At 36.4% G+C, this 72,089-nt stretch overlaps 2 protein-coding genes and 2 non-coding genes across 10 annotated transcripts in view; 2 read left to right on the plus strand and 2 right to left on the minus strand.

Moving 5' to 3' along the window:
* The first annotated feature begins 3,669 nt into the window (after nucleotides 1-3,669).
* LOC112739956 (small nucleolar RNA R71) lies at nucleotides 3,670-3,777 on the plus strand. The gene has a single exon (XR_003170889.1). It is a non-coding gene; the product is annotated as a small nucleolar RNA R71 (small nucleolar RNA).
* Nucleotides 3,778-25,179: 21,402 nt separating this feature from the next.
* On the plus strand, nucleotides 25,180-25,287 carry LOC112740077 (small nucleolar RNA R71). The gene has a single exon (XR_003171011.1). It is a non-coding gene; the product is annotated as a small nucleolar RNA R71 (small nucleolar RNA).
* A 33,490-nt stretch (nucleotides 25,288-58,777) lies between these two features.
* Nucleotides 58,778-60,008, minus strand: LOC112732343 (large ribosomal subunit protein eL31). Of its 2 annotated transcripts, none has more exons than XM_025781039.3 (3): nucleotides 59,910-60,008; nucleotides 59,685-59,780; nucleotides 58,778-59,305 (listed from the first exon to the last, which is right to left on the minus strand). In XM_025781039.3, exons 2-3 carry the CDS (start codon nucleotides 59,765-59,767, stop codon nucleotides 59,026-59,028), a joined length of 363 nt encoding a protein of 120 aa, XP_025636824.1. In that variant the 5' UTR covers nucleotides 59,768-59,780; nucleotides 59,910-60,008; the 3' UTR covers nucleotides 58,778-59,025. The 2 variants fall into 2 exon arrangements, with proteins under 2 accessions (XP_025636824.1, XP_025636823.1); XM_025781038.2 differs by having other exon boundaries at nucleotides 59,685-59,785.
* A 7,929-nt stretch (nucleotides 60,009-67,937) lies between these two features.
* Nucleotides 67,938-72,089, minus strand: part of LOC112732344 (zinc protease PQQL-like) — a 9,054-nt gene continuing 4,902 nt past the window's right edge. For 4 of the 6 annotated variants that reach the window (XM_025781042.3, XM_025781043.3, XM_025781044.3 and 1 more), the window contains exons 11-21: nucleotides 71,849-72,082; nucleotides 70,747-70,911; nucleotides 70,515-70,664; nucleotides 70,340-70,431; nucleotides 69,991-70,072; nucleotides 69,803-69,886; nucleotides 69,613-69,729; nucleotides 69,420-69,530; nucleotides 69,097-69,177; nucleotides 68,612-68,806; nucleotides 67,938-68,505 (exon numbers count right to left, since the gene is read on the minus strand). In XM_025781042.3, the coding sequence (XP_025636827.1) occupies nucleotides 68,425-68,505; nucleotides 68,612-68,806; nucleotides 69,097-69,177; nucleotides 69,420-69,530; nucleotides 69,613-69,729; nucleotides 69,803-69,886; nucleotides 69,991-70,072; nucleotides 70,340-70,431; nucleotides 70,515-70,664; nucleotides 70,747-70,911; nucleotides 71,849-72,082 (1,392 nt within the window). In that variant the 3' untranslated portion in view covers nucleotides 67,938-68,424. The remainder of the gene's footprint in view (nucleotides 68,506-68,611; nucleotides 68,807-69,096; nucleotides 69,178-69,419; nucleotides 69,531-69,612; nucleotides 69,730-69,802; nucleotides 69,887-69,990; nucleotides 70,073-70,339; nucleotides 70,432-70,514; nucleotides 70,665-70,746; nucleotides 70,912-71,848; nucleotides 72,083-72,089) is intronic. The other 2 variants (XR_003813098.2, XR_011869799.1) reach the window with 1 other exon arrangement.

Raw genomic sequence — 72,089 nt, forward strand, 5'->3', positions numbered from 1 at the left:
CTCATGGAGCCTTACAGATGTGCAGAGCTTTGTTGAGACCTCCCAACACCAAACTTAGAGTTTGGATATGGGGGTTTGACACCAAACTTAGAGTTTGGTTGTGGCCTCCCAACACCAAACTTAGAGTTTGACTGTGGGGGCTTTGTTTGACTCTGCTTTGAGAGAAGCTCTTTATGCTTCCTCTCCATGGATGCAGAGAGAGATCCTTGAGTTGTAAACACAAGTTTGTCCTTATTTATTTGAAGGATCAATTCTCCTCTGTCCACATCAATCACAGCTCTTGCTGTGGCTAGGAAGGGTCTTCCAAGGATGATAAATTCCTCCTCATCCTTCCCAGTATCTAGGACTATGAAATCAGCAAGGATGTAAAGGCCTTCAACCTTTACTAATACGTCCTCTACTTGTCCATAAGCTTGTTTTCTTGAATTGTCTGCCATCTCTAATGAGATTTTAGTGGCTTGCACCCCAAAGATTCCCATTTTCTCTATTACAGAGAGGGGCATGAGATTTATTCCTGAACCAAGGTCACACAGAGCTTTAAAAATCATGGTGCCTATGGTACAAGGTATTAAGAACTTTCCAGGATCCTGTTTCTTCTGAGGCAATGTCAGTTGATCCAGATCACTTAGTTCATTGGTGAACAAGGGAGGTTCATCTTTCCAAGTTTCAATGCCAAATAATTTGGCATTCAGCTTCATGATTGCACCAAGGTATTTGGTAACTTGCTCTTCAGTAACATCCTCATTCTCTTCAGAAGAGGAATATTCATCAGAGCTCATGAATGGCATAAGGAGGTTTAATGGAATCTCTATGGTCTCTAGGTGAGCCTCAGATTCCTTTGATTCCTCAGAGGGAAGCTCCTTATTGATCACTGGACGTCCCAGGAGGTCTTCCTCCTTGGGATTCACGTCCTCTCCTTTCTTTATGATGGTATTTTTGTGGAAAAACGAATTTTCCAAAACACCTAAAACTTACCGGCAAGTGTACCGGGTCGTATCAAGTAGTAAAACTCACTTAGAGTGAGGTCGATCCCACAGGGATTGATGGATCAAGCAACTTTAGTGGGTGATTAGTTTAGTCAAGCTAACATTGAGTGAACTGAGTGAAAATTTGAGAAACGAATGTAAAGTGCAAAGAATTTAAAGTTGCAGAAAGTAAGTGTGTAGAAATTATAAAGTGCAGTAAGTAAAATTGGACAGAAACATAAAGAGCAAGAAATGTAAATTGCAAGAATCTTAAATGACAAGAAATGTAAATTGCATGAAATATAAAGGGGAGTGGGTGCTGGAAATTAAAATTCAACAGGAAAGTGTAAATAGCAATCAAACAGAGAAGTAAAAGATGCAAAATCATGCAACAAATCTAAACAGAAAAGGGAAATGCTTTGAAGAATTTTAAAGACAGAAAAGCAGTGCTTAATTTACAGCAATTTAAAAGTGGTTCAAGATCTCAGGAGTGGAAGAGACTAGAAAACAAGTCTAGATCTCAAATCCTTCCTTGATCCAACAAGAACAATTGCAAAATAAAAATGGAAGAGTAAATTGCAGAAGAGGAACAAGAGAAGTCGCAGATGGAGAATGAAAACAGAATTCCTTCCAATCTCAATCCAAAAATTCAAAACAGAGAAGAAAACTAAGAAAGAAAGCAAAATAAAAACTAAAGAGTGCACAACTCCCTATTGGAGCTAGCCTCTTTTCTAATCGAGCTCCCCTAACAAAGATGGAAATGATGCCTTATATAGGCTTTTTACAAAATAAAATGAAATTGAAATGAAAAACAAATTAAATAAAAATCCTAATTCTAGCTTGTTCTTGTGTCTTTGAGTGATGATGTGGGCTTTGCTTGCTTTGGATTTGAGGAGAAATGGGTTTGGTTGGCCTTGATTCAATTTGGTGAGGAATTGAATTTAAATGGAATTTTGGTTGAATTTTTAGCCCATGGGTGTTACTCCCAGGGCAAAGCTCGGCTCTTGGCAAGAGCTTTGGCCAAGAGCTTTGGTTCCCTTCCTTGCCAAAGTGTGCGTACGTTCCTTCCTTGTGACAAGAGAACAAAGCTCTTTGCAAGAGCTTGAAAGCTCTTGGCAAGGGCTTTACTTGTCCTTGAGGTCCTTGGTTCAAGTCTTGGGTGGAGCACTTTGTGGAGCAAATTTCCTTGGCACAAGAGTAGCGCCTAGTGTCTTCCCTTGGTATCCTTCTTCGAATCCTGGTGGAAGCACTTTGATTCATTTTTTGCTTGTTTTTGGCCCTTAAAGATGCCTTTCACTCGTGCCTCAATTCTATGCCAAATATGGATTGCCATATATCGTTGGAAAGCTCTAACTGTCAGCTTTCCAATGCAACTGGAAGCACATCAATCAGACTTTTGTAGCTCAAGTTATAGCCCTTTGAAGAAGGCATAGTCATGTTGTGAGTGCCCAGATTTTAACTTAGAGAAAATTTGCTTCCAATGCTCATTTTCCTTGAGGGAAGCCCGAAAAAGCTCTTGGCAAGAGCTTGGCTTTTGATTATTTGAAGTAAAGCTCTCCAGAAGAGCTCTAAAGCTCTCGGCAAGAGCTTTGTGCTCTTGCTCCTTGTTTTGAGCCACGCTTTTCTTCCTTTGGGCCACGCTTCTCTTTCTTGATTTGGTCTTGGGCCACGCTTTTAAAAGTGTGGCATAAGCCTCCAAAGTGTGCTCCAACTTCAAAGTGTGCCCAAAATTTCTCTTTTCTTCTTTTTAGCTTATTTTGTGCTCTTTTTGCTTCTTTTTCTTCTTATTTTCTACAAAGTTTATCAAATCAAAAGATCAAAGAAATATACCATTTAAGCACCAAAAAATGCAATATTTAAGCACTAATCATAAATTTCTTGTATGAAAAAGCATAGAAAAACATGACATGGTGACATGTCATCACTTTACAGGTTCGGCCATGGTGATCAATTCAATGGCCTTGCACTCTCCTTTTGGATTTTCTTCTGTATTGCTTGGGAGAGTACTAGGAGGGATTTCAGTGATCCTTTTACTCAGCTGGCCCACTTGTGCTTCCAAATTTCTAATGGAGGACCTTGTTTCATTCATGAAACTCACAGTGGCCTTAGATAGATCAGAGACTAAGTTTGCTAGATTAGAAGTATTTTGTTCAGAGTTCTCTGTCAGTTGCTGAGTGGATGATGGAAAAGGTTTACTATTGTTAAACCTGTATCTTCCACCATTATTAAAGCCTTGTTGAGGCTTTTGTTGATCCTTCCATGAGAGATTTGGATGATTTCTCCATGATGGATTATAGGTGTTTCCATAAGGTTCACCTAAGTAATTTACCTCTGCTATTGCAGGGTTCTCAGGATCATAAGCTTCTTCTTCAGAAGATGCCTCTTGAGTACTGTTGGATGCAGCTTGCATTCCATTCAGACTCTGAGAAATCATATTGACTTGCTGAATCAATATTCTATTCTGAGCCAATATGGCATTCAAAGTATCAATTTCAAGAACTCCCTTCTTCATAGGCGTCCCATTATTCACAGGATTCCTCTCAAAAGTGTACATGAACTGGTTATTAGCAACCATGTCAATGAGTTCTTGAGCTTCTGCATGAGTTTTCTTTAGGTGAATGGATCCACCTGCAGAAGTATCCAATGACATCTTAGCTAATTTAGACAGACCATCATAGAATATATCCAGGATGGTCCATTCTGAAAGCATGTCAGAAGGACACTTTTTGGTCAGTCCTTTGTATCTCTCCCAAGCTTCATAGAGGGATTCACCCTCCTTTTGTCTAAAGGTTTGAACATCCACTCTAAGCTTACTCAGATTTTGAGGAGGAAAGAACTTGGCTAAGAAAGCCTTGACCAGCTTATCCCAAGAGTTTAGGCTATCCTTAGGTTGAGAGTCCAACCATATTCTAGCTCTGTCTCTCACAGCAAAAGGGAAAAGCATGAGCCTGTAGACTTCAGGATCTACTCCATTAGTCTTAACAGTATCACAGATCTGCAAGAATTCAGTTAAGAACTGAAAAGGATCTTCAGATGGAAGTCCATGAAACTTGCAGTTCTGCTTCATCAGAGAAACTAATTGAGGTTTCAGCTCAAAATTGTTTGCTCTAATGGCAAGAATGGAGATGCTTCTTCCATGTAAATTGGAATTAGGTGCAGTAAAGTCACCAAGCATCCTCCTTGCATTATTATTATTATTTTCGGCTGCCATCTCCTCTTTTTTTTAAAAATTTCTGAAAGGTGCTTTCTGGATTGTTGTAATTTAGCTTCTCTTAGTTTCCTCTTTAGAGTCCTTTCAAGTTCTGGATCTGTTCAACAAGAATATTCTTGTCTTTGCTCCTGCTCATATGAAAAAGAGGGAGCAGAAAAATAATAATAACAGGGGTCCTTTTTACCACAGTATAGAGGTCCCTGTGTGAGTAGAAGAAAAGAAGAAGAAAAAAATTCGAACACAGAGAGAGAGAGAGAGAATTTTTCGAAAATTATTTTTTTGAAAAAGAGTTAGTGATTTTCGAAAATAGTTTTTGAAAAAGGTTAGTAATTTTTGAAAATTAAAATCAAAAATAAAATAATTAGTCAATTAAAAAAAAGAAATTTTGAAAAAGAGGGAAGATATTTTCGAAAATTAGAGAGAGAGAGTTAGTTAGGTAGTTTTGAAAAAGATAAGAAACAAACAAAAAATTAGTTAGTTAGTTGAAACAAATTTGAAAATCAATTTTGAAAAGATAAGAAGATAAGAAGTTAGAAAGGATATTTTAAAATCAAATTTTTGAAAAAGATATGATTTTGAAAAAGATAAGATAAGAAGATATTTTTGAAAAGATATGATTGGAATTAGTTTTGAAAAAGATTTGATTGTTAAAATCACAATTAATGACTTGATTCACAAGAAATCATAAAATATGATTCTAGAACTTAAAGTTTGAATCTTTCTTAACAAGTAAGTAACAAACTTGAAATTTTTGAATCAAAACATTAATTGATGATGTTATTTTCGAAAACTAGGAGATAAAGATAAGAAAAAGATTTTTGAAAAATATTTTTATAATTTTCGAAAATAAATAAGAAAAATGAAAAAGATTTGATTTTTGAAAAAGATTTTGAAAAAGATAAGATTTTTAATTTAAAAATTTGATTTGACTCATAAAAATAACTAGATTTTAAAAATTTTTGAAAAAGTCAAATCTAATTTTCGAAATTTTGAGAGAGAAAAGGAAAGATATTTCTTTGATTTTTGAATTTTTAATGATGAGAGAGAAAAACTAAAAATGCTCAATGCATGGAAATTTTGGATCAAAACAATGAATGCATGCAAGAATGCTATGAATGTCAAGATGAACACCAAGAACACTTTGAATGTCATGATGAACATCAAGACTTATTTTTGAAAATTTTTATATGCAAAGAAAACATGCAAGACACCAAACTTAGAAATCTTTCATGTTTAGACTCTATGGATGCAAAAATGCACATGTAAAACAAGAAAAGATGCAAAACAAGAAAACATCAAGATCAAACAAGAAGACTTACCAAGAACAACTTGAAGATCATGAAGAACACCATGAATGCATGAATTTTTCGAAAAATGCAAGATGAACATGCAATTGACACCAAACTTAAAAATTGACTCAAGACTCAAACAAGGAACACAAAATATTTTTGATTTTTATGATTTTCTAATTTTTTTTTTTTTTTGTATTTTTCGAAAATTAGTGTGAAAAAGAAAAATAAGGATTTCAAAATTCTTTTATTATGAATTCCAGGAATCTTGCTTGTTAGTCTAAAGCTCCAATCTAAGGGTTAGGCATGGCTTAATAGCCAGCCAAGCTTTAGCATGTAACATCAGAATATACTGCTCATTACTTATCAAATTAACTTGCCTCTATGCTGATGGTTGGAAGCCCCTATCCAAAAGAATTAGACATGGCTTTACAGCCAGCCAGGCTTCAACATGTTTCATGAAACACTAGAATTCATTCTTAAAAAATTTTAGAATAATTTTCGAAAACAGATGAGAAATTTTTGAAAGATTTTTGAAAAATTTTTGAAAATATATATATATTTTTTTTTGAAAATAAAACAAAAAGAAAATTACCTAATCTGAGCAACAAGATGAACCGTCAGTTGTCCAAACTCGAACAATCCCCGACAACGGCGCCAAAAACTTGGTGCACGAAATTGTGATCTCTGGTAATGGCTCCAAAAACTTGGTGCTCTAATCTCAATTCATAATTTGTCACAACTTCGATACAACTAACCAGCAAGTGCACTAGGTCGTCCAAGTAATAAACCTTACGTGAGTAAGGGTCGATCCCACAGAGATTGTTGGTATGAAGCAAGCTATGGTCACCTTGTAAATCTCAGTCAGGTGGATATAAAATAGTTATGGAGTTTTTGAAAATAATACTAATTGAACAGAAAATAAGGATAGAAACACTTATGTAAATCATTGGTGAGAATTTCAGATAAGCGCATAGAGATGCTTTCGTTCATCTGAACCTCTGCTTTCCTGCTGCCTTCTTCCAATCAATCCTACTCCTTTCCATGGCTGGCTTTATGCAAGGGCATCACCGTTGTCAATGGTTACTTCCCCTCCTCTTGTGAAAATGGTCCGAATGCTCTGTCACAGCACGGCTAATCATCTGAGGTTCCCGATCATGCTGGAATAGGATTCACCCTCCTTTTGCGTCTGTCACTACGCCCAGCACTCGCGAGTTTGAAGCTCGTCACAGTCATTCAATCCCTGAATCCTACTCGGAATACCACAGACAAGGTTTAGACTTTCCGGATTCTCATGAATGCCGCCATCAATCTAGCTTACACCACGAAGATTCTGATTAAGAGATCTAAGAGATACTCATTCAATCTAAGGTAAAACGGAAGTGGTTGTCAGGCACGCGTTCATAAGGAATGATGATGATTGTCACGTTCATCACATTCAGGTTGAAGTGCAAATGAATATCTTAGAAGCAGAACAAGTTGAATTGAATAGAAAAACAATAGTACTTTGCATTAATCTTTGAGGAACAGCAGAGCTCCACACCTTAATCTATGGAGTGCAGAAACTCTACCGTTGAAAATACATAAGTGATGAAGGTCCAGGCATGGCCGAAAGGCCAGCCCCCATGATCTAAGAACTAGGCGTCCCAGATGTCTAATACAATAGTAAAAAGTCCTATTTATACTAAACTAGTTACTAGGGTTTACAGAAGTAAGTAATTGATGCATAAATCCACTTCCGGGGCCACTTGATGTGTGCTTGGGCTGAGCTTGAATGTTACACGTGTAGAGGTCAATCTTGGAGTTGAACGCCAGTTTGTAACGTATTTCTGGCGTTCAACTCTGGCTTGTGACGTGTTTCTGGCGTTTAACTCCAGACAGCAGCGTAGAACTGGCGTTCAACGCCCTTTTACGTCGTCTAAACTTGGCCAAAGGATGGACTATTATATATTGCTGGAAAGCTCTGGATGTCTACTTTCCAACGCAATTGGAAGCGTGCCATTTTGAGTTCTGTATCTCCAGAAAATCTACTTTGAGTGCAGGGAGGTCAGAATCCAACAGCATCAGCAGTCCTTCTTCAACCTCTGAATCTGATTTTTGCTCAAGTCCCTCAATTTCAGCCAGAAAATACCTGAAATCACAGAAAAACACACAAACTCATAGTAAAGTCCAGAAATGTGAATTTAACATAAAAACTAATGAAAACATCCCTAAAAGTAACCAGATTCTACTAAAAACATACTAAAAACAATGCCAAAAGCGTATAAATTATCCGCTCATCAATTCACAATCCTCTTGCCAAGCTTTAATCGATCTAATTGGAGTTTAATTAGACATTGCTTGATTCAATTTGTTATTCCTCATGGGAACAATATCCACTCACTGTAGTATTACTTAAAGCAATTCGATGCACTTGTCAATATACAACCGCATTAGTTTTGCCTCATCACCTATCCTGAACGATAGTAACTAACTAACCAATTATTTGCCGGACCGATGACTAATAGGCAAACCAACTGCCCTGTGACCTACATTGACCTACATCGTCTGACTAACCACCAACCTCTAGGTGGTCTACCACGATCAACTTTCAATGAATGTTTGTCGAATGGCCGTGTCGGCCTACCCAAACTTACTATCGACTAATCTCAGCCAACATAGACAACTAACCGACCAGTGGCTGATTTTGCTGGAATAACTCAAGTCGATCATTGAACAAAACTTACTGACCTAATATGCCAAACTCTAATTAACTGTTGGATGACCCTGAACTATGTAAGTTGACTGTCATTGTCCATCTCTCAATTTCTACAAAGTCCTTTGGACTCGAAGAACTTTTGGCTCTTGATTCCCTTGGCACACGAGCTTTTGGCCCAACCATCTTTTTGTAAAAGTGGTCTCTTGACCCGATGGTCTATGGATTTTTAGCAACTTACAACATGACTAGGATTAAGTCCACATAGGGTTGATATTATTAATGACACTATATATCCCTTTTTTTTCTAATTTGATAAAAATTAATACATATTACAAAATGTTAGACATTATTAATTTTTTATATTTATTCTATTATATAAAAATTGGATTTTTGCACTTAATGATAAAGCTGACGTGACACGCTTCTAAGAGTGTTTTCTGATTCAATTTTTTTAACTCATTAAATACAATTTATTACAATGGATTAATTATATCAACTAATTGTAAAAATAATCTTTTTATCACTTTGGATATTTTAACTCTTTTTTGTTTGTTTTTTTTTCTCTTTACGTGTAATTTTGTTTTGCGTTAACTTTGTTTATTTAATGATGAAATATACTCATATTAATTCTATCATGTAATAGACTATTTTTCTCCTATGTATTTTAATTTGTATAGTTACTATTAGTCTTGCTGTTTTTGTTTTCTTGAATTGTTCTTTATTTTTTTATGACTTGATAATTTAATAAAAAAAAGCAAAGAAAGAAAAAAAAATGATGGCCAAAGACGGAGGCTAGAAGCCTAAAGCAGTAACATCATTCTTTATTATTATTATTATTTTTAACATTCTTTAATATAAGCTTTATTTTTTATTATTTATTATTATTAATACTTTTATTATTTTCTTCTCTAATGATGAATCTCCTTATAATAATTCTTTGATAGAATATTTTTTTGGTTTAATAAATTTTTGCCCTTTTTTGTCAAAAATAATATATATTAGGAGAAAAAAAAGATACAAATTAAATTTTAAAATCCAAATTTAAATAAGAAGTGCAAAGGGCAACTATTGAATTGAGATCTAGAATTCATTTGGTAGATTTAAATTCTTTGTATTATCGTTATTGAAAATTTCAAATAATATTATAAAATTCTAGATATTTTTTATCTTATTGTTCTTAAATTGTACATTATACCATGTATTTCATGAGTTTTTTTTTTTGAAATAAATGTAATATTATATATTTTTTTATACAAAGGGATAATGAAGTTGAAGTAAATAAAAAAATAAATTATATAATAAAATACAAATTTTTAGAATTTCTAGCACAATTGACAAATTTTTAGTTTCAAAATTAAATAATTTTTTACTCTATACTTTTTTTATTTTATTTGATATTTTTATAATTTCTTTCTTGATTTTCTTAATTAATTATGATTGTAATAATTCATCACAAATTTGTGTTTTATAGAAAATATTTGTCAATCATAAAATATAGAAGACTTAACCAAAAAATTTAAAAAATGTTGGTTAACCACAAAATAAAAAATTATGAATTGTAATTTAATTATGTTGTAAAATACAAATTGGGACTATTTAAAATTAATTTTTTATCATTAATATTAATTTAATTATTTATACTACCAAAATTATTCTTTATTATATCCTATTCATTTTTATTCATTGATGATCTTTAATGATCAATTTTAAATGAAAATTTGAATTGATTAAATTGATTTTTTTCAGTTAGTAATATAATTATTGTGGCATTTTCTTTCTTCAGTAATATTTTCTATTTTATTTAACCTGATTAATCATCTTTTTCATATTTTATACTAATTTAACTAACTCAAGTTAATAAATTTCAGTTATTTTAATTCTTGAAACTTTTTATTCTAATATATATTTCAATTAATGCATTAATATAATTTTAATATTTATATGTCATTAATAATAATAATCTCATTTTAAAATGATATATATATATATATATATATATATATATATATATATATATATATTTAATTGTAAAAAATCTACTATTTTTTATATGATTAGATTAGACATATTTATATTCAATTTATTTGATTACTTGATTAGAATTAATTATATTAAAAGATTAGATTAAGATTATGGTAGACTAATTATATTGTTATTAAAAGATTAATATTATGATAGATTATCATTATTTTATTATTTTTTATTTTTGATATTAATTTAGATATTTAGTTTTTTATTATTATTTTTTACTCTCTTATTCTAGGTATTTATTTTCATAAATATTGATAAATTAAACAAGGTACTGTATATCTTCTTTTTGTTCCTCTTTTATATACACACAAAATTTATTAAATTATTTCTCTTCCCCTAATAATTTTTTTCTCTTCTATTTATATTTCTTTGCTTCAATATTTTATTGGTTCTTATTTTTTAAAATTTTACTTTAATTTATGTATTTATTCTTATTACACCTAATATTTCTTATTTATGTGTAATATACATTCTTATATATGATATAGAAATATATTTTGATTCTATTAACTTGCCAAATTTTTTAAAAAAAATCTAAAATTAAAGCACAAAATTATATTTATAGATATTTTACCTTTTTAACTAAAAAATATAATTTTTTGCTATATTTATTGAAATTCTAAGTTAAATATGAATACTGATTTTTAAAATAGAATAAATTTATTTTAAATTTTTTACTTCTAAAAATAATATTCTATAAATGTTAGATTTATTTGGATGAATAAGTAATAGTAAATATAGAATTATTTAGAATGGATAGAACTAAGCACATCTTTTTATTAAAAATACGAATTTAAAAATATTATATTCAATTTTTAATAGCTAACTTTCTAATTGAACCATTGTATGTTCAAAAGATTTTGAATAAATAAAATAATTTAAGTATATAATTTTTTAAAAAATTTAATTAATTCAAGATATTTATTGTCGTTGATTAAAAAGTAAATTGAAATAACAATTTAATATTTATATACTCTTAAATATTATTTATTTATTTTCTAGCATATTTTATCATCCAATGATCACATTAATATAATTTAATTTAATAAAATTATTTATCATCATTTGATTGAATAAAAATTCTAGTTTATCTGAAAATTCTAGGATTTCTTAACCTCAAGATCCTCCATGTCAAATCATTAAGAAATATAATTGAGAGCGTGGAAGCGTCCCTTCATTCGAGGGCATGATTGAGATCAGATAGCTTGGCTCTTATGGTTCTTTGATCTTCGTCAACTAAAACCTTCTATATTTCTTATAGGGCTGAATCGCAACTCAAATGTGGAAAAAGAGCTACGGAGGCGGGGTTGATGTGTTGAGGACCAAAATCCTGAAGTCATTATTTTTATTTGAGTGTGACACTCATTAAACCTTAAAATCCAAATAAAATAGTATCTCTGGTTTTAATCTCATTTATCCAAATCAAAAGTAATAATGACTTATTTAATTCAACATTTATGACAATAAATGAGAACACCGTTATATAAGTCATTTAATGTGAAATTCGTTAATTTTTTATTATAATTAATATATGCATTATCCATAAATATATTAAAAAATAATAATTTTCTAACCATCTTCCATTTGAACTATACATATATATTTTTCTGAGATAATCACATCTTATAAATTTTATGGTACATCTGAATGTTATTTTTCTAGTTACTTTAATAATCCGGTCTGTCTCATATATTAGTTATGAAATTACCACAGCTTTTATCATATTAGTGTCACAACGAAACCACGATGATCTCCATACCAAAATACTCAACCACATAAATTAAATTTGGATGAGAAAACTTAGAAATTACATGCAAAATGATCTCATGCATACATATTTCTAACTGGTCCAACTTGAATAAAAATTCTATTTTATTCGGTGACAGACTTGATGAATCCATATTTGATGATAAATTTTGGCATGAATTGAATGGATTTCATCACATAAACTTAGATGTATTCACTTATATAGCATACCTTTGTGATTTTCTTCCAAATTGCACTTAATTATAAAAACATATTTTTTAGGCTCTAAAAATGCTAATTTTAATTCCCTTAAATTTTATTCGATGTCTTGATATGTCTGTTAAGTGATTTCAAGTTTTAGAAACCAAGGTTAGATTGGAAGAAATGGAAAAAGGAGCAAGCAAGAGTAGGAAATCATGAAGAAATGAAGATTTGGAATTTCTACAGCCATGCACACGCGCCCCAATGCCCGCATATGCATCTCCCGTTTTGTTCCTCGTCCGTGTATGCGGACCACACTGCTGCGTACACAGGAATGCTGGCATGTGCCTCATTAGTGGAAACACATTGGGGGCAATTTTTGAGTTCCTTTTGGCCTAGTTTCATGTCCAATTCGAAGATTAGAGGCTGAGGGGTGAAGGAAGCTTGGACACAACACTCCATTAGTTAGATTTTTATATAGTTTTGAGTTTTAGAGAGAGAAACTCCTCCTTCTCTCTAGGTTTTAGTGTTCCTTGTTCATTTTTACTTCAATCATGGATTAAATCTTTGTTAATTTCAATTTTTATTACTATAATTGTAGTTTCTATTCTCTAATTTTACTTAGCACTCTTGCAATTTTAGTTATTTTGGGTTATGAATTTGGATCTTGTTGGATTTAATTTCTAGTAATACATTGAGGTTTTTCATGTTTCATTTATGTTATTTGAATTGTTATTGTTAATTGTTGATAGTGAGTAACTTTAATTTGGATTGCTTTCTCAATTTCATGATGTCTTTTATCATTTCTCACCAAGTATTTGAGAAAATGTCACTTATGATTATGGAGTAGATTTTTTTTTCTTGGCCTTGGATTTGAGTAATTAGAGACTTTTTAATTGTAAGAACCTAGTATTGGTTGGTAATTGAAGGTTCCTAGTTTACTTGAACTCCACTAAATCTAGTCCATTATTAGAAATTGAATAGGACTTGTGGACTAGAGTTAATTGTACTCACTTGACTTTCCTTCAATTGTTAGAGGATAACTAAGTGAGAGCAATAGGCATTCACCATCACACTTAAGGAAGACTGATAAACCATTATTTTATGATTTATATTGTGTTTAATTGAGTAGTTTTATCAAGTCTTTACCCACTTATTCATATGATTAGCATGATATTACAATTCGTTCCCAAAATTATTCCATGGTTGAAAACTTGCTTCCTAGAGATCTTTTAAATATGTATTTTAACTCTCCTTTATCCCATTCGATGTCGTGATCCGTGTCTTAAGTGTTTCAGGATTCATAGGGCAAGAATGGCTTAGAGAATGGAGAGAAAGCTTGCAAAAATGGAAGGAACACAAGAAACCAAGGAGATGACCAGCGAACAAAGACGCGAGTGCATGGCTCACGCGAGCACGCGAAAAGAAGAAATCGCAGCGACGCGAAGGCGTACCTGACGCAAACGCGTGGATTGAAGTCTGCACGAATGACGCGAATGCGTGGACGACGCGAACGCGTGACAAGGAAAATCGCTGAATGACGCAAACGCGTGGATGACGCGTACGTGTGACCTGCGCAATCTACAAAAATAACAGAATATGCTGGGGGCGATTTCGGGCCGCGTTTTGACCAGTTTTTGGCCCAGAAACACAGACTAAAGCTAGGAAACATGCAGAAACTCAACACGCATACACACACATTCAGATACATGGAGATTAGGATTACTCTTAGTTTTAGATCTGAATCTAGATTAGCTTTACATTAGTAGTTTATGTTTTTGCTTTGGATTTTTGGATGCTGAAGAATCATTACCTCCGTAAAGACATCACTTTAGTTTGTTTCCTTATTCCTTTACTTCTATTAGTTGCTCATTGACCCTATTCAATTAAGTATGTTGCATTTTGAATTTATTAATATATAGAGTTAGTTTTATTTTAATTAAATTTAATTTTATATTTTACTCTATTTAATTTATTATGTCTTCTTACATTTTTATGAATATTAATTCCATGTCAATAGGGTAGAATTTCTACTTGACATAGGGGTTGATTAAGAGGAGACACTTGAGTTGGAATGCTCGAGTGTTTAGTTAATTTGAACATTGTTGGCTAATTCTATATCTACTAACGCTAGACCTTCCCATGGGAAAGGACTAGGATCTGCGGATAAGAATCAGTCCATCACTTGACTTTCTTTTACTCAGTAAGGGTTAACTAAGTGAAAACAACAACCGCTTTACATTACACTTGAGAAGATTCCAACAAGGATAGAACTTCCGATTAATCAACTCCCCAGTCAAGGCTTTTTATATTAATAATAATTCTTAGTTTTATTGCTTTAATTTACAATTATTTTAATTACTCATTATCCAATTCAAACCTTCTGGAAAATTTCTAATTAATAAATTAGCACTCTTTCCTGCAACTCGTTGAGAGACGACTTGGGACTCATACTCCCAGTATTTTTAATTTTAATTTTTGTGACAACTCCTTTTAAATTGAGAAGGCGGATCTTAGTTGGTTAAGAACTGTACTTGCAACGCAATTCATTTATTAAATTTCTTAACTGGTCGATTTCCGCCACCATCAATTTTTGGCGCCGTTGCCAGGGAGTTGCAATAGTGTACTAGATTATTAATTAGTGTACATATTTTTATTTTTATTTGCATATTTTATTTTTATTTTGTTACCATGAGCTATATGTCTTTCTCATTGAATGATGCGTTCATTGCCTGGTCCAAGCTTAGCCGCTTTTGATCCTGAAATTGAAAGAACTCTTTCACATATTAGGCGAGCTCGACGTCGGTTAGCCTCTGAGGGTGGTGAAGTGATTGTTATCGATTCACCAGTCTCATCTGAGGGCGAATCTGAACCGCCATCTGAAAGCGAGACAAGCTCATTTACTACTGATTCAGTTGATTCACGTGCAGGTAACATGGCAGCACCTAGGAGGATTACTCTCCAGGAGGCAGGAGCCCCAGATTTTACACTGCAACCGTATCAAGTGCGTTATCTAAATCTGGCCGTAGACTTTAAACTGAAGACTGCACTAATCAACTTGATGCCCTAGTTTCATGGCTTACCTTCTCAAGAGCCTATTAAGCAGCTTAAGAATTTCCAGACAGCCTGTTCTACTGTTAGGCGTCATGGTGCAGATGAAACCTCTATTCTGTTAATTGCTTTCCTGTTTTCTCTTGAGGAAAAAGTGAGGGAATGGTACTACACCCAACCTGAAGTAACTGTTACTAACTGGGATACGCTTAGAAGAGAATTTTTGGAAAAATACTTTCCAGCTGAAGTTACTGATAGATTGAGGAAAGAGATTTCAATGATTGTTTAGGGCGAATCTGAGACTCTCTACGAATATTGGGAGCGCTTCAACAATCTCCTGGACGCGTGCCCCCATCACATGATCGATAGATTAGTATTGATCAGCTACTTCACTCAAGGCATGAACCCCCAGGATAAGACTACACTGGATGGTGCTAGTAATGGTTCCCTGAAAAAGTACAAGACCGTAGATGAAGCATGGCAACTGATCAGCGACTTACCTGAGTCCACTAGAAATCACAGGCAGAGGCGTAGCCACTCAAAAGCTGTTGCAGAGATCTCCTCTAGCGTTAAAACTACTGCTCTTACCCAGAGTATATGTGAAATGACCAACCTACTGAAACAGATGCAGTTAAACCAACAACAAACACATAAAGCTCAGCCTTTCCCACCACAGCAAAGCCAACAGTTGGTTCCACAAAGAGTGTGCGGGATCTGTGCTGATTATAGTCATTATACTGATGAATGTCCGCAGCTCCAACAGGAAGACAACACTGTGGCAGCCACTCATAACTTCTATGACCGCCCAAATCAAGGATACAATCAACAGGGTGGCAACTACAACCAAGGTGGAAACTATAACCAAGGATGGCAAGACAACTCCAACCAAGGTTGGAGGGACAACTATAATAGAGGAGGCAGAGACAACAATGAAAACCAGAGGTGGAATAACAATAATAACAACAGACAGCAAAATTAGAACCAACCTTACAGAGCACCTCACTTAAGACAACCCCAAGGACCCCAGCACAACCAACAGTAGATTTCTCAGATCACTTACTCCAATTCCTCATCAAATAATGAAATGCTCCGTTCTCTTGCACAAGGGCAACAAGACATGCAAGCGTAGCTGAACTCTACTTTAAATGGTATGACTGCCACTTTACAAGCTCTCGTCTCCCGATTAGATTCATCACATAATTCCACTAACAACCAACCTTCAAGCTCCAGTGGGATTCCTTCTCAACCCTTACCTAATCCAAAGGGTGGCATCAATGCCATAACTTTAAGGTCCGAAACCACATTACAGGAGAGGAACCATGAGGAGCCAAGCTCACCAGAACACGTCCCAGCTGAGGATGTGGTGGAAGTGGAAGATGCTGAAGAAGAAGAGGACGTGCAAAACATAGTTGAAGAAGAAGCAGCTCAACCGCAGAATGAAACATCAAAGGATGCAGAAGCTGCAAGTAATACTACCCCTATCCCATTTCCACACCTTGCAAGGAAGCCCAGAAAGCAGATGGAACTTGATCCCAAAATTGTAGAAATATTCAAAAAGATTGAGGTAACTGTCCCCCTTTTTGATGTTATTCAGCAGGTACCTAAATATACAAAGTTTCTAAAAGATTTGTGCATACATAAAAATAAAATTAATGAATTAGAAACTATTCCTTTAGGTAGTTCTATATCTGCTTTAATGGGGGGTATACCTAAAAAATGTAGTGATCCAGGTCTAAGTATGGTTAACTTTACCATTGGAGGAGTAATATTTTCTGACTGCATGTGTGATTTAGGGGCGTGTGTTAGTATAATTCCTTTGTCTATATATGATACTTTGAGGCTCCCTCCCTTAAAAAGGTCGGCAGCTCATTTTGTGTTAGCAGATAAAAGCATTATTACAGTAGTTGGAATTGCTGAAGATGTATTAGTGAGCATTAAGGGGCTCACATTTCCCATTGACTTCTATATCCTGGAAATACCCCCTAATGACTCAAGAAGACCATCATCAATCCTTCTTGGAAGACCATTCCTGAAGACTTCAAAGTTCAAGTTGGATGCATTCTCAGGAACGTACTCCTTCGAGATAGATGGAAGAACAGTGAGTTTCAGTTTAAATGAAGCTATGAAGCACCCTCCGGAAGACCATTCTATCTTCCAGTGCGACATTATTGATGAAACTGTAGCTGAAGTTTACCAAGAACAAATAGAAGAGAAGCACATGGAGCAAGGTCCAAGTGTGGGAACACTTTTTGAAAACAATGAAGACCCTTTACCATTATCACCAGCCTCGGATGATCCAGAGCCTAGCTACGAGCAGAAATTAGAATTAAAGCCCTTTCCTCCACACCTCAAGTATGATTACCTTGAGGATAATCAGAAGTTTCCAGTTATCATTGCAAAGGAACTTACCTCTCAACAAGAGGAGCAATTGCTCAGTGTGCTGAAAAAACATAAGAAAGCAATTGGATGGAGCTTGGCGGATATAGTAGGCATCAGTCTCCAAGTTTATGAGCATAGAATATTCTTAGAAGAGGGAGTAAAGCCTATCCGTCATCCTCAAAGAAGATTGAATCCCACCATCTTAGAAGTTGTCAAGAAGGAAGTGACCAGGCTACTTGAAGCAGATATCATTTACCCCATATCAGACAGTGAATGGGTCAGCCCAGTACAAGTAGTGCCCAAGAAGTCTGGAGTCACAACAATAAAGAATGAGCACGGAGAGCTCCTGACAACTAGAGTGCAGAATTCATGGAGAGTTTGCATTGACTATAGGCGTCTCAACCAAGCCACTCGCAAGGATCATTACCCCTTGCCATTTATTGATCAGATGCTTGATTGCCTATCAGGTAAATCTCATTATTATTTTTTAGATGGTTATACAGGATATTTTCAAATTCAGATAGCTCCTGAAGACCAGGAGAAGACCATTTTTACATGTCCCTTTGGAACGGATGCTTATAAAAGAATGCCTTTTGGCTTGTGTAATGCACCTGCTACTTTCCAAAGATGTATGATGAGTATCTTTTCAGATCTTATTGAGAACTGTATGGAAGTTTTAATGGATGATTTTAGCATATATGGTGATTCATTTAGCCTTTGCTTGGATATTTTATCTAAAGTATTAGACAGATGTGTTAGTACAAACCTTGTGTTAAATTTTGAGAAATGTCACTTTATGGTAAAACAAGGAATTGTACTAGGACATGTTGTGTCTAATACTGGTATTTCTGTAGATCCAGCAAAGGTGGATGTTATTTCTAGTTTGCCTTACCCCTCCTCCGTGATGGAAGTCCGTTCGTTCCTTGGCTACACAGGTTTTTACAGGAGATTCATTAAGGACTTCAGTAAGGTAGCACTGCCTTTATCCAAATTGCTGCAGAAAGGTATTGAGTTCGAGTTCAGTAAGGACTGTATGCAGGCATTTGATAAGCTGAAGATCGCTCAGACTCAAGCTCCAATTGTAAGAGGACTGGTATGCGAAATTGCTACTCGGGTTGTGAATTGTTGTTCGAAATTGATTCCCTGGCAATGGCACCAAAAACGGATGCACAGGACCATGGTCTAAACATATCTTCACAACTTCGCATAACTAACCAGCAAGTGCACTGGGTCATCCAAGTAATACCTTACGTGAGTAAGGGTCGAATCCCACGGAGATTGTCGGTATGAAGCAAGCTATGGTCACCTTGTAAATCTCAGTCAGGCAGATATAAAACAGTAATGGATTTTCGAAAATAAATAATAGAATAGGGATAGAGGTACTTATGTAAATCATTGGTAGGAATTTCAGATAAGCGAATGGAGATGCTTTTCGTTCCTCTGAACCTCTGCTTTCCTGCTATCTTCATCCAATCAGTCTTGCTCCTTTCCATGGCTGGCTTTATGTGATACATCACCATTGTCAACGGCTACTTTCGGTCATCTCTCGGGAAAATGATCCAATGCCCTGTCACGGCACGGCTAATCGTCTGGAGGCATCACCCTTGTCAAGGGCTTCATCTTATCCTCTCACTAAAAATGATCAACGCACCCTGTCACGGCACGGCTATTCATCTGTCAGTTCTCGATCATGCTGGAATAGGATTTACTATCCTTTTGCGTCTGTCACTACACCCAGCAATTGCGAATTTGAAGCTCGTCACAGTCATTCAATCATTGAATCCTACTCGGAATACCACAGACAAGGTTTAGACCTTCCGGATTCTCTTGAATGCCGCCATCATTCTAGCTTACGCCACGAAGATTCTGGTTAGGAGATCTAAGAGATACTCATTCAGTCTAAGGTAGAACGGAAGTGGTTGTCAGGCACGCGTTCATAGGGAATGATGATGATTGTCATGTTCATCACATTCAGATTGAAGTACGAATGAATATCTTAGAAGCAAAACAAGATGAATTGAATAGAAAACAGTAGTACTTTGTATTAATCTTTGAGGAACAGCAGAGCTCCACACCTTAATCTATGGAGTGTACAAACTCTACCGTTAAAAATACATAAGTGAAGGTCCAGGCATGGCCGAATGGCCAGCCCCTCTGATCTAAGAACCAGGCGTCCAAAGATGGTCAAAAAGACGTCTAATACAATAGTAAAAGGTCCTATTTATAATAAACTAGCTACTAGGGTTTACATGAGTAAGTAATTGATGCATAAATCCACTTCCGGGGCCCACTTGGTGTGTGCTTGGGCTGAGCTTGAGTGTTGCACGTGTAGAGGTCCTTCTTGGAGTTGAACGCCAGTTTTTGTGCCAGTTTGGGCGTTCAACTCTGGTTTTGGATCCTTTTTTGGCGCTGGACGCCAGATTTGGGCAGAAAGCTGGCATTGAAGGCCCGTTTACGTCATCTATTCTTGGCCAAAGTATGGACTATTATATATTTCTGGAAATCCCTGGATGTCTACTTTCCAACGCAATTGGAAGCGCGCCATTTCAAGTTCTGTAGCTCCAGAAAATCCATTTTGAGTGCAGGGAGGTCAGAATCCAACAGCATCAGCAGTCCTTCTTCAACCTCTGAATCTGATTTTTGCTCAAGTCCCTCAATTTCAGCCAGAAAATACCTGAAATCATAGAAAAACACACAAACTCATAGTAAAGTCCAGAAATGTGAATTTAACAAAAAAACTAATGAAAACATCCCTAAAAGTAACTAGATTCTACTGAAAACATACTAAAAAAATGCCAAAAAGCGTATAAATTATCCGCTCATCACAACACCAAACTTAAATTGTTGCTTGTCCCCAAGCAACTGAAAATCAAATAGGATAAAAAGAAGAGAATATACTATAAATTCCAAACTATCAATGAAACATAGCTTCAATCAAATGAGCGGGACTTATAGCTTTTTTTGCCTCTTGAATAGTTTTGGCATCTCACTTTATCCATTGAGGTTCAGAATGATTGGCATCTATAGGAACTCAGAGTTCAGATAGTGTTATTGATTCTCCTAGTTCAGTATGATGATTCTTGAACACAGCTTCTTTATGAGTCTTGGCCGTGGCACTAAGCACTTTGTTTTCCAGTATTACCACCGGATACATAAATGCCACAGACACATAATTGGGTGAACCTTTTCAGATTGTGACTCAGCTTTGCTAAAGTCCCCAATTAGAGGTGTCCAGGGTTCTTAAGCACACTCTCTTTTTTTTTTTTGGCTTTGGACCTTGACTTTAACCGCTCAGTCTCAAGTTTTCACTTGACACCTACACGCCACAAGCACATGGTTAGGGACAGCTTGGTTTAGCCGCTTAGACCAGGATTTTATTCCTTTAGGCCCTCCTATCCACTGATGCTCAAAGCCTTGGGATCCTTTTTATTTGCCCTTGCCTTTTGGTTTTAAGAGCTTTTGGCTTTTTCTGCTTGTTTTTTCTTTTTCTTTCTATTTTTTTTTTCGCCTATTTTTTTCTGCAAGCTTTGTTCTTTGCTACTTTTTCTTGCTTCAAGAATCATTTTTATGATTTTTCAGATTATCAAATAACATGTCTCCTTGTCATCATTCTTTCAAGAGCCAACATATTTAACATTCTTAAACAACAACTTTAAAAGACATATGCACTGTTCAAGCATACATTCAGAAAACAAGAAGCATTGTCACCACATCAATATAATAAAACTAAGTTCAAGGATAAATTCGAAACTCGTGTACTTCTTGTTCTTTTGAATTAAAACATTTTTCATTTAAGAGAGGTGATGGATTCATAGGACATTCATAACTTTAAGACAGAGTTACTAACTACTAATGATCATGTAATGAAGACACAAACATAGATAAGCACATAACATAGAAAACGAAAAATAGAAGAAATAAGAACAAGGAATGAATCCACCTTAGTGATGGTGGCGTTTCCTTCTTGAGGAACCAATGATGTCTTTGAGCTCTTCTATGTCTCTTCCTTGTCTTTGTTGCTCCTCCCTCATTGTTTTTTGATCTTCTCTTATTTCATGAAGCATGATGGAGTGCTCTTGATGTTCCACCCTTAGTTGTCCCATATTGGAACTCAATTCTCCTAGGGAGGTGTTGATTTGCTCCCAATAGTTTTGTGGAGAAAAGTGCATTTGAGACATCTCCGGGATCTCATGGTGATGATCTTCATACGCCTCTTGAGCTCCATGAATGGGCTCTCTTGCTTGCTCCATCTTTTTCTTAGTGATGGGCTTGTCCTCTTTAATAAGGATATCTCCCTCTATGTCAATCCCAGCTGAATTGCATAGGTGGCAAATAAGGTGAGGAAAGGCTAACCTTGCCATAGTGGAGGACTTGTCAGCCACCTTGTAGAGTTCTTGAGGTATAATCTCATGAACTTCCACCTCTTCTCCAATCATGATGCTATGGATCATGATGGCCCGGTCTATAGTAACTTCAGACTGGTTGCTAGTGGGAATGATTGAGCATTGAATGTACTCCAACCATCCTCTAGCTACAGGCTTGAGGTCCAATCTTCTTAGTTGAACCGGCTTGCCTTTGGAGTCAATCTTCCATTGAGCTCCTTCTACACATATGTCCATAAGGACTTGGTCCAACCTTTGATCAAAGTTGACTCTCCTTGTGTAGGGGCGTGCATTCTCTTCCATGTTTGGCAAGTTGAACGCCAACCTCACATTTTCCGGACTAAAATCCAAGTATTTCCCCCGAACCATTGTAACATAGTTCTTTGGATCCAGGTTCTTACTTTGATCATGGTTCTTGGTGATCCATGCATTAGCATAGAACTCTTGAACCATTAGGATGCCGACTTGTTGGATGGGATTTGTTAGAACTTCCCAACCTCTTCTTTGAATTTCATGTCGGATCTCCGGATACTCATTTCTTTTGAGTTTGAAAGGGACCTCAGGGATCACCTTCTTCTTGGCCACAACATCATAGAAGTGGTCTTGATAGGCTTTGGAGATGAACATTTCCATCTCCCATGACTCGGATGTGGAAGCTTTTGTCTTCCCTTTCCCCTTTCTAGAGGATTCTCCGGTCTTAGGTGCCATCAATGGTAATGGAAAAACAAAAAGCTTATGCTTTTACCACACCAAACTTAGAATTTTGCTCGCCCTCGAGCAATAAAAGAAAGAATAGATGAAGAAGAAGAGGAAATGGAGGAGAGGGGGAGTGGGAAGTGTTTCGGCCAAGAAGGGTGTAGATGGGTGTGTTGTGTGAATTTGATGAAGAGTGGAGGGCTTTATATAGGGAAGGAAGGGGGGAAAGTTTTGGCCATATGGGTGGGTTTGGGTGGGAAATTGGTTTTGAATTTTGAAGGTAGGTGGGGTTTATGAGGTAGGTTTATGGGAAAGAGTGGATGGATGTGAATGGTGAAGAGGTGATGGGGAAGAGAGATTGAGGTGATTGGTGAAGGGTGGGGATCCTGTGGGGTCCACAGATCCTGGGGTGTCAAGGATTTGCATCCATGCACCAATTAGGCATGCAAAATGCCTTTGCACACAACTCTGGGCGTTCAGCACCAGGTTGGTGCCCATTTTGGGCGTTCAACGCCCATTTACTAGCCATTTCTGGCGTTGAACGCCAGAACCATGCTTGTTCTGGGCGTTCAGTGCCAGAATGCTGCCCATTTTGGGCGTTCAGCGCCAGAACTATGCTTTGTTCTGGCGTTGAACGCCAGGCAGATACTCCTCCAGGGTGTGATTTTTCTTCTGCTATTTTTGATTCCGTTTTCAATTTTTATATTTATTTTGTGACTCCACATGATCATGAACCTAATAAAACATGAAAAACAAAAACAAAATTAGATAAATAAACATTGGGTTGCCTCCCAACAAGCGCTTCTTTAATGTCAATAGCTTGACAGTGGGCTCTCATGGAGCCTCACAGATGTTCAGAGTATTGTTGAAACTCTCCAACACCAAACTTAGAGTTTGGATATGGAAGTTCAACACCAAACTTAGAGTTTGGTTGTGGCCTCCCAACACCAAACTTAGAGTTTGACTGTGGGGGCTTGGGTTGACTCTACTTTGAGAGAAGCTTTTCATGCTTCATCTTCATGGTTGCAGAGGGAGATCCTTGAGTTTTAAATACAAGGGAGTCCTCATTCCATTGAAGGACTAGTTCACCTCTGTCAACATCAATCACAGCTCTTGCTGTGGCCAGGAAAGGTCTTCCTAGGATGATGGATTCATCCTCTTCCTTTCCAGTATCCAGGACTATGAAATCAGCAGGGATGTAAAGGCCTTCAACCTTTACTAACACGTCCTCTACTTGTCCATAAGCCTATTTTCTTGAACTGTCTGCCATTTCTAATGAGATTTTAGCAGCTTGCACCCCATAGATTCCCAGTTTCTCTATTACAGAGAGGGGCATGAGGTTTATCCCTGAACCAAGGTCACACAGAGCCTTAAAGACCATGGTGCCTATGGTATAAGGTATTATGAACTTTCCAGGATCCTGTCTCTTCTGAGGCAATGTCAGTTGATCCAGATCACTTAGTTCATTGATGAACAAGGGAGGTTCAACTTCCCAAGTATCAATGCCAAATAATTTGGCATTCAGCTTCATGATTGCACCAAGAAACTTGGCAGTTTGCTCTTCAGTAACATCCTCATTCTCTTCAGAAGAGGAGTACTCATCAGAGCTCATGAAGGGCATAAGGAGGTTCAATGGAATCTCTATGGTCTCTAGATGAGCCTCAGATTCCTTTGGTTCCTTAGAGGAAAGCTCCTTATTGATCACTGGACGTCCCAGGAGGTCTTCCTCCTTGGGATTCACGTCCTCTCCTTCCCTTACAGGTTCGGCCATGGTGCTTATGTCAATGGCCTTGCACTCTCCTTTTGGATTCTCTTCTGTATTGCTTGGGAAAGTACTAGGAGGGATTTCAGTGATTCTTTTACTCAGCTAGACCACTTGTGCTTCCAAATTTCTAATGGAAGACCTTGTTTCATTCATGAAACTCACAGTGGCCTTAGACAGATCAGAGACTAAGTTTGCTAAATTAGAAGTATTTTGTTCAGAGTTCTCTATCTGTTGCTGAGTGGATGATGGAAAAGGTTTATTATTGTTAAACCTGTTTCTTCCACCATTATTAAAGCCTTGTTGAGGCTTTTGATCCTTCCATGAGAAATTTGGGTGATTTCTCCATGATGAGTTATAGGTGTTTCCATAAGGTTCACCTAAATAATTCACCTCTGCTATTGCAGGGTTTTCAGGATCATAAGCTTCTTCTGCATAAGAAGCCTCTTGAGTACTGTTGGATGCAGCTTGCATTCCATTCAGACTCTGAGAAATCATATTGACTTGCTGAGTCAATATTTTGTTCTGAGCCAATATGGCATTCAGAGTGTCAATCTCAAGAACTCCCTTCTTCATAGGCATCCCATTATTCACAGGATTCCTTTCAGAAGTGTACATGAACTGGTTATTTGCAACCATGTCAATGAGTTCTTGAGCTTCTGCAGGCGTTTTCTTCAGGTGAATGGATCCACCTGCAGAGGTATCCAATGACATCTTAGATAACTCAGACAGACCATCATAGAATATATCCAGGATGGTCCATTCTGAAAGCATGTCAGAGGGACACTTTTTGGTCAGTCCTTTGTATCTCTCCCAAGCTTCATAGAGGGATTCACCTTCTTTCTGTCTGAAGGTTTGAACATCCACTCTAAGCTTGCTCAGCTTTTGAGGAGGAAAGAACTTGGCTAAGAAAGCCTTGACCAGCTTATCCCAAGAGTTCAGGCTATCTTTAGGTTGAGAGTCCAACCATATTCTAGCTCTGTCTCTTACAGCAAAAAGGAAAAGCATGAGCCTGTAGACTTCAGGATCTACTCCATTAGTCTTAACAGTATCACATATCTGCAAGAATTCAGTTAAGAACTGAAAAGGATCTTCAGATGGAAGTCCATGAAACTTGCAGTTCTGCTGCATCAGAGAAACTAATTGAGGTTTCAGCTCAAAGTTGTTTGCTCCAATGGCAGGAATGGAGATGCTTCTTCCATGTAAATTGGTATTAGGTGCAGTAAAGTCACCAAGCATTCTCCTTGCATTATTATTATTTTCGGTTGCCATCTCCTCTTCCTGTTCGAAAATTTCTGAAAGGTTATCTCTGGATTGTTGTAATTTAGCTTCTCTTAATTTTCTCTTCAGAGTCCTTTCAGGTTCTGGATCTGCTTCAATAAGAATGTTCTTGTCCTTGCTCCTGCTCATATGACAAAGAAGAGGGCACAGAAAAAATAATAATATAGATCCTTTATACCACAGTAAAGAGGTTCCTTTGTGAGTGGAAGAAAAGAGGGAGACAAAGAATGTGATGTAATGGAAGAAACACAACTGTGAGGAGGGTTGAGATGTGAGATGAGATGTTAGTAGATGAATACATAAATAGAATAAGATGGGAGAGGGAGAATTTTCGAAAATAATTTTTGAAAAAGGGTTAGTGATTTTCGAAAATAGTTTTTGAAAAAGGTTAGTAATTTTCGAAAAATTTTGAAATCAAAAATAAAAATAATTAGTTAATTAAAAAGAAATTTTTGAAAAAGAGGGAAGATATTTTCGAAAATTAGAGAGAGAGAGTTAGTTAGGTAGTTTTGAAAAAGTTAGGAAACAAATAAAAAGTTAGTTAGTTAGTTGAAACAAATTTTGAAAAGATAAGAAGTTAGGAAGTTAGAAAAAATATTTTGAAATCAAATTTTTGAAAAAGATATGATAAGAAGATATTTTGAAAAGATATGATTGAAATTAGTTTTTGAAAAAGATTTGATTTTTAAAATCTCAATTAATGACTTGGTTCACAAGAAATCACAAGATATGATTCTAGAACTTAAAGTTTGAATCTTTCTTAACAAGCAAGTAACAAACTTGAAATTTTTGAATCAAAACATTAATTGATTATGTTATTTTCGAAAATTTGATATAAAAATAAGAAAAAGATTTTTGAAAAATATTTTTGGAATTTTCGAAAATAACTAAAAAATGAAAAAGATTTGATTTTTGAAAAAGATAAGATTTTCAAATTGAAAATTTGATTTGACTCATGAAAACAACTTGATTTTAAAAATTTTTGAAAAAGTCAATCCAAATTTTCGAATTTGATGAGAAAAAAAGGGAAAGATATTTTTTTGAATTTTTATGATGAGGGAGAAAAACATGAAAATTATGCAATGCATGAGAATTTTAGATCAAAACATGTGATGCATGCAAGAATGCTATGAATGTCAAGATGAACACCAAGAATACTATGAAGATCATGATGAACATCAAGAACATATTTTTGAAAAATTTTTAATGCAAAGAAAACATGCAAGACACCAAACTTAGAATTCTTTAATGCTTAGACATTAAGAATTCAAGAATGCATATGAAAAACAACATACAACACAAAACAAAAAATCATCAAGATCAAACAAGAAGACTCACCAAGAACAACTTGAAGATCATGAAGAACACTATGAATGCATGAAATTTTCAAAAAATGCAAGATGCATATGCAAGTGACACCAAACTTATAACATGACTCAAGACTCAAACAAGAACAAAAAATATTTTTGATTTTTTATGATTTTATGATTTTTTTGGTTTTTTCGAAAATTATTTAGTAAAAGAAAAATAAGGATTCTAAAATTTTTAATATGAATTCCAGGAATCTTGCATTCTTAGTCTAAAGCTTCAGTCCAGGAATTAGACATGGCTCACTAGCCAGCCAAGCTTTCAATGAAAGCTCCGGTCCAAAACAATAGACATGGCCAATGGCCAGCCAAGTTTTAGCATGTAAATCAGGAACAGCAGCAGGTGGATTAACAACAACTAGCTTGCTCTTGATAACAAATTGCTGCCTCAGTCCAAATAAATTTAGACATGGCTTTATAGCCAGCCAGGCTTCGCATGCTTCGTGAAACACTAGAATTCATTCTTAAAAATTCTGAAGAAAAATATATTTTTGAAAACAATTTTTTTTTTCAAAAACAGGTGAGAAAATTTTGAAATATTTTTGAAAAATTTTTGAAAAGAAAACAAAAAGAAGATTACCTAATCTGACCAACAAGATGAACCGTTAGTTGTCCAAACTCGAACAATCCCTGGCAACGGCGCCAAAAACTTGGTATGCGAAATTGCTACTCGGGTTGTGAATTGTTGTTCGAAATTGATTCCCTGGCAATGGCACCAAAAACGGATGCACAGGACCATGGTCTAAACATATCTTCACAACTTCGCATAACTAACCAGCAAGTGCACTGGGTCGTCCAAGTAATACCTTACGTGAGTAAGGGTCGAATCCCACGGAGATTGTCGGTATAAAGCAAGCTATGGTCACCTTGTAAATCTCAGTCAGGCGGATATAAAACAGTAATGGATTTTTGAAAATAAATAATAGAATAGGGATAGAGGTACTTATGTAAATCATTGGTAGGAATTTTAGATAAGCGAATGGAGATGCTTTTCGTTCCTCTGAACCTCTGCTTTCCTGCTATCTTCATCCAATCAGTCTTGCTCCTTTCCATGGCTGGCTTTATGTGATACATCACCATTGTCAACGGCTACTTTCGGTCATCTCTCGGGAAAATGATCCAATGCTCTGTCACGGCACGGCTAATCGTCTGGAGGCATCACCCTTGTCAATGGCTTCATCTTATCCTCTCAGTGAAAATGATCAACGCACCCTGTCATGGCACGGCTATTCATCTGTCGGTTCTCGATCATACTGGAATAGGATTTACTATTCTTTTGCGTCTGTCACTACGCCCGGCAATCGCGAGTTTGAAGCTCGTCACAGTCATTCAATCATTGAATCCTACTCGGAATACCACAGACAAGGTTTAGACCTTCCGGATTCTCTTGAATGCCGCCATCATTCTAGCTTACGCCACGAAGATTCTGGTTAGGAGATCTAAGAGATACTCATTCAGTCTAAGGTAGAACGGAAGTGGTTGTCAGGCACGCGTTCATAGGGAATGATGATGATTGTCACGTTCATCACATTCAGATTGAAGTACGAATGAATATCTTAGAAGCGAAACAAGATGAATTGAATAGAAAACAGTAGTACTTTGCATTAATCTTTGAGGAACAGCAGAGCTCCACACCTTAATCTATGGAGTGTAGAAACTCTACCGTTAAAAATACATAAGTGAAGGTCCAGGCGTCCAAAGATGGTCAAAAAGACGTCTAATACAATAGTAAAAGGTCCTATTTATAATAAACTAACTACTAGGTTTACATGAGTAAGTAATTGATGCATAAATTCACTTCCGGGGCCCACTTGGTGTGTGCTTGGGCTGAGCTTGAGTGTTTCATGTGTAGAGGTCCTTCTTGGAGTTGAACGCCAGTTTTTGTGCCAGTTTGGGCGTTCAACTCTGGTTTTGGATCCTTTTCTGGCGCTGGACGCCAGATTTGGGCAGAAAGCTGGTGTTGAACGCCAGTTTACGTCATCTATTCTTGGCCAAAGTATAGACTATTATATATTTCTGGAAAGCCCTGGATGTCTACTTTCCAACGCAATTGGAAGGGCGCCATTTCGAGTTCTTTATCTCCAGAAAATCCATTTTGAGTGCAGGGAGGTCAGAATCCAACAGCATCAGCAGTCCTTCTTCAACCTCTGAATCTGATTTTTGCTCAAGTCCCTCAATTTCAGCCAGAAAATACCTGAAATTACAGAAAAACACACAAACTCATAGTAAAGTCCAGAAATGTGAATTTAACATAAAAACTAATGAAAACATCCCTAAAAGTAACTAGATTCTACTGAAAACATACTAAAAACAATGCCAAAAAGCGTATAAATTATCCGCTCATCAAGGACCAGACTGGAGCCAGCCATTTAAAATTATGTGTGATGCTTCCAACCATGCAGTAGGAGCGGCGCTGGCTCAGCATGAAGGTAATGATCCTTTTGTAATTGCTTATGCATCTAAGACTTTAGATGCTGCTCAATCTAACTATACTACTACTGAAAAAGAGCTTCTTGCTATTGTTTTTGCTCTGGATAAATTCCGAGCCTATTTACTTGGTACTAAGGTAGTAGTATACTCAGACCATGCAGCTCTAAAATATCTATTAGCTAAAAAGGAGTCCAAACCAAGACTAATACGTTGGATACTGCTGCTGCAAGAATTTAATTTAGAAATCAAGGATAGAAGTGGTAACCAGAATCTAGTAGAAGACCACTTGAGTCACCTTGAGTACATTAAGGATGATTCCACTCCTATAAGTGATAATTTCCCATTTGATAGTTTACATGCAGTATCTGAGATAGTTCCTTGGTATACACCTATAGCTAATTATCTAGTTAGCCACACTTTTCCTCCAAATTTCACTAAGCATCAAAGAGACAAGCTGAAAAGCGAGTCTAAATATTTTATATGAGACGATCCATATTTATGGAGGTGTGGTGCTGACCAGGTAATTAGATTGTGTGTACCTCAATCAGAATTCCAGTCCATTTTAGAAGCCTGCTACTCATCTGAGAGTGGAGGACATTTTGGCCCTCAAAGAACAGCTAGAAAAATTCTAGACTGTGGATTCTGGTGGCCTACTCTTTTTAAAGACGCTACTGAATTTTGTAAATCTTGTTCCCCATGCCAAAGGTTTGGTAATATATCCAAGAGGGATGAGATGCCTCAACAGATTATGCTTTTCTGTGAAATTTTTTATGTTTGGGGCATTGACTTCATGGGTCCATTTCCAAATTCTAATGGCTACTTTTATATACTGTTAGCTGTAGATTATGTTTCTAAATGGGTGAAAGCAATTCCTACCCGTACTGATGATGCTAACACTGTTGTTTCCTTTGTTAGAAACCATATTATTTGTCTTTTTGGATCTCCACGAGCAATCGTGAGTGATCAAGGCACTCACTTTTGTAACAGGAGACTAACAGGATTACTGAAGAGGCATGGGATAATTTACAAAGTAGCAACAGCTTACCATCCCCAAAGCAATGGGCAAGCAGAAGTCTCTAACAGAGAAATAAAACATATTCTGGAAAAGATAGTAAAGCCCCATAGGAAGGACTGGAGTGCTAGGCTACAAGATGCACTCTGGGCATATAGAACATCATACAAGACACCTATTGGGATGAGCCCCTTCCACTTGGTATACGGAAAGGCTTGCCACCTTCCAATGGAGGTGAAACACAAGGCTTTCTGGGGTGTGAGGGAGTGCAACATGAATCTTGAGAAAGCTGGTGCTGAAAGGAAGCTGCAACTAGCAGAACTGGAGAATCTTTGCCTAGAAGCATATGACAACTCCAGGAGGTACAAAGAAAAGATGAAGTCTGTCCATGACAAGCACATAAAAAGAAGAGAATTCAGACCAGGGGAGTTAGTTCTTCTTTATAACCCCAGACTGAGGCTTATGCCAGGTAAACTGAGATCAAGATGGGAAGGTCCATACATAGTAGAAAAAGCAGAGCCATACGGAGTTTTCCACCTGCGTCATCCTTCTAGCTCCAAATTTTTAAAGGTCAATGGACATCGCCTGAAGCTTTATCATGGTGAGAAGATGAAAACAAAGAACTAGAGGTTTTCCTCTTGGAAGACCCACCAACAGAAGCAGAATGAGCCTAACGAGCATCCAACTTAAGGACGTAAAAGCAAAGTGCTAGGTGGGAGACAACCCACCATGGTATGATCGTTCCGTTTCAGTCTTAGATTTATTTCACTTTATTTCTATTTTTATGGTGTTAATGACTCTTCTCATAATTTCTGCATAAAGCCTGCATTCACATTTGCATTAGCATTCTGCATATCTTAAAAAAAAAAAAAAAAAAAAAAAACACGCACACGACGCGTAAGCGTCGCTGACGCATCCGCGTCATATGTGCGTTCTGAAGAAAAGAAGATTGAACAGAAAGTCACGCGAAAGCGTAGCTGGAGGCGTGCCTTAGGCACAATCATGCCCACGCGACCGCGTCATTTTGGAAATGAGCCACCCACGCGTCCGCGTCACCCACGTGAACGCGTGCCCCTAAAAATCAACGTAAAAGAGGTGTATGGCAGCAAGTTATGATGGAACTGGGCTGAAATGATGCTGGAAGCACCAGCCCCATCACGCGACAGCGTGCCCCACGCGGCCGCATCGTCCTCAAAACATGGCCATTCACGCGATCGCGTCGACCATGCGATCGCGTCACCCTAAAATTTGGCAAAATGGGTTTTAAACAGAGAGTTGCACGAATGCATGGCTGCCCTCGCGCCATTCGCATAAATAAAGTCACGCGTCCGCGTCACATGACAAAAAAATCACACACCACGCGACCACGTAACGCACGCATCTGCGTCACATGCGGCGCACAGAATTTCCACATCAGCCAAAATATCTTATCTTTTCTTCCCCAAATCCTAATTTTTCTTTTCCCTTATTATTTCTTTCTTCCCCCTTCTTCCTTCTCTACTCATTCTCACTTTTTACTTTCTCCTCCCTTATTTTCATCATCCATTATCAAGGTTCTTTTCTTTCTTTCTTTACTTTTTACTTTTCCTTTATTATTTTTATTTATATTTTCTTTTTCTTTTTACTTTCATTATCTATATTTTCTTTTTCTTTCTTTTCCTTTTTATTCCTTTAATTGTTGTTAGCAATTTAACTAGCTGATTATTTTCTTTTATAATTTTTGCTTGTGAGTTATTGTGGAATTGTTTGACAATTATATATTACTTTTCATATGGGATTGCTTGCATGTTCTACTTTATATTTTCAATAACATATTCACCATGCATGCCAAGTGTTTGTGAAAAAGCCCGTATGGCACTGTGCATTATTTTAAATTATTCTATTCTACTACTTTAATGCCTGTTTTTCACAAAACCCCTTTTATATTTTATTAATTAATTATAATTGTCAATACAAACATATTATTAGTTTGAAAGCCTTGGTAATCTAACTTGGACATTGAATGCTTGATCTATGCTACTCATGCCTTTGCCAGCATGCCAATAAACATCTTGTATTTAATTGATATCACATGCACTTGCTATATCACCTTTGTTGAATGACGTGGCGGAAATTGGCGAGTCAAGAATTGTTATAAGATATGCGTTGCAAGTATAGTTCTTAACCAACCAGAAATCCGCTTATCAATTTAGAAGGGTGTCACAAAATTTAAAATTAAAATACTGGGAGTATGAATCCCAGGTCGTCTCCCAACGAGTTACAGAAAGGTGTGCTATTTTATTAATCAGATGTTTTCAAAATGGTTTGAATTGAATAACAGGAAATTAAATTAGATAATTTATGTAAATTAAATAAAAGCCTTGACTGGGAGTAGATTAGCTGGAAGCCCTATTCTTGTTGGAGTACTCTCAAGATTAATTGACAATTGAAGGTTGTCCTATTTATTTATCCCTTACTAGGTAAGGGAAAGTCAAACAAGTTGGAATGCTACTTCTATTCACAAGTTCCAACCCACTCAATTAAAAGGGATTGGTGTCAGTGACTAGAGGGCAATCCAACAATAAACCAAATTACAATTTTTCTTTTTGAGCATTCCAACTCAAGGGTTCCTTTCAATCAACTCCCCATCAAGTTAGGGAACTACTCGCTCATTGTGAATGTAGAATTCATAACATAGGAAAGGGAATTAAAGAAATACATGATAAATAGAAATCAAAGAAATCAATTAAAAATGAAAGTAATTCTTGTATTAATAAATTCTAAAATAATCCAATAGTAAAATTGAGTAAATTAAAGGACATGGAAGAGTAGAGCCAAGTAAAGAAAACGAACTAGAATGACGAAGTCTTGATGAGGTAATAACTCTTCTCAATATCCCAATGCAAAGAGCAATAGAAATAAAATCCTAAGAACTATGAATGTGTAGAGAGAAAACCTAGAGGAGGAGTAAAACTAGATCTAAAAACTAAATTTTTTGTAGAATGAATGTTGTTGTTGGTTTCTGCATGTTCTCTGGCTCTAGTCTGCTTTTCTGGGCCGAAAAATAGGTCAAAACAGGGCCCAAAATCGCCCCCAGCGAATTCTGCAGATTATGCAGATCGCGCACGTCACGTGATCGCGTCATTCATGCGACCACGTCATTCGGCGTTTTGCCCTGCCACGCGAGCGCGTCGTCTACGCCTCCGCGTCACTTGTGCTATTCCAATCCGCGCGGTTGCGTGAGCCATGCGGCCGCGTCACTGCGATTTCCTCTCTTTTGCGCGGTCGCGTGAGCCATGCGGCCGCGTCACTTCTCGCTGGTCATCTCCTCAATTTCTTGTATTCCTTCCATTTTTGCAAGCTTCCTTTCCAATCTCCAATTCATACATGCCCTATAGAGCCTGAAACACTTAACACACAGATCACGGCATCGAATGGAATAAAGTAGAATTAAAATACATAATTAAAAGTCTCTAGGAAGCAAGTTTTCAATCATGTAATAATTTTAGGAAGGAAATATAAATGCATGATAATCATATGAATAAGTGGGTAAGGATCATGATAAAACCACACAATTAAACACATTATAAACCATAAAATAGTGGTTTATCAACCTCCCCACACTTAAACATTAGCATGTCCTCATGCTTAGTTGAAGGAGATAAAATAAATGAGTAGGAACATGTAAAACTCATGCAATGCAATGCAACCTATATATGTGAATGCAACTATATGATTCTTGTCCACTTGATCAATAGTAAATAAGCTCTTCAAAATAATTACAAATCAAATTCCACTAATTCAATTCTTATACAGTAAGAACAGATAAAAATGCAAGAAGGTAGCTCATGAAAGCAGGGAACATAGAATTTTAAGCATTGAACCCTCACTGATGATATATGTACGCTCTAATCTCTCTAGTGTATAGGGCAATCACTCTATCCTTCTCTAATCATGCTCTCTAATTTTTGTTCTTCTCCTAACCAATCAACAACATTTAATATACCAATGCAAACATCATGAGGTCTTTTCAAGGTTGTAATGGGGCCAAGGTAATGGTAAGGATACATATGTGGCTAAGTAAGCTTATAGACTGAATCTTTAATTAACCCAAGTTTTAACATAACCTATATGTTCTATATAACTTTAGAATTCATACCTAGCTACCCAGAATTTTCCTTTCACATTCCATACTCGTGTATCAACTTTTTATTTTAATTTTATCATACATGCATTGATCTTTGAATTCTTAACTTAGCATTTGGGTAATTTTGTCCCCTTATTTATTTATTGAATATTTTTGGTTTTTCTTTTTTTTTTTTTACATAAACATAAAAATAAACATAGCTTATCAATGCACATAGATTTTTAATTCTTATAGTTTCACATGAGCAGGTATCCAAATTCCCATTGTATTATCATGACACATTCCCTTATTATCTTTTGTTCCCACAATTTCCCATACTTAATCAGCACACACAATTCTATCTTAAGCTAACCAAAGATTCAATTTGGGATATATAATTGTTTTTCCGCTTAAGGCTAGTAATGTGGTAAAATATAGAACAAATGGGATTTAAAGGCTCAAAGTGGCTAACAAAGGTAATTGAAAGGGTAGTTTAATTTGGATAAGTGAGTTTAAACAAATAATGGCCTCAATCATATGCAAGCATACAAATATAATAAACATTGGACATATAGGATGAAACAAAATATAGATTACAACCATAGAGAAGTAAACACACAAGAATAAAATAATTATGGTTAAATAATGTAACCATGCATAAAGGCTCAAATCTCACAGGTTGTGTGTTCTTTAGCTTAAAAATCATGTTCCAAATACAACTTCAAGCAAATTTAACATAAAATTTTTAATTAAAGTTAGTGAAATTTTGTTCCAAAAATAGGGTCTTAAAGGAAAACTTGTTGTCTTTTCAATCAAGTAGAATATGCATGCAACTAACCTATTACTATGAAATTTATCCTATTCTACAAAAGAAAAACTAACTAAATATCCTAATTTATTGGTGTTTAGGGAAGAGAAATTACCTCCGGAAGTCAGGTACTGACCGACCTCCCCACACTTAAGGCTTTGCACCGTCCTCGGTGCCATCTGTCAGGAACAAAAGGTGGGCTGGTAGCAGTATCTCCACAATCGGGACCATCATGGCTTCCTATGCTGGAAAAGAAAGTGGAGTCCGGGGTGTCTGAGTCCTTGAATTTTCCCATAATCAGCTCCTTGAGATATGTGAATCAGCGCTTGTTACGGCGCTCTCTCATCTTAGCTTTGTGTTCCTGTCGATCCAACCTCTCGAGTATCTGATGGAGCAGTTGGTCTGTTGTAGGTGCTTGTGGTGTTGAAGAAGGAATATTTTCAACCGGTTCAGTAGGATGGCTTGTGGCGGCTGGTGGAGGTCTGATGTATTTCCCGTTAGGGACATACTGATCATCCCGTGGGAGCATGGCTTTGGTGTCCCCAGCTCTGTAGGAAATTTCGGCTGCTGAGACAAGATCTGAGACTAAGACGGGAAAAGGTAAGTTGTCCGCAATTTGCACGTGTCCCATGGCATTCCGGATGTGTCATGGTAGGTTCAGAGGTTGGTCTGTAAGGATGCACCATAGTAGAACGGCCATGTCCGCAGTGAAAGAGGACTCGTGAGTGCTCGGAAAGACGTAATGGGACATGATCTGTTCCCATACGCGAGCCTCCAAGGTAAGTGCTGAAGCCGATATTCCCTTAGGGCGGGTACGATGGTATCCGTAGATCCAACGGCTGCCAGGTAGTGCAATAACTCTGAGAACGGCGTCCCAGTCAAATTGGTACATCTGGCGCTTGAGTGCGGCTTCTTGAAAGGCGTCCAATCCTTCTGGAACAGGGGGAAGACCTAGAGCTTTTTGAATGGCCTCTTCTGTAATGGGGACTTGCTTCTAACGGACAAAGACAGACTGCAGGGTTGGCAGGTGGAAGTTGGAGTAGAACTCGACTACCCAAGAAAGATTGACCTGCCTTGGCTGTCTCTGTAGGAAACCCCATTGTCTTTGTGCAATTTGCGGCTCAACAAAGGTAGCAATATGGTTTGGGAGGAGAAGAAGGTATTCGTTGTTGTAATTCCTTTCTGCCAGGATGGGGAACATCTGCTCACAGTAGCGATTGGAAAATCGCGCAGTGTCCTTTGCTGGGAAGGCTTTTTCTTTATCATCAACCTTTATAATCCTCTTAGTTCTTTTTGTTGAGGGTTTAACCGCAGTTGAAGAGGGCTCTGCCACTAATGCTCTTTTTGTTCCTCTTCTTACTGGTGGTTTGGGAGTAGCTTTCTCTTTTCCTTTCTTGGTGGCCATTCTGAAAAGGGAAAAAAAGAAAGTAACGTAAATTCAAAGAGAAAGAGCAAGGAAGAGGGTTGTATAAGTGATAAACAAAGCACGGTAAAGAGGATGTTGTTAACACATGGTCATGACTACATGTGAAAAGTTCATCAATGGAAATATAGCAAGTGCATTAGAGGATAATTAAATGCAAGGGGTTTATTGGCATGCAGGCAAAGGCATGAGTAGCATAGATCAAGCATTTAATTAGTTGAATGTGTTATCACTCGTAACAAACTAGCCATTACGTTTGTATTGAAAATTAAATTCAATTAATACAATAGTAAAGGGGATTTGTGAAAAGCAAGCATTGAATAGTAGAATAGAATAATGTAGAAAAATGCATGATGCCATATGGGCTTTTTCACAAACACAAAGCATGCATGGTAAATAAGGTATAAAAAGTATTAAAGTGAACATGCAAGCAACCCTTTAAAAAGGTATCTAATTGCCAAACAATTTTACAACAATCCACAAGCATATAATGAGGAATAATGACTTAAATAAATTTCCAACACCAAGTAAAAAGGAAAAAGAAAGAAAAAGAAAATATGGATAATGAAAGTAAAAAGAAAAGAAAAGAAGATAACATATAAAAATAAGGAGAATAATAGAAAAGTAAGGGGGAAAGAAGAAAAGAAAACTTTGTTAATGGGGGTGAGAGAGAGAGAGAGTAGAAAGTGATAAAGAAGGAAGAAGGAAGAAGGAAGAAGTAAGGAGGGAAAAAAGAAAATAGGATTTGAGGAAAAGAAAGATAAGATAATTGGCAAATCAGGGAAGCTGTGCGACGCAAGCGACGCGGTCGCGTGGGCACGCGGTCGTGCGACTTGCACTTATACTAATTGACGCGGTCGCGTCGGTCATGCGGTCGCGTGACCCGTTTTATGCTACTGGCGCGAGGGCAGCCTCGCACTTGCACAACTCTCTGTTCAAACTCTTATTGCGCCAAATGTTGGGTGACGCGATCGCGTGGGGCATGCGATCGCGTGAGTGGCCATTAGAAGGATATGACGCGGACGCGTGAGCCATGCGTCCGTGTGGGAAGAATTGTGCGTTCAGCGCCAATCCAGCACCACTCTAGCACAACTCTCGGTCGTGCACCCTTTTCACGTCGAATTCCAGGGCACGCGGCCGCGTGAGTGACACGGTCGCGTGGGAGGCCAATGTTTCCGCCCGACGCGAACGCGTCAACGACGCGGTCGCGTGGGACGATTTGTGCCACGAGCACGCCTCCAGCCACTCTTTCGCGTGACTCTCTGTTCGTTTTATTATTTTCTCCAATCACCTGCGACGCAAACGCGTCAATGATGCGGTCGCGTCGCGTGAATTTTTTTTTTTTTTAAATAAAAGTATGTAAATGCAGATGCACGAAATGTACTAAGAAAGAGAAGAGTTATTGAATAGGAAAACTAAGAATAAAGAAAAGAACGATCATACCATGGTGGGTTGTCTCCCACCTAGCACTTTGCTTTAACGTCCTTAAGTTGGACGCTCCACTAGCTCAGTCTTCGGCTATGTGGGGATCTTTCAAGAGGAAGATCTCGAGCTCCTTGTTTTTCTTCATCCTCTTTCCATGGTACAGCTTTAAACGTTGTCCATTAACTTTGATAAGTTCAGAGCTTGAAGGATGACTTAGGTGAAAAACTTCGTACGGTTCGGCCTTCTCTACTTTGTATGGACCTTCCCATCTTAATCTCAACTTGCCTAGCATGAGCCTCAGTTGAGATTTGTAAAGGAGGACAAGATCCCCAAGTTGGAACTCTTTTCTCTTGATGTGCTGATCATGTACAGCCTTCATCTTCTCCTTGTATAGTCTTGAGTTCTCATAAGCTTCTAGGCGAAGGCTTTCCAGTTCTTGCAGTTGCAACTTCCTTTCAGTTCTGGCTTTCTCAATTCCCATGTTGCACTCCTTTACTGTCCAAAAGGCTTTGTGCTCTACTTCAACAGGGAGATGACAAGCTTTTCCATAAACTAAGCGGAAAGGACTCATCCCAATGGGTGTTTTGTATGCTGTTCTGTATGCCCAGAGTGCATCTTGTAGCCTGATGCTCCAGTCTCTTCTATGAGGTTTGACTATCTTCTGCAAGATACGCTTTATCTTTCTGTTTGACACCTCGGCTTGCCCATTAGTCTGAGGATGGTAGGCTATTGCAACCTTATGAATTATCCCATGCTTCTTCATTAATCATGTTAGTCTCCTGTTACAAAAATAGGTGCCTTGATCGCTCACGATTGCTCGTGGTGATCCAAAGCGGCAAATAATGTGGTTTCTCACAAAGGAAACAACAGTGTTAGCATCATCAGTGCGGGTAGGAATTGCTTCCACCCATTTGAAAACGTAATCCACAGCTAACAATATATAAAAATAACCATTAGAATTTGGAAATGGACCCATGAAGTCAATGCCCCAAACATAAAAAATTTCACAGAAAAGCATAATTTGTTGAGGCATCTCATCCCTCTTGGATATATTACCAAATTTTTGGCATGGGAAACAAGATCTACAAAATTCAGCAGCGTCTCTAAAAAGAGTAGGCCACCAGAATCCACAGTCCAAGATTTTTCTAGCTGTTCTTTGAGGGCCAAAATGTCCTCCACTCTCAGATGAGTGACAGGCCTCTAAGATGGACCGGAATTCTGATTGAGGCACACATCGTCTAATTACCTGGTCAGCGCCACATCTCCATAAATATGGGTCATCCCATATATAATATTTAGACTCGCTTTTCAGCTTGTCTCTTTGATGCTTAGAAAAGTTTGGAGGAAAGGTGCGGCTAACTAGATAATTAGCTACAGGTGCATACCAAGGGACTACCTCAGATACTGCTTGCAGGTTATCAAATGGAAAATTATCAGCTATAGGAGTGGGGTCATCTGTAATGTGCTCAAGGCGACTTAAGTGGTCTGCCACTAAATTCTGGTTACCACTCCTATCCTTAATTTCCAAATCAAATTCTTGTAATAGCAGTATCCAACGTATAAGCCTCGGTTTGGACTCCTTTTTAGCTAATAGATACTTTAGAGCTACGTGGTCTGAGTACACTACTACCTTCGTACCAAGTAAAGAGGATCGGAATTTATCCAGACCAAAAATAATAGCAAGAAGCTCTTTCTCAGTAGTAGTGTAATTGGACTGAGCGGCACCTAAAGTTTTAGACGCATAAGCAATAACAAAGGGGTCCTTACCTTCACGCTGAGCCAGTGCTGCTTTTACTGCATGGTTGGAGGCGTCGCACATTATTTCAAATGGCTAGCTCCAGTCTGGTCCTCTGACAATTGGAGCTTGAGTCAGGGTGGTCTTCAGCTTATCAAACGCTTGTTTGCAATCCTCACTGAACTCGAACTCAATATCCTTCTACAGTAGTCTGGATAAGGAAAGTGCTACCTTACTGAAGTCCTTAATGAATCTCCTGTAAAAACCTGCATGGCCAAGGAATGAACGGACTTCCCTCACAGAGGAGGGGTAAGGTAAACTAGAAATAACACCCACCTTTGCTGGATCTACAGAAATGCCAGTATTAGACACAACATGTCCTAGTACAATACCTTGTTTTACCATAAAGTGACATTTTTCAAAATTTAATACAAGGTTTGTACTGACACATCTATCTAAAACTCTAGATAATCCATCTAAGCAAAGGCTAAAGGAATCGCCATATACACTAAAATCATCCATAAAAACTTCCATACAGTCCTCAATAAGATCAGAGAAAAGACTCATCATGCACCTTTGGAAGGTAGCTGGTGCATTGCACAAGCCGAAGGGCATTCTCTTGTAAGCATAAGTCCCAAAAGGACATGTAAAAGTGTTCTTTTTCCTGATCCTCAGGAGCTATATGAATCTAGAAATAACCTGTGTAACCATCTAAAAAATAATAATGTGATTTACCTGACAGGCGGTCCAGCATTTGATCAATGAATGGAAGAGGATAGTGATCCTTACGAGTGGCCTGGTTGAGGCATCTGTAGTCAATGCAGACCCTCCAGGCGTTCTGAACTCTGGTTTCCATGAGATTTCCATGCTCATTCTTCACTGTAGTGATTCCAGACTTCTTGGGCACCACTTGTACTGGGCTTACCCATTCACTGTTTGAAATGGGGCAGATGATATCTGCCTCCAGTAGTTTGGTCACTTCCTTCTTGACAACCTCTAAGATAGTGGGGTTCAATCTTCTTTGGGGTTGACGGACAGGTCTTGCTCCCTCTTCTAAAAATATCCTATGCTCACAGACTTAAGGGTTGATGCCTACTATGTCTGCCAAACTCCAACTAATTGCCTTGTTGTGCCTCCTCAGCACACTAAGTAACTGCTCTTCCTGTTGAGAAGTGAGTTCCCTTGTAATGATAACTGGAAACTTCTGCTCGCCTTCAAGGTAAGCATATTTGAGGTGTGGAGGAAGGGGTTTTAATTCTAACTTCTGATTATGGTCAGGCTCTGGGTTGTCTGGAGCTTGTAGCAATGGTAAAGCACTGTCATTGTCCTCTGAGAATGTCCCCACACTTGGACCTTGTCCTATGTACTTCTCTTCAAATTCCTCCTGGTGAACTTCAGCCACGGTTTCATCTATGATGTCACACTGGAGGATAGAATGATCCTCTGGAGGATGCTTCATAACTCCATTCAGATTGAAGATTACTACTCGGCCATCTATTTCAAAAGAGTATGTTCCTGAAAAAGCATCTAATTTGAACTTCGAGGTCTTCAGGAATGGTCTTCCGAGTAGGATTGATGATGGCTTCTCTGAGTCATTTTGGGGCATCTCCAAGATATAAAAATCAATGGGAAATGTAAGCCCCTTAATGCCCACTAATACATCTTCAACAACTCCAGCCACTGTAATAATGGTTTTATCTGCTAACATAAAACGAGCTGCCGACCTTTTTAAGGGAGGGAGCCTCAAAATATCATATATAGACAAAGGCATTATACTCACACATACTCCTAAATCACACATGCAGTCAGAAAATTCTACACCACCAATAGTACAATTAACCATACATGGACCTGGGTCACTACACTTTTCAGGTAAACCTCCCATTAAAGCAGATATGGAACTACCTAAAGGAATAGTTTCTAATTCATTAATTTTGTCTTTATGTATACATAAATCTTTTAGAAACTTTGCATATTTAGGTACCTGTTGAATAACATCAAAAAGAGGAACAGTTACCTCAACTTTTTTAAATATCTCTACCATTTTGGGATCAGGTACCAACTGCTTCCTGGGCTTCCTTGCAAGTTGTGGAAATGGAATGGGAGTGGTGTCTTCTGTAGTGTCTGCGCCTTTGGTGCTTCCTCCTGTGGTTGAACTTCTTCTTTTTCAGCCATGTCCTGTATGTCCTCTTCCTCTTCAACATCTTCTATTTCTACTACCTCTTCAGCTGAGGCGTGTTCTGGTGGGCTTGGCTCCTCCTGATTCCTCTCCTACAGTGTGGTTCTGGACCTTAGGTTGATGGCATTAATGCCACCCTTTGGATTGGGTAATGGTTGAGAGGGGATTCCACTGGAGCTCAAAGGCTGGTTATTAGAGTTATTCACTGATACAATCTGTGAGACAAGAGCTTGCAAAGTAGAGTTCAGACCATTTAGTGTAGCATAAAGGTTATTTTCCATGGTCTGTTGTCTCCGATCAATAGATTGTAGTAAGTCATCATTAGAAGATGAAGAAGGATAAGTAATTTGAGAGGTCTGCTGTTGGGTATTCTGTGGTCCTTGGGATTGCCTCAGGTGAGGTGCTCTATAAGGCTGGTTCTGGTTCTGCTGCCTATTGTTGTTATTATTCCACCTCTGATTTCTATGATTGTCTCTGCCTCCTCTATTGTTGTTGTCCCTCCAATTCTGGTTAGAATTGTCCTGCCATCCATGGCTGTAATTGCCACCCTGATTGTACCCTTAGTTAGGACGGTTATAGAAGTTATGAGTGGCTACCACGGTGTTGTCTTCCTGCTGGAGCTGCGGACATTCATCAGTATAATGGCTATAATCAGCATAAACTCCGCAAACTCTCTGTGGAACTAACTGTTGGCTTTGCTGTGGTGGAGAAGGTTGAGCTTGTTGAACTTGTTGTTGATTCAGTTGCATCTGCTTTAGAAAGTTGGTCATTTCACAGATACTCTGAGTTAGAGCAGCAGTCTCTCTACTAGAGGATACTTCTGCAACGGCTTTTGAACGGCTTTGTTTCTGCCTGTGATTCCGAGTAGATTCAGCTAAGTCGCTTATCAATTGCCATGCCTCATCAGTGGTCTTGTACTTTTTCATAGACCCATTGCTAGCACTTTCCAATGTGGTCTTATCTTGGGGCCTCATGCCCTGTGTGACGTAACCGAGTAACACTATCTTGTCAATCATATGGTGGGGGCATGCTTTCAGAAGATTATTGAAGTGCTCCCAGTATTCATAGAGAGTCTCGGATTCGTCCTGAACAATCATGGAAATGTCTTTCCTCAGTTTATCAGTAACTTCAGCTGGAAAGAACTTTTCCAAAAATTCTCTTCTAAGTGTATCCCAGTCGGATACAGTTGTTGCGGGTTGAGTGTAGTACCACTCTCTTGCCTTTCCCTCAAGAGAAAACGGGAAAGCTTTCAACAAAATTGAAGTTTCATCTGCACCATCACGCCTGACAGTAGAACAGGCTGCTTGAAAATCTCTCAGGTGCTTGATAGGCTCTTGAGCAGGTAAGCCATGAAACTTGGGCATCAAATTGAGCAGTGCAGTCTTTATTTCAAAGTCTGTAGCCACCGTTGGGTGATGCGCTTGAAACGGTTGCATTGTAAATCAGGGGCTCCAGCCTCCTGGATAGTAACTCTCCTAGGTGCTGCCATGTCACCTACACGTAAATCAACCGAATCAGTAGAACGGGGGCTGGTTTCTTCCTCAAATGACGTTTCAGATCCGCCCTCAGAGAGGACTAACCGACGCCGAGCTTGCCTTATTCGTGAAATAGTTCTTTCAATCTCATGATTGAATACTGGCAAGCTTGGATCAGGAAGTGAACGCGTCATCTAACGAAAGAAACATGCAGCTCATAGTAACAAAATAAAATAAAATGCAAATAAATAAATTCCAATCAATAACTTAGCACTCTATTGCAACTCCCCGGCAACGACACCAAAAATTGACGTGGCAGAAATTGGCGAGTCAAGAATTGTTATAAGATATGTGTTGCAAGTATAGTTCTTAACCAACCAGAAATCCGCTTATCAATTTAGAAGGGTGTCACAAAATTTAAAATTAAAATACTGAGAGTATGAATCCCAGGTCGTCTCCCAACGAGTTGCAGAAAGGTGTGCTATTTTATTAATCAGATGTTTTCAAAATGGTTTGAATTGAATAACAGGAAATTAAATTAGATAATTTATGTAAAATAAATAAAAGCCTTGACTGGGAGTAGATTAGCTGGAAGCCCTATTCTTGTTGGAGTACTCTCAAGATTAATTGACAATTGAAGGTTGTCCTGTTTAGTTATCCCTTACTAGGTAAGAGAAAGTCAAACAAGTTGGAATGCTACTTCTATTCACAAGTTCCAACCCACTCAATTAAAAGGGATTGGTGTCAGTGACTAGAGGGCAATCCAACAATAAACCAAATTACAATTTTTCTTTTTGAGCATTCCAACTCAAGGGTTCCTTTCAATCAACTCCCCATCAAGTTAGGGAACTACTCACTCATTGTGAATGTAGAATTCATAACATAGGAAAGGGAATTAAAGAAAGACATGATAAATAGAAATCAAAGAAATCAATTAAAAATGAAAGTAATTCTTGTATTAATAAATTCTAAAATAATCCAATAGTAAAATTGAGTAAATTAAAGGACATGGAAGAGTGGAGCCAAGTAAAGAAAATGAACTAGAATGACGAAGTCTTGATGAGGTAATAACTCTTCTCAATATCCCAATGCAAAGAGTAATAGAAATAAAATCCTAAGAACTATGAATGTGTAGAGAGAAAACCTAGAGGAGGAGTAAAACTAGATCTAAAAACTAAAATTTTTGTAGAATGAATGTTGTTGTTGGTTTCTGCATGTTCTCTGGCTCTAGTCTGCTTTTCTGGGCTGAAAACTAGGTCAAAACAGGGCCCAAAATCGCCCCCAGCGAATTCTGCAGATTATGCAGATCGCGCACGTCATGCGATCGCGTCATTCATGCGGCCGCGTCATTCGGCATTTTGCCCTGCCACGCGAGCGCGTCGTCCACGCCTCCACGTCACTTGTGCTATTCCAATCCGCGCGGTTGCGTGAGCCATGCGGCCGCGTCACTTCTCGCTGGTCATCTTCTCAATTTCTTGTGTTCCTTTCATTTTTGTAAGCTTTCTTTCCAATCTCCAATTCATTCATGCCCTATAGATCCTGAAACACTTAACACACAGATCACGTCATCGAATGGAATAAAGTAGAATTAAAATACATAATTAAAAGTCTCTAGGAAGTAAGTTTTCAATCATGTAATAATTTTAGGAAGGAAATATAAATGCATGCTAATCATATGAATAAGTGGGTAAAGATCATGATAAAACCACACAATTAAACACATTATAAGCCATAAAATAATGGTTTATCAATGAACTTTTCACATGTAGTCTAGACCATGTGTTAACGACATCTTTCTTTACCGTGCATTGATTATCACCCTTAATATTCGCTCTCTTGCTCAAACCCTTAGCTTTACTTTCTCTTCCCTTTTTCAGGATGGCCACCAAGAAAGGCAAAGAGAAAGCTACTCCCACACCACTAGCAAGGAAAGGAACAAAAAGAACATTAATGGCAGAACCATCTTCGACAGTGGTGAAACCATCAACAAAAAGAATCAAAAGGATCATCAAGGTCAATGAAAAAGAGAAAGCCTTCTCAGCAAAGGACACTGTGCAGTTTACTAACCACTACTGTGAACAGATGTTCCCCATCCTGGCAGCAAGGAACTATAACAATGAGCACCTTCTCATCCTCCCAACCCACATTGCAGACATTGTTGAGCCCCGTATTGAGTGAAGACAATGGGAATTCCTACGGAGATAGCCACGGCAGGTTAATCTATCATGGGTAGTAGAGTTCTACTCAAATTTTCACATGCCAACCATGCAGTCTGTCTATGTCCGTCAAAAGCAAGTCCCTATAACAGAAGAAGCCATTCAACGAGCTTTAGATCTTCCCCCTGCTCCAGAAGGATTGGACGCATTTCAAGAAGCCTCACTCAAGCGCCAGACATACCAATTTGACTGGGACGCCGTTCTCAGAGTTATCGCACAACCTGGCAGTAGATGGATCTACGGATACCATCGTTCCCGACCTAAGGGCATCTTGGCTTCAGCACTTACTTTGGAAGCTCGAGTATGGGCACAGATCATGTCCCATTACGTCTTTCCAAGCACTCACGAGTCCTCTTTTACTGCAGACATGGCTGTTTTACTCTGGTGTATCCTTACAGACCAGCACCTCAATTTACCAAGACACATTCGGCATGCTCTGAGACACGTACAGATTGCGGGCAACTTACCTTTCCCCACCTTAGTTTCAGATCTCGTCTCAGTAGCCGAAGTCTCCTACAGAGCTGGGGACACCAAGGCCATGATCCCACGAGATGATCAATACGTCCCTAACAGGAAGTATATCAGACCTCCGGCAGCAACTATCAACCGGAGCACAGAACCAGCAAAAGATATTCCTTCTTCTTCCATACCACAAGCACCTTCAACAAACCAACTACTCCACAAGATCCTTGAGAAGCTAGACCAGCTTGAACGAAAAGGAAAGCAAAGAGAGCGCCGTAACAAGCGCAGATTTACATACCTCAAGGAGCTACTTGTTGGTAACCAACCACCTAAAGATGACCCAGACACCCCGGACTCCACTTCATTTACCAGCACAAGGAGCCATGACGGCCCCGATGGTGGAGATGCTGCTACCAGCCCCCCTTTGTTCCTGACAGATGGCACCAAGGACGGTGCAAAGCTTTAAGTGTGGGATGGTCGGTCAGTACCTGACTTCCAAAGGTAATTTATTCTCCTTTAAACACCAATAATATAGGATATTTAGTTAATTTTTCTTTTGTTTAGGATAGGATAAATTGCATAGAAATAATTAGTTGCATGCATGTTCTACTTGATTGAAGAAAAAAATAATAAGTTTCTTTTTAAGACCCTATTTTTGAAAAATTTCAATAATTTAAAATAAATATTTTGTGTTAAATTTGTTTGAAGTTGTATTTGGAACATAGTTTAAAAAGCTAAGAACACACAACCCGTGAGATTTTGAGCCTAATTACATGGTTACACTATTTAACCATAAATATTTTATTCTTGTGTGTTTACTTCTTTATGATTGTAATCTTTATTTTGTTTCATCCTATATGTCCAATGTTTAATGTATTTATATGCATGCATATGATTGAGGCCATTAATTATTTAGCTCACTTATCCCAAATAAGCCTACCCTTTTAATCATCCTTGTCAACCACTTTGAGCCTTTTAATCACATTTGTTCTATATTTTACCACATTACTAGCCTTAAGCAGAAAAATAATTAAATATCCTAATTGAATATTTGGTTAGCTTAAGATAGAAATTGTGTGTTAATTAAGCATGGAAAAATTGTGAGAACATGGGTTAATAAAGGAATATGTTATGTTCTTACCTTAATAAAATAATGGAAATTTGGGTACCTACTCATGTGAAACTACGAAAAAAAAAAATTAAAAATCCATGTGCATTGATAAGCTATGTTTATTTTCATATTAAAAAAAAATTGTAATTAAGTAAATAAATAAGAGGACAAAATTACCCCAATTCTAAGTTAAGTTAAGTTCAAAGATCAATGAATATGTGATAAAAATTTAAGGAAAAGTTAATACATGAGTATATAATGCAAAAGTGAAAATTATGGATAGCTAGGCATGATTATAGAGTTATATAGAGTGTATGTATGCTAGATAAGTGCTTAGGTTAGTCAAATATTCAATTTATAGCTCACTTAGCCATATGTATACCCTTACCCTTACCTTAGCCATATTACAACCTTGAAAAAGACCTCATGATGTTGCGTTGGTACATTAAATATTGTTGATTGGTTAGGTAAAAAATAAAGTTTAGAAAGTATGATTAGAGAAGAGTAGAGTGATTACCCTATACACTTGAGAGACTAAAGTGCATATACACCATCAGTGAGGGTTCAGTGCTTGATTCTATGTTCCCTACTTTCATGAGCTGTCTTATTACAATGTTACCTATTTTTACTATATAATTTGAATTAGTGAAATCTAATTTATATTTGTCTTGAAAAGCGTGTTTCCTTTTTAACCAAGTAGACAAGAATCATATAGTTGCATCCATATATATAGGTTGCATTGCATTGCATGAGTTTTACATTTCCCTACTCATTTATTTTATCTCCTTAAACTAAGCATGAGGACATGCTAATGTTTAAGTGTGGGGAGGTTGATAAACCATTATTTTATGATTTATATTGTGTTTAATTGAATAATTTTATCAAGTCTTTACCCACTTATTCATATGATTAGCATGATATTACAATTCCTTCCCAAAATTATTCCATGGTTGAAAACTTGCTTCCTAGAGATCTTTTAATTATGTATTTTAACTCTCCTTTATCCCATTCGATGCCATGATCCGTGTGTTAAGTGTTTCAGGCTTCATAAGGCAAGAATGGCTTAGAGAATGGAGAGGAAGCTTGCAAAAATGGAAGGAACACAAGAAACCAAGGAGATAACCAGCGAACAATGACGCAAGCGCATGGCTCACGCGAGCGCGCGAAAAGAAGAAATTACAGCGACACGAACGCGTGCCAGACGCAAACGCGTGGATTGAAGTCTGCACGAATGATGTGGATGACGCGAACGCATGACAAGGAAAATCGCTGAATGACGCGAACGCGTGGATGACGCGTACGCGTGACCTGCACGATCTGCAAAAATAACAGAATACGCTGGGGGCAATTTCGGGCCGCGTTTTGACCTAGTTTTTGGCCCAGGAACACATACTAAAGCTAGGGAACATGCAGAAACTCAACACGCATACACACACATTCAGATACATGGAGATTAGGATTACTCTTAGTTTTAGATCTGAATCTAGATTAGCTTTACATTAGTAGTTTATGCTTTTGCTTTGGATTTTTGGATGCTGAAGAATCATTACCTCCGTGAAGACATCACTTTAGTTTGTTTCCTTATTCCTTTACTCCTATTAGTTGCTCATTGACCCTATTCAATTAAGTATGTTGCATTTTGAATTTATTAATATATAGAGTTACTTTTATTTTTAATTAAATTTAATTTTATATTTTACTCTATTTAACTTATTATGTCTTCTTATATTTTTATGAATATTAATTCCATGTTAATGGAGTAGAATTTCTACTTGACATGGGGGTTGATTAAGAGGAGACACTTGAGTTGGAATGCTCGAGTGTTTAGTTAATTTGAACATTGTTGGCTAATTCTATATCTACTAACGCTAGACCTTCCCAAGGGAAAGGACTAGGAACTGCGGATAAGAATCAGTCCATCACTTGACTTTCTTTTACTCACTAAGGGTTAACTAAGTGAAAACAACAACCGCTTTATATTACACTTGAGAAGATTCCAACAAGGATAGAACTTCTGATTAATCAACTCCCCAGTCAAAGCTTTTTATATTAATAATAATTAATAGTTTTATTGCTTTAATTTACAATTATATTAATTACTCATTATCCAATTCAAACCTTCTGGAAAATTTCTAATTAATAAATTAGCACTCTTTCCTGCAACTCGTTGGGAGACGACCTGGGACTCATACTCCCAGTATTTTTAATTTTAATTTTTGTGACAACCCCTTTTAAATTGAGAAGGCGGATCTTAGTTGGTTAAGAACTGTACTTGCAACGCAATTCATTTATTAAATTTCTTAACTGGTCGATTTCCGCCACCATCAAAGACAATGAGGATAGAAATTTTAATTCTCACCGTTAGCCAAGGTTTCTTATATTGGTTGATTGACATTTCTCTTGTTGACTTTGATTCCTTAGCATTCTTTGTTTGAATCCTTACTTTTAGTTATATGCCACTATTGTTGTTATCTTTTATTTCATGCTTGTTAGTTAATTAATTGTTTGATTTATAATTTTTGTTGCTTTAATTTAGTTGTTAGTTGTTCATTGCCTTTAAATTCTAGTCACTTTACTTTTTCTGCACTCAACTAAAAAAATTTCCAAAAATTTCTAATCAATAATGTGCATCTTATTTCAATTCCTAGGAAAAATGACCCGGGATTCTACTCCCGGTAATTAATTTGATTGTTATGACATTCTTCTAAACTTTGACTTGGGGTCACTTGTCGGTTTAGGCTATACGTGTGGCATTGAGTTGAAAATCCTTTGAAAATTTCTAAGTCGGCATTGTAAATCATGTTGCTTGTATGCGAAGTTTGTATTCGTAGGTTTTGATGAATGACAAACCAACAAACGACATGAAAGACAAACCAACAAACAACTTGAATGAACAAGCATGTTGAAAGATCAACCAACATTCAACGTTGAGGAATGAAGAGTTGAAAGCAACACAACAACAACAAGAAACTCAAGTCCACAACATTTGAAGACAAGTATAGTGTCTTAGGACTTAGGTAACTTCTTGTTAAGAACCAATTGCTAAATCTCTCAACACACACTCACAAAATGTTTTGATGCACATCTTGCAATTCGATGCTAGCCAAATGGTTTAAAAACTTGTTTTCAAAGGTACAAAAGTTGGTCTCTAAAGAGTTAGTAATTGGCTTACCAAAGCTACGTTTTGAAAAAGACGTCCTTTGCGACGCATGTCAAAAGGGAAAACAAGTAAAGGCCTCTTTTAAATCCAAAAATATTGTTTCAACAACAAGGCCATTACAACTTTTGCACATGGATTTATTTGGTCCTTCTAGGACTATGAGCTTTGGTGGCAATTACTATGCTTTAGTTATTGTTGATGACTACTCTCGATTTACATGGACCTTGTTCCTAGCAAACAAGAGTGATGCATTTCGAGCATTCAAAAGATTAGCCAAAGTTATTCAAAATGAAAAGAATTTGCATATATCATCTATTAGAAGTGATCATGGTGGAGAATTTGAAAACAATCTTTTTGAAACTTTTTGTGAAGAAAATGGCATTGAGCATAATTTTTCCTCTCCTAGAACACCACAACAAAATGGTGTGGTTGAAAGGAAAAATCGTCATTTAGAAGAAATGGCGAGAACTATGCTCAATGAGGCTAATATTCCTAAGTACTTTTGGGCGGATGCGGTTAGTACCGCGTGTTATGTTATGAATAGGATTATCATTCGACCTATTCTTAAGAAAACACCGTACGAATTGTACAAAGGAAGAAAGCCAAATATTTCCCACCTTCACGTCTTTGGCTGTAAATGCTTTATTCTAAATAATGGAAAAGATAACTTAGGCAAATTTGATGCTAAGGCTGATGAAGGAATCTTCTTAGGCTACTCTTTAACTAGCAAAGCTTTTAGAGTATATAATAAACGCATCATGACTATGGAAGAAAGTATTCATGTCGCTTTTGATGAAACTAACCGTTGTGCTAGAAAAGATTTTGATGAAAATGTAGAAAACTTTGATTCACTAAATTTGAATGGTGAAGACAAAGAAAAAGATTTAAATGAAGCCTCTACAAGCTCAACAAAGGATAGTGTTCAAGTTGAAGAAATTGAACCATCACAAGCACAAATAAATGCACTTCCAAAGGACTGGCGTACTTCAAAGGATCATCCTCTAGACAACGTCATTGGTGATGTTTCGAAAGGGGTAACAACTCGATCCACTTTTAGAAATTTATTTGCATATAGTGCTTTTGTTTCTCAAATTGAACCATCTACCATTGAGTCCGCAATTGATGATGAACATTGGGCTATGGCAATGCAAGAGGAGCTTAACCAATTCAAACGAAATGACGTTTGGGAATTGGTGCCTAAACCAAGTAATCAAACAATTGTAGGAACAAAATGGGTTTTTAGAAATAAACTCGATGAAAATGGTACAATTGTTAGAAACAAAGCTAGATTAGTAGCTAAAGGTTATAATCAAGAGGAAGGCATTGATTATGACGAAACTTATGCTCCCGTAGCTAGATTAGAAGCTATTAGGATGTTACTTGCTTTTGCATCCTCTTATAACTTCAAACTTTATCAAATGGATGTTAAGAGTGCCTTTCTTAATGGTTTCATTCAAGAAGAAGTATATGTTGAACAACCTCCCGGTTTTGAGGATTATGAAAATCCTAATCATGTTTTTAAACTCAAGAAAGCTCTTTATGGTCTCAAACAAGCTCCAAGAGCTTGGTATGAACGTTTGAGCAAGTTTTTAATAGAAAAGGGTTTTAGAAGAGGGAAGGTTGATACAACTTTATTTATCATGATTGAAAACAAAAATATCCTTTTGGTACAAGTTTACGTCGATGACATAATATTTGGTTCAACTAACGAATCACTTTGCAAGTTTTTCTCAAACCTCATGCAAAGTGAATTTGAAATGTCCATGATGAGAGAACTCAACTTCTTCCTTGGTCTTCAAATCAAACAAGGAAAAGAAGGAACTTTCGTTGGCCAAACCAAATATTGCAAGGAATTGCTCAAAAGATTTGGAATGGACAATGCTAAGGCAATGGACACACCAATGAGCACTACTTGCTACCTTGACAAAGATGAACAAGGTAAAAACATAGATGTAAAGAAGTATAGAGGCATGATAGGATCATTACTTTATCGAACGGCAAGTAGGCCAGATATCATGTTTAGTGTATGCATGTGTGCGAGATACCAAGCTAATCCTAAGGAATCTCACTTAAGTGCGGTGAAAAGGATTATGAAGTATCTCATAGGAACATTAAATGTTGGATTGTGGTATCCAAAAGGATCCACTTGTGATTTGATTGGTTATTCCGATTCCGATTTTTCCGGTTGCAAATTGGATAGGAAAAGCACTAGCGGCACTTGTCACTTGCTAGGAAACTCTCTTGTTTCATGGCATAGTAAGAAACAAGTAAGTGTAGCCTTGTCTACCGCCGAAGCCGAGTATGTAGCCGCCGGTAGTTGTTGCGCCCAAATTTTATGGATGAAACAACAACTTGTGGACTATGGACTCATGCTTGATCACATTCCTATCAAATGTGATAATACTAGTGCAATAAATTTAACCAAGAATCCGGTTCAACATTCAAGAACCAAGCATATTGAGATTAGACATCACTTCATAAGAGACCATGTTGAAAAGGGTGATGTGGTTTTTGAATTTGTCGATACTAGTAAACAACTAGCGGACATCTTCACTAAACCTTTATGTAAAGAAAGTTTTTTTAACATCCGAAATGAACTTGGTATCTTGGATTCTAATCTAATATGATTTGTTTGAATTCATTGTATTTATATTGCTATTTTTGTATCTCTTACTAACTTAAGCATTGGAGATATCCAATTAGCCATTGTTTTGTAGGTTTATGAGTTGATGAATGAGTGATTAATCTTGAGGTAGATTGAAGAATTTGAAGATTATAAACAATGGAGGATCAACAAATTGAAGTTTATATTATGTTTATTTGATTATATGAATTGTTAAACTAACTCCTAGTAAGCTAAGGATTTCTATTATGGTTTAAATACTTTGATATTTCCTTCATAATTTTGTTTAATGATTAATGCTTGTATGCTTATTTGGTGAATAACTCAAAATAGGCTTGGTACCCCTATTTTAAGTTAATGTGCATGCTTTAATATATTTCACTTCTTTAGGGGGAATTATGCATGCTTGTTATATATAAAAAGAGGAAATCAAATTCTTTTTGAAAGGGGGAATATCTCATCCTTGAGATTAATAGAGATATTGAACTTAAAAAAATTCATTGTTTTATGCATGCTTCTATGACACATTTCAAACTCCTTTCTTTTTGATAATGTCAAAAGGGGGAAGAGAAGTTTGAGGATATTTGAAATTTTGAACTTTTGAAAAAGAAGAAGTTTGAGGATTTGAAAAGAAGAAATAAGTTTGCGAAACAATGATTTCAAAAAGACTTCCGCTAAGCAAAAACTTTTGATATCTAAATCGTCTTCTTTGATAAACGCCCTTTAAGGGAACAAATGCACATATTTAGGGGGAACTCCTGCAAAATTTTTTTTGTGAAGTCTTCTCCAAAGCTTTCTATAAAACAAAGTGCATTATTGTTGCTTTCAAAATCATTTATAAATGCATATCCTCAAAATTGGTTTGTCATTATCAAAAAGGGGGAAATTGTAAATCATGTTGCTTGTATGCGAAGTTTGTATTCGTAGGTTTTGATGAATGACAAACCAACAAACGACATGAAAGACAAACCAACAAACAACTTGAATGAACAAGCATGTTGAAAGATCAACCAACATTCAACGTTGAGGAATGAAGAGTTGAAAGCAACACAACAACAACAAGAAACTCAAGTCCACAACATTTGAAGACAAGTATAGTGTCTTAGGACTTAGGTAACTTCTTGTTAAGAACCAATTGCTAAATCTCTCAACACACACTCACAAAATGTTTTGATGCACATCTTGCAATTCGATGCTAGCCAAATGGTTTAAAAACTTGTTTTCAAAGGTACAAAAGCATAGGAATTGACTCCAACAAGTTTGAGATCAATCCTAAGCATTTTGAAGTGATTTTAAGCCATTCTTTAAGGTTTGCATCGGTGCACACTCATCTTGCATCGATGCAAAGCATGCAACGACTTTTTGCATCGATGCAAAGATGTTTACATCGATGCAACCTAGCTGAAAATTCAAATTTCAGCTTCAAAGACACATTTGCATCGATGCAAAGTGTTATGCATCGATGCAAATAATTCAAAAACATAAAAAACGGCTAGTTTTAACAAAACGGCTCCATCCTATTAAACTCCCCAACGTTTCTAAGGTTTGGGGAGTCTATAAATAGATGGATTGAAGCCTTATTTCATATATGTGAGTATTTGCAAACTATCTTGTTCATATTCTTTCATTCTACACATTTTTAAGGTGTTATAATACACAATTTGAGAGAGCAATATCAATTGGTTCAATAGTGCTAAACTTGTAATCATACACTCTTTTAGAGAGTACTCATTTCATCTCAACAATTCTTTGAGAATTGTTTTCTTGTAACACTTTGTAAATTGGAGTGTGATCTCCAAGGTTGAGTCAAGAGTTATAAACACTATAGTCGGTGAGGATACCAAAGAAGTATACTAAGTACTCAAGGCAAATCTTAGAGAAGGAATCTCTAAGTGGAGTGGGTTAGTATACGAGTGGTGATCATATACCGTGAGGTGTTAGAAACTAAGGACTCGGATTGTAAAAGGTTTTGCGCGAGCACCTTGAAGCTTGGCAATAGTGGAACTTCTCAATAGCGATTGAGAAAGAAAGTGGACGTAGGACAAGGATTGTGCCGAACCACTCTAAATAGCGTTTGCATCTCTCCAAACTCATCTCTTCAATATTATTATCTTTTACCTTTGAGCAAATAAATTGTGATCGAAAAGTAGCTTCGTAAGTACTTAAGGAATAGCTTAAGTCCGATTGGTGAAAAGCTTGATCAATTTATTTGAGTTGGTGTCTATTGGAAAGTAAAAGCTCCTTATAAATGCTTAGCAATTGAGTTAAGCTCTTGGAAAAATACTAGTACAATAACACTTTTGTATATTGTCTTTAACTTTCGCAAAAAGATTCATTGTTGTTGCAATACTCAATTCACCCCCCCCCCCTCTTGAGTAATTGTGCATAGGTTCTAGAGGCATTTATCCCACGTCAAGACTCACATGAAACTGCAACGACAACTTTCGCGCTCATAGCAACGGCGACTAAGTGATGAGTCTGTGGAAGAAGAAGAGAAGAACGTAACAGACTCAGAGAGAGAGAGAGAGAGAGGGGAATTTACCTAGAGAAAATGGACTCGGTAGGAGAAAGGTGGCGACAGACTCAACAGCAACAGTAACGGGATAAGCAGCGACAGCGACATGAGCTGTGAAGAGGTAGGCGGCGATGGGCTCAGCAACGACGATGACGGGAGCTATGAGATTTTTTGTGAAGAAACCGAGAAGAAGAAGACTCTGGGTGAGGATGGCTGGGTTTCTCTGGCATGGCTATAGAGTATGGACTGAAGTTATGAATCACTGAATCTGTGATGTGAGACAAATCTTAATTCCTAAAAAGTGTTTATTTGTATATATCCGGGGCGGGTACACCCTAAACCCAAGCCTACCCTGTCCCGAGCAAAATCTGTCCCGACTCGGGTCAGGTTATTACTTTCCCCAACCGGGTATGGATGGGTTGGGTACCCACGTATTCGGGTACTCCTGCCAAGTCTAACCATATTGATGCTCCATTTATTAAGGGTTTACTGCTAGCCAATGGATTGCTACACACATAAAGTGAGATTAGCTCCTATTAGTTGTTTAAGCGAACAAATGAGATGGCCACTCAATAAACTCAAATTGATTAAGATAAATACTAATTATTTTTAATATTTTAATATTAACAATCTTGAGAGTTTGATTTTAAATATAACTTTGTTAAATATTTATAATAATAATTACTATATATATTTTATTTAATTTTTTAATAAAATTTTTATATAATTTTATATATTATCCCATATAGAATACGGAAACATACACTAGTTTTATAGAAAAAAATAAATATTGACATACATTTTTTTGGAAAAATATACCATTTTATGAAGAAACTATTAGTTTGACTCTAAAAAACAAAGATCAAAAGTTTGAATAAATAACTTAATTAATCTCTTTTGAAAAAAAAAATTAAAATATAATAAATTGTATTAAAAGTAATTTATAAATAAATTATTTTATATTAAATTTTTATCATAGAAGTACTTATTTTAAAAAATTTTTAATAAATAAAAATTAAAAAATAACTTTTAAAAAGGAAAGAAGTCAAATTTCTTGACTTTTTCAAAAATTCTTAAACAATTTTTTTAAAAGTTAAAAATATATTTAAAAAACTATACTAAATAATATTAATATAACTTTTATAAATTAAAAACCCAAAAAATTGGTTTTTGAAGCTTCCTAAACGGAAGTTCATCAGGCTTCATCACCCAAGCTTTCGAAGTCCCCTTTATCCATTCTGTGGCATATAATTTGCATGTTTAAATCGAATGAGGCATTTAGTGTGAGCATCCATACTCATGGTTCTGAAAACTAAATCGGACCAGTCGGTTCAACCGGATTAATCGAAAACCAATCACTTAGCCGATCCGAATAAAGCGAGAAACCGCTTGACAAAAAATCGGTGAAAAATTGGTTGAATTGGCAGTTAATCAATGAACCGGTAGAACCGTCCAATTTTTTAACGAGTTTTTGGTTTGAATACTCCATCCAAATGGCGCGTTTTTATACTTTATTTATTAAAAAAAAAAAAAAAAAAAAAGACCTAAATGGCTACCCAAGACCCACAGGACCCCAACCCACTCCCACTCTCACCCCTTTCGGCGTCTCCTCCCTCAAACTGAAGAAAGCATGAGATTGAAAGAAGAGGAAGAACCCTAGCCTCCCACAGCCACCGCAGCCCCCAGAGCCCCGCATCGTTTGTCATTGCTGAACCCTTCTCTCCCTTCTCTCTCTCTATTGCACTCTTTGTCTCTCTGTCGCTGCTTCACTGCTCCTCGCCGTTGGTCATCGTCGCCGCATCTCCACTCCTCGTCGTGGGTCGTCGCTGCTTCTCCCTTCCTCCCCTGCGTCGTTTTTGCTTCTCCCCTCCTTGTCGTTTCTGCTTCTCCCTTCCTCGTCAACGTCGTTTCTGCTTCTCTGCTTCTCTTTTAGGTGTGATGTCTCGCAGTTTATCTCCATGTCTCTTTTACGTTTCTGCTTCTCTGAGTTTTGAGATATTAATTTTTAGAATTTTTATTTGATGATTCTGAAATTATTGATGATTCTGAATTTTTAGAATTTTGAGATATTATTGATGATTCTGAAATTTGATGAATTCTGTTGTTGATGAGTTATAAATTCAATTGTTTAATTTATTAATTTTGCTGAGATTGATTTTTAAATCTAATATGTTGTACTTGTTATTTTGGTGAATTGTTGTTTTGCTGTTATTGATTCAAAATAAAAACATTGCCACAATTCTACATTGAGTTGTTTATGCGGATTTGTTCTGATTTTGGATTAGTGACTCTGGTTGCTGATTGTCTGATTCTAAATTGTTGACGGTCCTATGGTGCATGCTTCATTGCATTATGCTAAATTGCTGAAATTTTCCTAATTTTGAGATGTTTATAGTTTAACTCTGCTGCATTGTGTTTATGCTGGAATTTTTGTTTATGCTATTCTTTTATATATATTTTTTATTGATTATTTGTGAATTTTTAATCATAAATTATGAAAAGCTGTAAAATTTTAAAATTTATCAGCTAAAAAATTATTAAATTCAAATATTTAAAATTATATATTAAATTTTTTATAATTTTATTATATATTTAATTAAACCGGTTAAACCTCGATTAAATTCCAATTGAACCTCTTTGAACTATTGAACCAATCACCTTATCAGTTTATTGACCAGTTCAGTTCTCACAACCTTGTCCATACTACATACACACAAAAACTCAGTTCTCAAACCAATCACTCATCACTCAAAATATACCATGAAACTTAAAATACAAAATACAAATTATATACAAATACATAATAACTTATTTAATAACTAATTTTACTGCACACATCCTATTTTTCAATGCGAAAATAGGATGAAAAACAAAATTATTGAATTGCTTGTTTAAAACAAAGTAGCAGTTCATAAAATAACCATCCATTGCATTGTGTTCAGCGAGATCATTTTGTTTTCCGTCAGCTGGCTGTTTAAACTTATAATTTCCAAAACACCCTTGGCAGTAATCAAAAGAAACATGAGGAATAACCGAATAAGCGCGCCAAAAGTACAAAGCTCTTTCCTTAGGCTTCAACTCAATAAAGCAGACAAAACAGAGGGAATCGTCTATAAACTCACACATCCCGAAGGTACAAAGGCTCAATAAAATTAAATAGAAAACGGAAAAACCATATTAGTTAACTATAAGGATGGATAATTTGCTAGAAAAATTAGAAAGAACCACTGAAATTGTCAAAACTACATGTATGTCTCAAGATTTGAGGAAAAAATATATATAGAAGATCAATCCTCATCTTCAATGACCTTGGTGCCCAAACCTCTAAGCTCTTCCTTAGGGATTTCAACAACTGTGACAAGGGAGTAAAGCTCTTCCTTTGCATCCTCATCGTCGTTCCTCTTGCGGGAAATGCGCACCCGGATCCTTCTGGGTACACTCCGGATCCCCTGGCTCCACACAAACTTGTTCAGCTTCACATCCACTCTCACATCATTAGTCCCCATGGCCTTCTGAGCAAACTTCCTTATCTCCTTTATTGCTTTAGGAGCCTTCTTCTTGAAGGTGCTGTTTTGCATAATGACAACAATTAACTACTAAGTTATCATGAAATGTAATTACAGTATGAACGATTCAAATGTAAATAACAACAAACTTTATCATTAGGAAATTACTGACTTCATCAAGGGGGTTATCATTTCATATGTAATAATAAAAAAGTATGGATCATTAGGAAATCTAAGCCATTAGCAACAAACAAGAAATGCTTTTCATTTGTGCATAACGCACCACAACTAACTAGAGAAAGCAACCGAAAAAGAAGGAACTAATTATAACATTTTACAATAATTTGACATATGAGTAAACTGTAAACATTTGGTATTATTAATCAAAAGCGCTAATAAGCAGAAATGGTAGAAGCAAAGTTGTAAGAGTGAGTGAGCACCAGCCATGTAAGCGTTTGTGGAGGTTGACGGTGTACTCTCGAGTAACAACCTCTTCCTTCCTACCCTTGGTCTTTTCCACCATGTTTACTTACCTCCTGCACTGCACAAACACAAATATCTCGTCAACGGAATACATAAATAGAAATTGAATCTGAGATGGAGTGTGTGTGTGTGTGTGTGTGTGTGTGTGTGTGTGTGTGTGAGAGAGAGAGAGAGAGAGAGACCTTTTCGGATTTGCAAGGGTTTGAGGTTGGCGCAGTGATACAGATAGAGGACAGATATTAGAGGGAACACAAAGAGAGGGATGGTTCATGGTTGAATATAAAAACCCTAAAAGAGCCTATTGGGCTTTTATGTATTCATTTTTTCTGTTTGTTGGGTCGATGAGATAGGTCTGACCCGTGCATGGGCCATCATCTCAATTATGATTTCGTCTAAGGTTCGGTCCTGGCCAAAATATTCGTAAAACGTGAAAATACTTTTACAATTTGTGACAAATTTTAAAAACAAAACTATGTTTTGTTATGATAAGTACTAATGTGGATGCCATTTCCAATAAAATTCTATTTATCAAAGGATGACTCTATTAAATGTAGTTTGAAAATGTTTTATTATAAATAGAGGCTTAAGCCTCTAAATGGAAACACACTACAATCAATAACAAATACTATTCTCTCTCTCTCTCTTTACACAGCATCAATAATAGCAATGTTCTCTCTCTTATATTTTCTCTCTTTCTTTATTTTACAAGTATTTTAAATACTCCTCTCTCTTACTCTTGGTATATAATATTAGTAAATATATTAATCATTTCTTTTATATTGAGATAGTAATTGTGGTTAATATTGTTATCTAATTATATTTCTTTACTTTATGTTTGTTACATCTTCCTTATTTATTTATTTATTTATTTAGTTATTTTATAACACGTTATCAGCACGAAGCTCTAACGAAATTTTAGGAAGACTCTAGGTAACAAATTTTTGTTATGTCGAAACTCTTTCATCTTGAATATAATGCTTTTGATATATTTGGAAACAATTATTTACTATGGATACTAGATACTAAAATCCATCTTGATTCAATGGATCTTGAAGATACCATTAAGGTTGAAAATAATACATCCCACAAGGATAAAGCCAAAGTCATATTTTTCCTTCATCGTCATCTTGAAGTATGATTGAAAAATGAATATCCCACATTAAAAGATCCTGCAGATCTGTAGAAAGACCTTGAAGAAAGGTACAATCATGTGATACTTCCTCAAGCCCGATATGTTAGAGAAAATTTTCTCGGCCTTCCATGTCTCGAATGTGCTCCTGCAGCAGCAGTATCGAGAAAAAGAAATTAAAAATATTCTGAGTTAATTTCTTGCCTTCTTGTTGCTGAATGCAACAATGAGTTGTTTTTAAAGAATCATGAAGCGCGCCCAGCTGGCGCCACCCCATTTCCTGAAGTAAATGCGGCAAATTACCCTAAAAGAGGTAAATGGCAAGGTTTTAGTAACAAGAAAAATTATGGAAGGAAAAAGAAATTATGTTCACAAGAAAACATCTCACCAGAAGTGGGATAAAGAAAGAAATAATGGGCAAAGTAAATCAATTGAGGATAAATGCTTCTGTTGTGGTGAAAAGGGCCATTGGTCACATACCTGTCGTACCCCAAGGCACCTAGTTGATTTTTATCAAGCATCCTTAAAAAAAAAGGATGACAAAGGAAAGGAAACAAATTTTGTTTCAAATAATGAAAATTCCACCACTCATTATGATGTATCTAATTTCTTTGAAGATCTTGAAAGAAATATTGGCTATTTGATCAATGATGGAATAGTTTGATATATGTATATGTTTGTTAAGCATTCATGTGAATAATTTTTACTGTGCATATAATTTTTCTCATTTTATTATTATTATTATTATTATTGAAGAAAAATGGCAAGGACATATTCTGAAGATATTTGCCTTGCGGATAGTGCAAGTTCGCACACTATTCTTAAAAGTACTATATATTTTACCCATCTTGTGCCAAAAGAAGAGTATGTTAATACTATTATTGGCTCAGGCAATGTGATAGAAGGCTCCGGAAGAGCTATAATTTTTGTTTCCTGGAGGAACAAAATTTATAATAAATAATGCACTATTATCTACCAAGTCTTTGAGGAACTTGTTGAGTTTCAAAGATATTCGCCGAAATGGATATCATATTGAAACGATGAATGAGAAAAATCATGAGTATTTATGTATCACAACTCATGATTCAAATAAGAAAGTTATATTAGAAAAGTTACCCTCACTTTCATCTGGATTGTATTATACCAAGATTAGTGCAATTGAATCACATGCCATTGTAAACCAGAAGTTTACTAGCCCAAATGAATTCATAACTTGGCATGATAGATTGGGTCATCTGGGAACAACCATGATGAGGAGAATTATTGAAAACTCTCATGGACATTCACTAAAGAACCAGAAGATTCTTAAATCTAGTGAATTTTGTTGTGCTGCATGTTCTCAAGGGAAGTTAATTTTAAGGCCATCACCAGTAAAGATTAGATTTGAGTCCCCTGAATTCCTAGAAAGGATTCAAGGTGATATATGTGGACCTATTCATCCACCATGTGGATCTTTTAGATATTTTATGGTCCTAATAGACGCATCTTCGAGATGGTCACATGTGTGCTTATTATCTTCTCGCAACCTGGCGTTTGCGAGATTACTGACTCAAATTATTCGATTAAAAACACAATTTCCAGAAAATCCAATCAAAACAATTCGTCTTGATAATGCTGGTGAATTTACTTCCCAAGCATTTGATGCTTATTGTATGGCTAATGGAATAAGTGTTGAACATCCAGTAGCTTATGTTCACACACAAAATGGGTTAGCAGAATCACTTATTAAACGCCTCCAATTGATTGCTAAACCCTTGCTTATGAGAACAAATCTCCCAACCTCGGTTTGGGGGCATGCTATTTTACATGCCGCAGCACTTATTCGTTTGAGGCCAACAAGTTATCATCAGTTCTCTCCTATGCAATTAGCTTTTGGCCAGCAGCCAAATGTCTCCCATTTAAGAATATTTGGGTGTGCGATATATGTTCCCATTGCACCACCTAATCGTACCAAAATGGGACCCCAAAGAAAATTGGGGATATATGTTGGATATGATTCTCCCTCTATAGTGAGGTATCTTGAGATACAAACGGGAGATGTATTTAAAGCCCGGTTTGCGGATTGTCATTTTGATGAATCAAAATTTCCAACATTAGGGGGAGAGAATAAGCTTCCTGGAAAGGAACTTAATTGGAATGCATCATCGTTGATGCATTTAGATCCTCGATCAGGGCAATGTGAACTAGAAGTTCAAAAGATTATACATTTGCAAAGAATAGCAAATGAATTGCCTGATGCATTTTTCGATACAAAGAGGATAACTAAATCTTATATACGAGCGGAAAATGCCCCAATTCGAATTGATGTCCCAGTAGGACAATTAGCCACTGAAGCAAATTCACGCCAGAAGCGTGGCAGGGCGGAAAATGCTCCAATTCGAATTGGTGTCCCAGTAGGACAAATAGTCACTGAAGCAAATTTACGCCAGAAGCGTGGCAGGCCTGTCGGTTCCAAAGATAAAAATCCTCGAAAGAGAAAAGAGGTAAATATTCCTGTTGAAAAAGACATAGTAAAGACACCTGCAGTTGTCCAAAATTCTGATATAACGCCAGAAGACGTTCAGGTACCTGAAAATTGTGAAAATGACGAGATCTCGATAAATTATGTCTTTACAGGAGAGAAATGGGATCGAAATAAGACAATTGTCAATGAAATATTTGCATATAATGTGGCATTGAATATCATGCATGAAAGTAAGGATCTTGAGCCAAGATCAGTCGAAGAATGTCGACAAAGGAATGATTGGCCAAAATGGAAAGAAGCCATGAAGGCTGAGTTAGACTCACTTGCAAAACGTGAAGTCTTTGGACCTGTAGTCCGTACACCAGAAGATGTAAAACCTGTTGGATACTGGTGGGTATTTGTGAGAAAACGAAATGAGAAAAATGAAGTTGTGCGCTATAAAGCCCGACTTGTGGCACAAGGTTTTTCACAAAGGCCCGGTATAGATTATGAAGAAACGTATTCCCCTGTAGTGGATGCGATAACATTGCGTTATTTGGTCAGTTTATGTGCATATCATAAACTGCATATGCATTTAATGGATGTGGTAACAGCCTATTTATACGGCTCATTAGATCGGGATATCTATATGAAAGTCCCTGAAGGACTAAAGATATCTAAACCATCCAATGAATATTCACAGGGGTTATACTCAGTTAAATTTCAAAGATCTTTATACGGTCTAAAGCAATATGGACGAATGTGGTATAATCATCTTACTGAGTATCTGGCCAAAAATAGATTCAAAAATGATGATATTTGTCCATGTGTTTTCATAAAGAAATCCGCATCTGGATTCATTATAATTGCTGTGTACGTTGATGATTTAAATATCATTGGAACTCCTAAAGAGATTCCAACAATTATAAAAACTCTAAAGGAAGAGTTTGAGATGAAAGATCTTGGAAGGACTAAATTTTGTCTCGGCCTGCAGATCGAGCATACAAAAAATGGGATCTTTATTCATCAAGCGACATACACAGAGAAGATCTTGAAAAGATTTTATATGGATAAGTCACATCCATTAAGTACCCCAATGATTGTAAGATCTTTAGATGTGGAAAAGGATCTATTCCGTCCTAAAGAAGAGAATGAAGATATCCTTGGTCCTGAAGTACCATATCTTAGTGCCATTAGAGCGCTAATGTATCTTGCCAATAATACACGACCTGACATATCATTCGCGGTGAATTTACTAGCAAGATATAGTTCCTCTCCAACCAGAAGACATTGGAGTGGAATCAAACAGATCTTTCGATATCTTCATGGAACGGTTGATATGGGATTGTTTTATCCCTATGGATCCAAGTCACAATTAGTTGGCTATGCAGATGCTGGATATTTGTCTGATCCACATAAAGGGAGATCTCAAATAGGATACCTATTCACGTATGGTGGTACAGCTATATCATGGAGGTCCACGAAACAGACAATAGCAGCAACCTCCTCTAATCATGCTGAAATACTAGCGATACATGAAGCTAGTCGCGAGTGTTTTTGGCTGAGGAGTGTGATCCAATATATTCTGTCATCATGTGGACTGATTGATCAGAAGATAGCTCCAACTGTCCTGTTTGAAGATAATACAGCATGTATTGCTCAACTTAAAGGCGGATATATCAAAGGTAATAGAACAAAGCATATTTCTCCCAAATTCTTTTTCACTCATGATCTTCAAAATCAAGGGACAATTGATGTCCAACAGATCCGCTCAAGTGATAATCTGGCAGATTTATTCACAAAGTCACTCCCAAAATCTTCTTTTGAAAGATTGTTACATCAAATTGGGATGCGCCGATTTCGAGATATAAAATAATGTCGGCAAGAGGGGGAGACTGTACTCTTTTTCCCTTGGTCAGGTTTTTTTCCCATTGGGTTTTTCTTGACAAGGTTTTTAATGAGGCAGTCCCCATCACAAAGGATATTATACTCTTTTTCCTTTACTAAGGTTTTTTCCCATTGGGTTTTCCTTAGTAAGGTTTTAACGTGGCAATAATCCTAAATGGGCATCCAAGGGGGAGTGTTATGATAAGTACTGATGTGAATGCCCATTTCCAATAAAATTCTATTTACCAAAGGATGACTCTATTAAATGTAGTTTGAAAATGTTTCATTAGCCTCTGAATGGAAACACACTACAATCAATAACAAATACTATTCTCTCTCTCTTATATTTTTTCTCTTTTTTTATTTTACAAGTATTTTAAATACTCCTCTCTCTTACTCTTGGTATATAATATTAGTAAATATATTAATCATTTCTTTTATACTGAGATAGTAATTGTGGTTAATATTGTTATCTAATTATATTTCTTTACTTTATGTTTGTTACATCTTCCTTATTTATTTATTTATTTAGTTATTTTATAACATATTTTACCCTTATTTTTATATTTTTGTATGTATACAATTGGACTTTAGTATCTTCTCAAATCAGTTAAAGCGTCATATTATATAATCAAATTAATTTGATAACCAAATTCAATTAAGTTAATAGAAAAAAAAAATTTTTAACTTTTCTATTTTAATTTACACTTATTTATAAAAGTTTCTTCTGGATTATAGCAATTTCATACCCCAACTAAACATTTTTATAACTTATAATTCTTGAAACATTATTTATTTATTTGTTATTTTTGTTGATTTCTTCTCTACTCTTGTTTCCATGTTTATCCCTTACTCACACACAATCGATTTCTCGTCTTTTTATATTTGATTGATCTTCCATTTTCTTCATTCGTACATTTCAAACGTGTTGGTGTTGAAAACTATATTTTAAAAAAAATTAAACTCGCTTTCAATATTTTAAAATTGTATTTCAAATATATGAAGTTTAAGATACCCCAATAAATTTAAAATAGAATTCAATTTGGATACGTGTAAAATGATCTTACACGTGCATCTAATGTTGTGTCAAAAAAAATCACCACTAATATTGTGTCAAAAAAAAATCACAACTTTTTATACATTGTTAGGACTAGCAATGGATAGAATAGAATAGGATTGACTCTATCCTAATTTTACCTTCAAGTTAAAAACTTTTAACTCAACCCTACCCTACTCTACCTACAGATTGAAAAACCTAATTCACGTTAAAATTTTTAACTCTACCCTACTCGATCCTACTCGTAGGAAAATCAAATTTTTTTCAACTAAATATAAAATTCAATCATTTCATATTTCATACATATTAATAAAATAAAAAATAAAAAACTAAATTTAAATTAAAACTAAATAATAAAATTTTAAAAAATCTAATATAAAATTACAAATAACATTATCATCAAGTTCTTAATAAAATTAAAATAAGACAAACAAAGATAAATGTCTCGTCACTCTTTTTATAACTCCAAATTCTTGCAACAATCCTCTTTAAATAACAAACGTACTAAATTAGTAATTAAAAAATTATTAATTTAGTAATTATTTTAAACTTTCACAAGAAGAGGTTGTGGATTCAATACTCACTTCCTTCACTACATATATAATTTTAAATATATATTATATAATATATTAAAAGTGCAGATAGGATTAGATAGGATATCTCTAAACCCGCACTCGACTCTACCCACAACGAATCGGATAAACTATAATTATTAGAACCGGATCGGACCAGTCGATTCAATCAAAAAACCGATAAATCGATAGTCTGGCCAATTTGGTAGATAGATTAGACCGGACATACATTCGAACCGATCAACAGTGGTCAAACCTGTTGAAAATCCGCCGGTTTGCATCATAAATTACACTAAACCCGCCGTGGATCCACGGTGCACCCGCGGGCCGCCGAACTATCGTAGGAACTCCCTCCACTACAACTCCAAAAATGCTGACTGCGTGAATACACAACCTCTCCTTGCCAATGTGTCAAACTTGTTCCTCACTAGTGTAGATGACAATATATATATATGAATAATTTTTTTTTATTTACATGGATTCACATGAATACCAAATAAGTTGTCACATAGTATATAAATATATTGATATTGATTGTATTAACTTTTATTTTTTCTTGTTCATTTAAATTAAAAAAATATTTTGTATTAGTGATTAATTTATTATCTTTTTTGCAGTATAAATTATATCTAAGAATTAATATTTAATTATTATTAATATATTTTTAAAAATATGCATTTAACTTTTAATTTTAATTTTATAATTTTATATTTTTATTTAATTATGACCAAATCAACTGGGTAAATCAGTAACTCACCAGTTGAAGCAGTAACCCAGTGATCCAATCGTATGACCGAGTCAATTACCGATTCGGTTCTAATAACTATGGGATAAACAACCCTATCCGATTAGGTTAGGTAAGGTTGGATACCCACATGTAGAGTACATATTACCAGCCCTATATACATTGCTCACATAAATAGTCATTCAAAAAAAGCAAATATAATTAAATAGCTGTCTAAAATATTTTATATTTTCATTATATCAAAATTATCTTCTTTAAAATATAGCCATAGTTCTGTGAGGTTTAAAATCCTAACAAAAGTGAAAATAAAGAAATTTGAATGGAAAATGGAGTAGAGAAGAATTTGATTGAATAAAAATCAATTTAACTAACGAATAAAATTTGAAAGATTATTTTGACTATTTACTCCATGAATATAACATAAGAAATTTAATAATACAAAATATTCTATAAAGAAAATATTAAAATTTATATATTTAAGAATAAATGAAAAATAAAAAATAAAAATAAAAACTACGCCATGCATCACCAACTAAAGAAACCAAACTTGGTAATACAAATGTTTCCCTATCATCCCCCCACCCCCCTTGTGTGTGTAGTATGAGTTCCGTTCTCCCTTTTTTGAGTAAAGATGCGAGCAAAGGTGCATGAACAACTCTGTGCAGCAGCATAAATCAATTAAAACATGTTTCTAGATCTCATTGAGCCCAAATAGAATAAACACCTACCTAATTTCCCCCCTAATTCACAAAAACCTGTGTTTTTGTATGATCAGTGCTCATGCTCATATGTACGTCTTCTGTTAACCTGAAGAGTGAAGAAGCAGTTGAAATTTGAAAACTTACGCTCCTCTAAACACGTATGCTACTTGCTACTTTGGGCACTCCGTGAATGTCTCCACAAACTAATACCAAGAACCACCATGGCAGCGATTCCTACTAAAATCTGCCAGAAAAATAAAAGATAGTAATGAGATAGATTATTGTTGTATTATTATATTATTATAGTCCGGCCAAAATAAAACCTGGCGAGGGGCCTGAATGTAACTGACCGTTGCTTCTCTGGCATGTCCTGTTAGCGTAGATTGGAATGCTGATTTCAGTAATTGGAAAGGAGATGACTTGGGCATTAGGATTACCACAGTATACTGTTTTTTGCAAGGATATGGCAGCATCCTTTGCAGGGCCAACTGTGCAGTTCTTGGTGTCAAGGAAGATCTAACTTTTCTTCGACCTTCATCTTGAATCTGAACCAGGGAATAATTTCAATATCGCAAATTTCAATTTTCATTTAATTAAAATGAGTAAATGTATTACTTCGTAACCAATGCTGTAATAATTTGCCACATTCAAACAGATCATATTAGAGGGGGCTAGTTCACAAAGAAAATAAAAGTATTCAACTAAAGTCTAAATTCTATCTCAAACAGAAAAGGCATCTGAGTACGATGATAGCACCCGAAATAAAGCTAGAATTGAATATTAATGCTTTGGTGATCTTATAATGAAATGGAAAATACACAGTAATACCACTAACCTCAAAAGAAGCACCAACATCATTAGCATAGACTCTCGATTGATAGCTGCGTAAAATCCTATCCAGCCAGAAATAATTTTCCTGAAAGAACATACTGAAATAAGAAAACGATACAGGACGGATGTTACTTGTACCCCTTTAAATCTTGAATTTGAATGCACATGGGGACATAAGAGATGAGAGAAGAACATGTGTTTGACTTGTATCGTTGTCTACAGTTGATATGGTAGATATATGAACTTCTATGTCTACCTCACATATTTCGCTGCATCAAACAGCTTAGAACAGGTTATGATGCTAATAAAAAAAACTGTTAAATCAACCTGCAATCCATTCTCATGAGCTCTTTGCTCAATTTCAAGGATGGTTGCAACATCTTGATCAGAAGGCCCTTCCTCTTGAAGGCACAAAATTTCATCTAAAGCAAGATCCACCTGTAAATGATTTACGAGACAGTAAATTACACTGAGTAACTATATTGAAAGTTTAGCTATTTAGCATATGCAGAATACTTGCCAGCTTGGAAGATATCTCTGGATCACAAGAGAAGTTTATGCTAATGTCACCACGAACATCACCTATTCTTGAGGGTTTATTACCACCAAGGAATACTGAAACACCAACAGAGTATATCTGGTGCACAGAAGTAGTGCCTAAGTATACAATTAAAAACAACTGAAGGAAAATGCAGGTAACATGTATACACCTGTCCATGCTTGAAACGGAGAACTTGCATTATTTTTGTTTCAATAAGCTTGCTTAGGAACCCAACAAAGTGGATTTCTTCCACCTGCAATCATGCCCCATGCCCATATGCCCACATAAATTCCAGTAAGAACAGGTCGTCTTCAGTTAACTGCATAAATTCAGCATACAAAAGGAAAGAGCACATACCAGGGTTCCATTCTTCATCTCCACGGGAAAGCATAGCTGCACCAAACATTGTGCTTCCACCATAGGACTCCGAACCACTTCTCTACAAGCACAAAGTATGTCATATATGGAAGTTCACATTATCTTTTAAAAGTGAACCTCAGTGTCCACACAAAATTGAAAGAAACTAGTAACACCCAGATTGTCAAAAAGGCACAATACTGTCTTTTGCAGGAGATGGATGTACATAATCATGGTCATTTGCCTTTAGAAAGAATGCAGTATATTTGAGAGCCTAAGAATAATTTCACATCTTTTCCTGCAGAAGCAAAACTACTGAAAAATTACTACATTTTTTTCTTGTAAATACCTAGAAATGGTCGTTGGAAAAGTGAAAGGCAATCCTTTCAGTTCATCACGGTTAAAATGCATAATAGGTTCAGCTGGCCTTGGTATTCCACCCTGCAAGGAATTTCAAAAGAAAAAATTAATAGTATTCAATATCTCCTGGCTTTAGAGAAATGAATTTCCAAATTTTAACTCACTAGGTACTGCAATATCAAGGGCATTGCAATGGTAGGTTCAATATTCCCAACTATCACAACAGTAAAAGTTGATGGATCTCTGAAACATTTGCTGAAGTATTCACAGGCTTTCAGTGGATCAACTTTTTGTAGGTCGCTTTTTCTAATAGGCTGCAAGACAGGTAGTTAGTTGAAAATCAAGAGCAGTCTTACTTAGTCAATGGTTTAAAGTAACACCAGAAAATAATCATACCCTGAAGAAATAGGAGTTTCCATAGTTGAGCTCCTTTACACGGTTTGCAAAAGCAGTATATGGGTCCCTGTCTTGAGCATAAACTGCTTCTTCAGCCATTTGCATCACTATTTTGACATCTTCTTCGCCGGGTGTTAAATTGGTTGTAAACAACTGATAGACAAGCTGGAGAATAATTTAAAGTGATAAGTATAGACCAGTGGAAGTCACATGTGGCTGATTTAAATGACAGGAAAACATAGTTGCAATTAAATCTAGTACTAGACACACCACAGTGATCATTTGAACTAATCTTACTATAAACATCAACAGTTCATGTTGATTTAGCAAACAACCCTGTCCCCCCTCACCATAAGACCCCTGCTGTTCAACCCAGGTTCTTTAAATGTCACAAATTATGCAGCAGACTGGGTTATGCAATAACAGTATGCTGCAATCAGAAATGAGGAAAATTAAAATATACATATTAGAAAACAGCTGAGATGAAGCACATTCAAGTGATTGTTCTTTGGAGTGCTTCTTTAACAAATGCATTCAACTTTAACACACAGCTACCACTGACAGGATTAACAAATGCATGGTTTTTTCCAAAGGTGTTGGGATAAAAGGAAGAAAATACAGCAAAGCTAATCAAACATTTCAAGCTGAAGCCACTACAAGCCACAAGGATCACAAGACTTCAAAGAATTCAGACGAACACCTATAATATAAATCATTTGGTGAATTGTATGGTCACCAACAAAGACAAAAAGCTAGCAGTAAAATTACCGGTTTTAAGGGATTACACAGCAATAGGGCATAGTACAAAATCAAGTGAATGGCAAAAGTTACCTTATAGAGGATATTCACATATTGGACTGAGGTGTAGAACGCAAAAAGTATTTGTAGGGTACACATTAAACAGATGAAAAAATGGAGAAATATATCTCACATATGAATGCCTTACCTTATAGGTCATTCAGAATATGTTCTTGCTTTAAACATAAACACGTCAATTTAGACCTTACTAAATGGTTTAAAACTTCTCACTTGGTCATGTAACTGCTTTAATTTGCTAGAAAATCATAAACTTAATACACAACTTTCATAATTGAAAATGTACCTGCAAAGCAGTTTCCAGGTCAGTAGGTGAGCAATCACCAGAAAAAGTTCTCATATATGCCCCGATCTTGGTACCAACTTCAGCTCTCTTGCCAGCAAGCATATCCATTAGGACAGATGGTCTATAACCAAAGACTCCAATTTCCCCCGCAATGGTTGCTCCCATAGAGCAAGAGAAATACTCACTCTCTGGGAGCTCAGACAAGCCTCCATATGAATATCCTGTGAAGATAACCTGCTGA

Source organism: Arachis hypogaea, chromosome 13, assembly GCF_003086295.3.
Source record: "Arachis hypogaea cultivar Tifrunner chromosome 13, arahy.Tifrunner.gnm2.J5K5, whole genome shotgun sequence".
Taxonomy (NCBI): domain Eukaryota; kingdom Viridiplantae; phylum Streptophyta; class Magnoliopsida; order Fabales; family Fabaceae; genus Arachis; species Arachis hypogaea.

Excerpts from the sequence above, each read along its gene's own strand:
- LOC112732343 (XM_025781039.3), bottom strand. The coding sequence starts at position 59,767 with ATGGTGGAAAAGACCAAGGGTAGGAAGGAAGAGGTTGTTACTCGAGAG. Across the intron at positions 59,306-59,684 it reads CACAAACGCTTACATGGCTG|CACCTTCAAGAAGAAGGCTC; the intron begins GTGCTCACTCAC and ends TATGCAAAACAG.